Raw genomic sequence first — 72,089 nt, 5'->3', positions numbered from 1 at the left:
CGACTGACTTTTCTTATACATATAATATATATTAAACTTTTAATAATATATATATATATATATATATATATATATATATATGTATGTATGTATAGTATAAGGAGAATTTCAAAACATTTTAAAATTGCAAGGGTTTAATCTTTTAATAAATTAAAATTTTAATTTAATTAAAATTCAAACCATTTTATGGATTTATTAATTGTCCTCTAATTAATTACTTAATTAATTTTATAATAAGATCCATATGGATGTATTATAAACTTTTCAAAATACCAATTCTTATTTGACATTAATTATTTGATTCAATTAATATCTTGATTTATTTATTCACTTAAAACAATCATATTAATCAAACAAAAAACAATTAATTAAGTCAAATATTTTCTCATAACTTCTAGGCTTTTAATTTATCATCATAAATACACCAAAATCAGATTTGGAGGATAAGTATAACAAGTAATTATAATATAGAAGCAGATTAGGTAGATAAGGCACAAAATTTCGGATCTGACAGCACAACATGTCGTGTTTCATGAGCACCACGCCGTGTTGGGTGCCAATATGCCGTGTTCGAAGAACACCACAACGTGTTTAATGAAGAGAATGACGACTATGTTTTCGCCTCCTTGTTCAAGTTTACCATTGTATCAGTTCAATAGAAAACTAAACCTAAACTCTGATACCACTGGTGGGTTTTGAGCATAACAAACAATCCTATGTGTGCAAGCAACCCTAAATAATTTGATCTATGTTTTCTCTAATTGAACATACAAATTGAACAACAAAGTAGAAACCCTAGAGCACTAACATATAATCAAAATACACAATTAGGGTTAAGAAAGTCATACCTCAATTGTTATGTAGTAATAACAATGAAAACCTTGTGTTGTTGAGGCTATGAGAGCAAGCGCCACACATGTCGCGCCTCTAATGGTTCTCACCCAACCCTAGCCAAGGAAGTTAATGAAGAAGGAGGAGAGAGTATGAAAATTTTGACCTAACCCTCTAGGGAATCAGTTGGCCGAAAATCATAGGGTTATGTCCTATTTATGGTGCAGTCAGGAAACCCTAGATAAGCCCAAATCCAAGATTATCTTAAACTGGGTAATAATCCACTTTCCTATTTATCTACCAGGGTTTTTCTAGAAACCCTTAGGCTCCAAGATATCGTCCCACCTTATGGATAGTTCTAGATTGCCTCGTTCTCAACTATTGAATAACTACAATTCAGTCCCTACACTTTTAATTAATTCTTTTAATCCCGAAATTAATTCCAATTAATTTTTGATTAAATACTAATTAAATATTACTATTAATATATTATTCTCATAATACATTAACAAATCATTTGTTTCAATTTATTAATCAAATAATAAATTCAACCTCTTTCTCCTAAATCATCCTTCCCAGTTGTTGGTCTTAAGGGCAATCCAAAAGGACTATGCTGCTATCTATTTAAGTATATACCAATTGTAGTTATGGGCTTAGACACCTAGTCCAACAAGAGTCATCATAATCTCTTGAGCGGTTGAACAATTTTAAACCAAATGATAGACAGAAAAGGGGAGTGAGTTTCCAATAGTAGTTCTCGCCTTTACATTAAGATTCATCATCCTTTTCTCTTCATTGTTATATTTAGGCACAAACTTCCTTTTTAGCTTACTACCTGATGCACCATTATTGGATGATTGATGCATAACGACGATACGACCTTTGTTGACGATATCAAGCATATCAAAGTCCATGAACTCAAGAGCTTCCATGGCCTTTGATTTCTAAGCAGAGAAGTTGTGTTTACAAAATGGAGGGATCTTGTTGCCGAAACAGAGTTAGTATTGAAAGTTGATTATAAGCATTGTAGGTTTGCTTAGTGAGGAAATAAGACTTAAAAGAGATGCTTAGTTCAATTAAGTTTGGATATTGGGTAGTATCTTATTAAGATTACGTGTGTGATTGGAATGGGGAGTAGAAACTCTATTATAGGAGATTGATGATCGGTGAAGTATGTCCTATGTTTAAAAGTACTTTCTATGTACCAAGTCTTTTTCAAAAGCTCTTTGTCTTAGGTGTTGCTTGTGTCAGGGTATTATTATGTATTGGGGTACAAGTCCTACTCATACCAGGGTACTATAGTATGCCAGAAGTACTATCATGTACAAAGTCCTTTTTTGACACTATTGTGTGTCGGGGTACGGGAGCATATGAGAGTACTTTATTAGTATCTCCCCATACTTTTCTTTTGATGAGCTTTGTGTGTCAGTGTTTCCTTTCACGAAGTAATTGTGGGAACTTCGCAGACTGCCCATTAGAGTGTGTTAGTAATAGACCACTACCAGGTATTTTGATTTTGTATTGTCAGATAGGGTGAGTCTGGAAGGAAAATACCTCACGGTGTCAGACCACTGCTAGGCATAGTTATCTAGATAACCACCCCTGACTTAATTGTCTTGTTTTTTTATGAATGTAGGTTCATGGTGAAACTTGTTCCATTCCCCTCATTTGATGTATCTATTGATCCTCTTTTGCTACCAGGGAATTTCAGAAGTAGTGTCGTCAGTTTGTTGTTGAAATTGATCCTCTAGGCTAGATCTTGTAAGATTGTTGTATAGGATCTATACGTGGGAATTGATGGGATGGGATAAATTATTTTAGAGATATGATATTTCTATGTTAATGATAATAGTTGGATTTGCAGGTTTGAGATATACATTATTATAACATTGTGTAATTAAAATCCTTATGTACTCACCAGATTTCCCAACCTGACTCACTCAGTATATTGTATCACGGGTGGCTATATGAAAGATACATTCCGCTGAGAGATTCAAGGAGTATTAGGCCACTAGTTTAATTACTGTAATGATTGTAATATTTCGTTATGCTTATGTTTATGTATTGACGATGACATCCCAATGTTTTAATATAAATAAAATACATTTCTTCGGAAATTCTTTGATAATATCATTATCATGTTTTCTGGGAACAAATTCCGCAATATTATTTTTCAACAAGGACACTCTGATTTTTAAATAAACATAAAAAAATCGGTCTTTTATGGCCGTAAAATTGGGGATGTCACAAGACAAGTGCTTAATCAACACAAGCCAATCTAGAGAATTTTTGGCAGAAAATATTGAAGGAGCAGTAAAAATCGAGCTACTACTATTCTTTACATGTAGCGAAAAACAATCAGAATGAAGAAAAAAGACATTTTTCATTAAATATCACCATGAATAACCTACATATCATCGTGATTCTCTTCTTACATTGGAATGCCTAACTTTAAAATAAAAAAAAAATATGTTCCAAGTGCCAATGTTGTCCCGTACTATTACTAAAGAGTCAATACGCCTATCCAAGAACTATATAGTCATTCCAAAGAAGAATTGAAAGATAAAAGCTCAAAGATCCGTTCAAAATGGAACATTTTTCAGCAACAACAAGTTGCTCTCAAGTCAATAATCGATATCGCCACTTCTATCCTAGGGGAGTTTGTTCTAGTTACACTATCTTATTTTGAATTATATACAACGAAGACATTGTATGATCTCGCCACTTCTATCCTAGGGGAGTCCGTTCCACTTCAACAATCGATCTCGCCACTTCTACCCAAAAAGAATATAATTGAACTTAAATGCATAATTATGTTATCTAAATAATGCTAAAGTTGTGTTTAGCCATTTTGGATATTATTTATGTTCTCAAAATTTCAAGTGAATTTCCAAATTATTAAATTATCCATCTGTTACATTAGAGACTTAAGAGTTGTGCATAATTAATGTAATGTAGCCCTTATAAATTTACTAACCAAGATAATGTGAGGTTGCTTTCCATGTAAAAAAAGAGAGAGAAAAGAAAATAAAGCTCCAAGTATGAAGAAATAAGGAATTTTGTAAAGATTAAAAAAAATTCTAGTTAAGCTCGAGAGGAGAAGTCAATTACTGACCTTTGGGAGAACAATAATACATATCAAAATTTTAATAATATCTCATAGAATGTCATGGGCTTATTTTAGTTGCATTTGGGAGGAAGAATAGATGGTATCCAAAATCTCTTAAAGAAAGTCACGAGCTAAAGCTAGTAAAGTTGGTACTATGTGCAATCAAGTAACATAAAAAAGAAAGTTATATAGAAAATAAAAAGTGGAAAGTGGTTACATCAAATAACTATCATTCAAGGATGGTATCAAAATAAAATTAACTTGGAAACTTAGCAACATAACGTTAAGGGGAAATAGTTACAGTGTATAGTAATAAGGTTTTATAGAAATTATTAGTGTCCTATCTAAAAATTTGCACTTAACAACGAGAAGGTATGCTTAGGGTATTGAGATGTAACACCCCACTTTCTTCTTACATTATAAATGACCAGTTACATAAATAGACATTTTTGGATACAAGGCTATATAGGATAAATAGTCTTGATGAAAGTCGTAGTAGTCATAAAAGCGAGAGCATGCATATAAAGAACGCCTGAATCTAAATTTTTATGAGGAAATTATGATTTTTAGAAGTTTCAGCACAATAGTGTGTGACATAGAAATCGAAATAGAAATCGGTTGATTTTTAGTCAAAACAATCTAAACAAGAATTGAAGATCTCATCTATACCTATCCGTCGATATAAAGACAGTCGAGAACGGATGTCGTACGAGACATATATGATTTTTAACCAGAGTTAGCAACCTAAGCCTTCTAAAAATAATAAATAAAAACTTAATTGACAATTAGCCGACAAAGTCTAAAAAAAAGTTGAAGATCTCGTTGATAATTTCTTGTGGATATAAAGAACGTCGAAAAGGGAGCTCGTATGAAGAAGTTACAAAATTTACAAAATCTACGATTTGCATGGCGTCTGCTTCTAGAAGGTACAACGTGGACCACGGGGGTTTTGACATATGGCAGGCTGCGAATGGATCAACATTACCCTGTTAGACGGCATGCCACCATACAATTTGATCTATAAATAGCTTGCAACCTCCTTTCACTTCTCACACTCACTCCATATTTCACATCCAAAAAATCATAATAATTTTTAACTATTCAAAACAACCCATTATCCATAATTGTTTACAAGAAAAACCATTGTTTCAAAAGTAAAATCATATTAGAGTGTCCCATATTCCAATATCATGAAAATAGGAAAATGTGTATGGTTATGCCTTCGCTTTCCCACGATCCTTTAAAGTACATGAAACAATAAACTAAAACTGTAATCCAAAGCTTAGTGAGTTCCCCTAATGTACCAACACACACAACATATAACAACATATATACTAGGTCCATAGCTAACAGACTGGATTACCCCTGAGCCCATAGTAGGAGTCTGGCTTGCCTTTCAAGACCACAACTCAAATTTGGCTTGCTCCCGATCCCACAGAATGAGTTTGGCTTGCCCATTCGGCCCACAACTTATATCTGGCTTGCTCCCGGGTTTGTTGGCTACCGCATAAAGCAGTACTATCACAACCCAACTATACTATGTTGACATATACATAACATATAACACATATTAGCAAACAGATAAGCCTATAACCAATCATCAGACAAACAGGAAGATCTACAGACCACTACCACATACTACATCCTATTTACTAGGATACTGATCTAACATATCACTATAACATATCACCATCCTCTATACCAGGATACATAATCTAGTGGGCTGACATTAGTGCTTTTGACCCACAAGTACAGTAAGGAAAACTCACCGCAGTCCGAACAAGTAGCTGAATAAATCAATGCTGTAAATTTCGGCTCTACTCGTCACCTATTAATGAAATTATGGTCGAACTTAACTTAGAATCAAGATACCGAAAATACCCTTTGGTCAATATTGGTCAAACCCTGGTCAAGGTCAAAGTTAACAACCAGTCAAGTCAACTCAGTTGAGTACTCTGGGCTTATTCAGTTGTACGCGGGGCGTACTCAGCTTGATCAAGAAGTCGAGGTTATGACCGTGTACGCACAACATACTATTTGGTACGCCCAACATACGCCCTTGCACACCTCAAATTCTTATTAATAGCTTAATCCATCAAGTCCTTACGTCCAAATCTAGATCCAAGCCCAAAATATCGTTATAAGTCATAAAGTTTCCAACTTTATGACTTTGCATGGCTAGAAGTGATTAATACCAACAAACCCTAACTTCTTAATCAATTAGGAGATCCTAGCACATGCATGGAGAATAAAGAAGAACAAAGATCATATTTTATCCTTCTAGACTTGTGAAAACTTCTGAAAGCACACCTTATACAGCTAGAGTATGCCATACTCATAAATGTCAAGATTTGGGACCAAAATGCTTCAAGGATCAAGAGTTAACAAGATCTAAAGAAATGCAAGACAAGTTCAGAACTTTATACCTCCTGGAGGTTACTACATAGATGAGGATTCCAGATCCAAAGATTCTAAGGTGATTTCACTCCCTTCCTTCTCCTTCAAGGCCACCTAAATGCACACCAAAGGTCAAGAATGCTCAAACAAGGAACTAGGGTTTGCTAAGGTCGAGTGAAGTGATGGAGACTGATGAGAGAAAAGACTTTGTGGCCATAAAGATGTTTAAATAGGGTCCAAACCCAAAAAATTAGGGTTCGGGGTCCTGCCACGTACGCCCAACGTACGATATGTAACGCAATGCGTATGTGCCCCATGCCCAATATTTACAAATATGCCACTATCGGCCATCTTGCAACACCTCTCGAACATAAGGGCTATAATGCAATAATCTTCATACTTAGGGTTAAACTTTGGAAATACCTCAACATCAAGATGTTAAAATTCTCCCCTACTTGAACTAGACTTCGTCCTCAAAGTCAGCAGTTGTGAACAAATCATAGTAATGCTCCTTCATCTCATACTCGGGTTCCCTCGTCCATTCAGAACCCTTCCGATGTTGCCACTGAACCTTGACCAAAGACACCAGCCTGTTGCGCAAGGCCTTCGAATTCTGATCCAAGATCGCCACTGGTCTCTCAATGAAGTTAGACGATTATCAACCTGAACATCGTCTAATGGAACAACGGATGATTCATTAGTGACACACTTTTGAAGCTGAGAAACATGGATAGTGTTGTGAATCTGACTAAGCTCCCCAGGCATATCCAATTCGTATTCTACCTTACCAACCCTGGCAATCACCCGAAATGGCCTGATATACCGGGGCTCTAGTTTTCCCCTCTTTCTAAAGCATATTACACCCTTCCCAGGTGATACCTTCAGCAAATCCGTATCGCCGACCTGGAACTCTAACTCGAATTGTTGCTTGTTGTCATAACTCTTATGCCAACTCCGAGCTGTCTAAACTCTCTGCCTAGTCTTATGAATGATCTCTGTCATCTGAAGGACTACCTTAGTCCTTCCCATGACCCTATGCCCCACCTTTCCCCAACATATTGGGGTATGACACTTCCTCCTATAGAGCAGCTTAAAACACGGTGCACCGATACTGGAGTGATAGTTGTTGTTGTATGGAAACTTAGCTAAAGCGGAGTTAGGAGTCCCAACTTCCACCGAAATCAATGACACACGCTCTCAACATGTCCTCAATTGTCTGAATGGTCTACTCACTCTGACTATCTGTTTGCGAATGATAAGCAGTGCTGAGCTGCAACCTCATACCCATTTCCTCATGGAACTTCTGCCAAAAACGAGATGTGAACCGAACATCTCAATCGGATACAATGGGGATTGGAATACCATGTCGAGCAACAATCTCTCGCACATATAAATCGGTTAATTTCTCGGCCAATCAGCTCTCTCAAATGGCTAGAAAGTGGGCACTCTTGGTCAGACAGTCCACTATAAACCATATTACGTCGAATACCTTAGCCAAACGAGGTAAATTGGTAATGCAATCCATAGTAATATGTTCCCATTTCCACAAGGGAACCTCCAATCGCTGCAACTTATCATTCGGCCTCTAGTGCTCGACCTTGACCATCTGACAAGTCAATCATCTTTCTACATACGAGGCTATCTCTCTCTTCATGCATGACCACTAGTAACTAAGTCTCAAATCCCGATACATCTTGGTGGCTCCAAGGTGTATCGAAAACCTGGACTTGTGCGCCTCCTCTAGCACAGTCTGCCTGATCCCACAAAAGTCTGACACCCAAACTTGTCCATACCAGGTCAATAATCACGACTTTCAGTAACAAACCTATCAATCTCACCCCTGAGTCTCTCATGTTTCCGATTCTCTTTCTTGAATCCCTCGGCCTGAGCCTCCTTAATCAAATCAAGAATAGGAGAATCAATCGAAATCCATATGAACACACCCCTAACACAAGAACTAGCCGACTTGCGGCTCATAGCATCAGCGACCACATTCTCTTTCCTCGGGTGATATCGAATCTCACAGTCATAATCCTTAACCATGTCAAGCCATCTGCATTGTCTCATGTTCAGATTTGGCTGATCCATGACATATCTAAAACTCTTGTGGTTCATGTAGATAGTATACCAGACACCATACAAGTAATTCCTCAAAATCTTGAGAGCAAACACTACTGCTCCCAACTCCAAATCATGAGTCGGATAATGGACCTCATGTGGCTTCAGATGCCAAGAAGCATAAGCAATCACTCTCCTATGTTGCATAATCATTGCTCCCAAACCAGTAATGGATGCATAACAAAATACCACAAAATCCTCAATACCTTCAGGGAGCATCAGCATTGGGGCCTCGCATAACTTCCGCCTCAAAGTATCGAATGTCGCCTTCTGCTCAGGGCCCTAATAAAAATCTATGCCCTTCCTCGTTAGATAAGTGATGGGTACATCAATCTTCAAGAAGTCCTAAATAAATCTCCGATGATACTCTGCTAATCCCAGCAAAAACCTGATCTCCAAGGGAGACTTCGAAACCTCCCACTACATCATGACCTCGATCTAGGACGAATCGACCAAAATCTCATCTTGGTTAATGAGATGCCCCAAGAATTGGACCTTTGTTAACAAAAACTCACATTTCGAGAACTTGGCATATAGTCATTCTTCCCTCAAAACTCCCAGAAGCACTCGAAGGTGCTCCTCATGCTGCTCCCTAGTCTTGGAATACACCAAGATATCATGAATGAAAACAATGACTAATCTATCAATCATCGACATGCATACCCGATTCATCAAATCCGTAAATGTCGCAGGCGCATTGGTGAGCCCAAATGGCATCACCATGAACATGTAATGATCATAACGATTCAGAAAGGCGGTCTTCTCCGCGTCCTCTGTTCTAACCCTCATAAGATGATACCATGACCTAAAATCGATCTTGGAGAACCAAGATGCACCCAGAAACTAATCGAAGAGGTCATCAATCCGCAGAAGGGGATAACGGTTCTTCACCATCAACTTGTTCAACTCCTTATAATCAATGCACATCCGGTGTGAACTACCTTCTTCTTGACAGACAAAATTGATCCTTCTCACAGCGAACTGCTCGGTCTAATAAACTGCTTGTCGAACAGCTCCTGAAGTTGATAGGACAAATCCAACACCTCGGGTGGTGCCAAATGGTATGATGCCTTGGCAATCGGAGCCGCACCTGGAACCAAATCAATCATGAACTCAACCCGCCTCTCGGGATGCATGCTAGGTAACTCCTCTGGGAACACATCTAAAAACTCTCTAACAACAGGCGTATCTGAAACCGAAACCAACTTCCTAGCTCGAGTATCAACCACATACGCAAGATAGCCCATATAACCATGTTGAATATATTTTTGAGCGCTGGCAGCAGAACAAAAGGCTGACCTAATCCTAGTACCCTCTCCAAAAATAACCAGTTCTCCCCCACTTGGGGTTCGAACTACCACCTTCTGACCCTCACAAGTTAATCATAACCCCAAACCTGCTCATCCAATCCATCCCTACTATCGCGTACACATCTCCTATGCGGATAGGAGTCAGATCAGTCGGATAAGGCACACCAAAAATCTCCAGGACACAACCCTGGTAAACACTCGATGCAGATATCCCGTGTTCGTTGGAGATAGAATCCCATCACGGATACTCCAACTCTCCAAGAGTCCTATCAAAACCCCTAACAAAATACTGAGATACAAAGGACCAACTCGCACCCGAGTCAAAAAGCACGAGAGCAGGAAATGAATTCACTAAGAAGGTACTAGTAAGGACTTATGGCGCCGCCCTGGTCTCCTCTGTAGTGAGCCAGAAGGAACGAACTTGAGTCCTCGAGGACTCCACCCTACCCTGTCGTCCATCAGTAATCCTCAATGTAGCCGATGTTGGAACCTGTACCAGCCTCGCAGCAAGCAAGGGATAGTTAACCTTCACATGGCCAACCTGCTCACAGTAATAACAAACCTGGGTACTGGATATTAGGACCTGCTAATGACAATCCTTGGCATAATTCCCTTCCATGCCACATTTGTAGCATCCAGATGATGATCGGAAAGCACCCTAAAGAACCCTGCCGCACTTTCCAGAAGTGTGGCCCCTCTATCCCCCAGATCTTGAATCAGCAGGCTTGAACCGCTTCGTTGTACATTGTGACTGAACAAGAGCCGCCTCAACTCCTTCATCTGAATCTCAATCTCAATCTCCCGCCTCCTCGTGACATCTTGAAGCTCAACAAGGGTAGCATAACTTTAGGTGGACACGAACTATCGAATATCTGTCATTGCATGCTTAAGTATCGAGTCATCTGAGCCTGCTTAGAAGCAGCAAACTCAGGGCATAAAAGAGCCCTATCAGTAAACATCTTGGTAATCTTCGTCCATGTTTCAGTCGTCTGTCTCATATCCAAGTACTCATGATCCAACCTCTCCCTCTCCACCAAGGGAACGTATCTCATACAGATAATCTCCGAGAACTGCTCTTAAGTAACAGCAACTCTTTGCTCAGGAGTGTAAGCACCAGTCACCAATCCTTCGCCCCTAACCGAAGAAGGTTCATGGCGCACTTAACCCTCTGGTCAGCAGGGCAAGAGCATGTGGAGAAATAACCCTCCACATCAGACAGCCACCTCATGACCACAATCGGGTCCCTAACCTCATCAAACTCTAGGGGCTTCGGATTGTCGAAGTCCTAATACCGGAAGGATCTATCTCCTCAAATTAAACCAAGTCACATCAGAAAATCCATAATACACATTGCTATAATCCCAAGATGAGACTAAATCATTGGGGTTTATGAATTCCTTGCTACATGTATGGGTCTTGTGCTTTTAGTAGTACGGGCCCATACTACCTTCCACATCTACCCGTATTTGTCTCAAGGGTCATCACAACCGCCCAACACAATTACAACAACTAGGATATGCATATATACTATCCTCACTCTTTCAAGAGTGGCTCAACATTCCTCATCTGGTCGACTGTTAACATATATACTCATCCTTGAAACTTCCACCAACCCTGCAGCACTCGCGTATGCTAATCATACATAACACTGGATCCTATAGACAATCGAATAATTGATTCTACCCTAAGCCCTTCATCATACAAGAACAATAAATAAGGCTAAACCAAACATTCTCAGGATACAAAATCTTAGTTATGTATAATTATGATGCATACACTAAGCAACTACAACTATGATGTCAATTCCATACAAGAAGTAACCCTAGGCTATCAAGTATCATACATCAGGAAATTCTATCATGCAATTCCTGAAGATCCTTAACCTATCACTAGCATGATTTTCTATCATAAACATCATATTAAATAATAGTATCATAACTTGGGGTATACATTCTTGCTCTGGATGATCGTACATATCGCATCCTTTCTTGGTTACTTTTGAAAATAATTTTTAAAAAGCATATTTAAAACTTTTTTAGTTCCCTAGTTTGTGTATGGATTCACATGAATGTTCATCCAATTCTCTCAAACCAAGGCTCTGATAACAACTTGTCACATCCAGAAAATCACAATAAATTTTAACTTTTCAAAACAACCAATTATCCATAATTGTTTAAAAGAAAAACCATAAATTAAAAAGTAAAATCATATCAAAGTATCCCAAAATCCAATATCATGAAAATAGGAAAATGTTCCTGGTCATGTCTTCACTTTCCTACGATCCTTTGAAGTACCTGAAAAAATAAACTAAAACTATAAGCCAAAGCTTAGTGAGTTCCCCTAAAGTACCAACACACACACAATATAACAACATATCTACTATGTCTACAACTAACATATTGGATTACCACTGAGCCCATAGTATGAGTCTGTCTTGCCTTTCAGGCCCACAACTCAAATCTAGCTTGCTCCCGATCCCACATCATAAGTATGGCTTGCTCTTTCAGCCCACAACTTATGTCTTCCTTGCTTCCGGGTTTGTTGTCTACCACACAAAGCAGTACTACCTCAACCCAGCCATACTATGTTGACATATACATAACATATAACACATATCAGTAAACACATAAGCCTATAACCAATCATCAGACAAACAGGAAGATCTACAGACCACTACCGCATACTACATCCTATTTACCAAGATACTGATCTAACAGATCATTATAACATATCAACATCCTCTATACCAGGATACATAATCTAGTGGGTCGGCATTAGTGCCTTCAACCCATAAGTATAGTGAGGAAAACTCACCTCAATCCAAAAAAGTAGATGAATAAATATATGCTCTGAATATCAGCTCTACTCGTCACCTATTAATGAAATCTTGGTCAAAATTAAATTAGTATTAAGATACCCAAAATACCCTTTGGTCAAAATTGGTCAAACCCTGGTCAAGGTCAAATTTAACAACTAGACAAGTCAACTTAGCTGAGTACTCTGGGCGTATTCAGCTATACGCGGTGCATACTCAGCTTGACCAAGAAGTCGAGGTTTTGACGGCGTACACACAACGTACCATTTGTTATGCCCAACATATGCACATGGCCACCTTAAATTCTTATTAAGAGCTTAATCCATCAAGTTATTACGTTAAAATGCAGATCTAGGCCCAAAATATTGTTATTAGTCATAAAGTTTCCAACTTTATGACTTTGCATGGCTAGAAGTGCTTAATACCAACAAGCCCTAACTTCTTAATCCATTAGGACATCCTGGCACATATATGGCGATGAAATAAGAACCAATATCATATTTTTATGCTTCTAGACATCTCAAAACATCTGAAAGGACAAGTTATACGGCTAGATTATTCCATACCCATAAATCTCAAGATTTGGGACCAAAATTCTTCAAGGCTCAAGAGTTAACAAGATCTAAAGAAATGCAAGCCAAGTTCAGAACTTTATACGTCCTAGAGGTTGCTAGATAGATGAGGATTTTAGATCCAAAGCTTCTTCAAGCTTCCAAGGTGATTCCACTCCCTTCCCTCTCCTTCAAGGTCACCAAAATGCACACCAAAGGTCAAAAATGCTCAAACAAGGAACTAGGTTTTGCTAAGGTTGAGTGAATTGATGGAGGCTGATGAGAGAAAAGACTTGAAGGCCATAAAGATGTTTAAATAGGGTCCAAACCCTAAAAACTTGGGTTTTGGGATCCTGCCACGTACGCCCAGCGTACGTGCCCCACGCCCAATATTACAAAAATGCCACTATGAGCCATTTTGCAACACTTCTCGAACACAAGGGATAAAATGCAATAATCTTCATACTTAGGGTTAAAATTTGGAAATACCTCAACATCAGGATGTTACACCATACACCTCTCTATCAAATATGAACTTTGGAGCTTTTTCGAGAGTCTGAGGAAGTCCATTATAGTGAGACTCTGAGGCATTCGAGAGCACGTAGAAATATAAGTGTTCAGTATCGAATTCCTGCCAGCACAAATCTCGATTTTGCTGGAAATTCTTGTAAATTAAGTTACACTTACTACGCTTAAAGTGTAACTTATATTTATATTTGTAGTCATTGTTACAAATGTATAGATAATATTTATCTATAATTCCAGTTATAATACTAATTGATCTACTTATAGGAGAGGTTTTTAGAATGGTTACATTCACTTGGTTTTTGGATTTCAGAAAGGTTATATGCTGAAATGGTCATGCCTCCCAACTGTCTTTCTTGGCTGATCCTTATTTGATAGAACTCTCGGTATTCATTGGGATTAGTGAATGATCTAGCTATCATTACCAAATCACCATAGAGATTACTACGTTATAATATTATAGGTTAATACGACTTAGGCGCATTACTCGCCAGTTGGATCACCAGTGGAATCGCCCAGATAACTATCAATCCTCTAAATAACTGTCCATGTGAGTTACCTCAGTATAGTGTATATTACAATAAATATCCATGTGTGTTAGGTTATAAGTGCTAGTAGAGTAGAGTTGATAGTCTAGTCTCTAGGTGCTCAATGTTAGTGTACTCGAAGTTAGTATAATAGAAAGTATAGCATCTATGTGTGTAAAATGGTTATGTATGTCGGGCAGGGCACATCATTGGGCGGGCCCGTTAGGTATAATGGGCAGGGCCTATTATGTAGTTTGGGTGGGACCTGTTTATATCCTCATTGAGCGGTGCTCATTTATATGCTTATTAGGTGGGGCCTGATATATGTATTGTAGTATATGATATTTTGGAGAACTCACTAAGCTTCGTGCTTACCCAGTTGATTATAAATATTTTCAGCTACTTCATTGATTCGTGAAGAGGGCAAGGTTCGACTGTATACACATGCATTTGCAACATGTTTCCGCTTAAAGTAATTGTAATTATACTTTATATATTTGAATAAATAAAAATGAAATTTTTGGGTATAAAATCAGGACATTACATGAGAAGTCCACATTTATATTCTTGCTTGTTGAACATAATGGACAATTATTGTTTTTATGCATCAATAATGTAATAATTAATCTTAATTGTCATTTAAATTGATTTCGTTGCCTAAGTCATTAATGATTTATTTAGGGATAAGCAAAAACCTAATGTGAGGTATTTTGATGTGTCATACATTATACATATTTTTATGGATACTGCATATGCTTTTATGAATGTTTTAGCGATAAAAATAGGACGAAAGAGGTACTTAATTGCTTTATATTGGTATTTTGCGTTTAAAAATGGTGCACATTGATAAAACGGAAGTTGAAAAGAACCCTTTTGAGCATATATTCGTGAAGTATCAAGCAAGAAATATAATAGGAGATTAGCAATGAAAGAAATAAGAAGATTTTGAAGATAAATACCAAATTTAAGGATTTGCCCAACGACAACCTGATGGCACCGCAAATTTAGTCAGTCATAGAAGATTATAAATAGAACCCTAATTTCGTCTAAAATATAGAACATCACATATAGAAGACGAAAACCAGAAGCATATAAAAGATTCGGAGCAAAAGAGGCATAATCGATCTGAGAGGAGTCGTGTCGCTTTGCTTTATATTATGTTTATCACTCCTTTGATTTCTCTTGTTCATTTGTCTTGATTATTGGCCAATTTCCTAATATTTTTGTTTAGAATGAAAATGCACTTATTTGATTATATTTTGATTCATTAAAAGGGTCATAAACTAAAGATCCATGAATATTAATATTGATGCTTTTACGTCTATATAAGTGAGCTTCATAATTTAGATTTGCTTTGGACTGTGTTGAACGAATCATAACGACACTATTGACGTACACAATTGTGACTAGATAATGATGTCCTTAGGTTAGTCGATTTAAGTCGATGATTGTACTATTTTCGTAGGCGATTTGAAAGTTTACCAATAACAATGGACATAATCATACCAATTAACTCTTTCATCATACAAATTAATATAATGAATGCAGAAAAACTATCATTGTTGGTAGATAACTTAGCAATATATGATTACGGATATTAGAAATTGATTTAATCACTTTAGGAATAAGTGAATAACTGCTAATATCTATTGCATTTCATTTGAATCAATCATAACCACTTCATTTTAATCAATTATAATCGTTAGGGATTCGAAATCCCAACAAAAATATTTTTACTATTATTAGTATCTTTATTATTATTGTCTAAAGTATATTTATGATCTATTTGTCTTTTACTTATTAGTTTAATTGTCAAATTCCCTCTTTTATTTGCTTTATTAATTGAATTCTTAATTATTGGTACATATTGAGTTCGACACATGGTCTTATCACTCTTATACTTTTCACTGATCAGGTATATTGCCGGATGAAAACTAGTCTAAGTTTTAGTAGGTCACAAAATATAAATAAAAAATTGTTGTTTAAATACAATTAAATCATTTACTAGATCCAACCACATCAATACGAAACCAAAAAAAATCAATGAATTAAAGAACCACTAACGAGTGTAGGAATGTAAAATATCAACAACTAAAATCAAAGATGTATACCGATTTACAATTTCTTTAGTTTCAGCTTCGTTCATATTCAAATATGAATATAAACCGTATATAATGTATATAAAAAAAATCAGCTTGTTTATATTCAAATATGAATCTAAATTATTATTTTTTTAGTTTTAACTTGTGCATTATGGATCTTGATAGTATCTAGTTTTTACACATTAACACTTATGAAATTCATCATTACACACACACAATATATATATATATATATATATATATATATATATATATATATATATATATATATATATATATATATATATATAAAAAGTTCAATAGAGAACCATAACTATTGGTTTTTTCAAGAAACCAATTTTTTTTTCAATTTCTAGAGTTTATTCTTTATCGAAAAAAAATCTAAAAATATTTAAATTCATATATTAACATTGTGAATGTGAAAAATATTTTTCGGATTCACCGTGTGAATCCGGATTCACGTTGTGAATTTTCAAAGATTCACATTGTGAATTTGACGTAAAAAAAATTCGAATTTTATATCATTGAAAAAAGGATAAAAAGTTATGAATTTCTGTATTTTTAGTTTTTTTTTTGATAAAAAATAAGTTCTAAAAGTTAAAAAAAGATTGGTTCCTTGGTTAATTATGGTTCTCTATTGAACCCCAACCTATATATATATATATATATATATATATATATATATATATATATATATATATATATATATATGGGTGTGTGTGTGTTGTTTTTTTTGGTGTAATGTCCATTAGTTAAAATTTCACTGCTAATACCTATTTGAAAAAACACACGAAAACGAATAATATATTCCATTAAAGAATGTGTTTCCTGAGCAAAATATTCCCTAAAATCTTTCGAAAATTATTATGTTTCTTTGTTCTATGAAATTTAGACATTAATCTACAACGAAACAAGAACGAAATCTTTCAAGAGTAGTGTAGTTCAATTATCATTACAGCCAAACCAAACATAAAGGTGTTATTAAACAGAAAAACAAACAAAAATATGTAATGTATGAAGTATTCTTTATTGGGGAGTTTGCCATTAATTCATTAGAGCATCTTTATTTAGAAATTTTTATGATCGAATATTATACTCTCTCCTTTCCAAAATTATATATATATATATATATATATATATATATATATATATATATATATATATATATATATATATATATATACTAAATTTGTGTGTGGCTTATGAATAGTAGATTTTTTGTAATTCTGAATTTTACCAGAATATTTTTGAAAGTTGGCAACTTTGGTCCTTGGCCTGTTCAGGCCACTACTTCCAATCAAGTAGAGAGATTGGTTTAGCTGAATTCCTTTAAATCGTAACCTTTTTCGCCTTTTTTACCATACCTGTTTTCTCTACCGTCTCGCATCTTCTTCCATCTGTTCCCTTAAATACTGTGTCTTCCATGATAGGAACCATCCTTTTACTTCATTCTCGATCGACTGCCCTATCGACCTGCCTCTTGCTTCATGTTTTTCTATATTCTGCTAATTCACCTCCTTGATTCCACAAGAAATAGCTTTAATATTGATTGAATCTTTTGCTCTTAGAAAGTCTCAAAGATTCATCGACCCTTTGCAACACAACTCTCGCTCTCGATTTTGCATTTTGCCCTGCATACACCTTTTAAATTTATCTCTCCACCACCATCAGCATAGCCGTCTATTAAGGTTAATTTTGTATTATTTTTTTGTTCTCTATTGATGTTCCAGGCATTTTCTTATACTCCTATGTAGTTAGGTTAGAACTTTACGGATCACACTCACACTACTTGCTCCACACCAACCAAAAAAGACCATTTGAATACGATCGCACATGACAAGTTGTGTTGCATGTTTTGGCTATATTTTTATGCATATAAGATGAAGATAAGACAGATACTATCATCAATTTTCTATAAGTGGTTTTTGTATCTCATTGAAATGCAAAAATAGCACAAACATTTTTTCATAACCGGTTTAAACTATAATTATTTATTTTATAACATTAATTGTATTTATAATGCTATAACCGCATAGAGTTCACGAAGTTCAGTGTTTTACTATTAGAATTAGTTTCAATGCTCAATTGTTTTATTGCTCAATTTAGCATTTTTAAGTACTAATAATGTTTATTCCATTTAAGTATAAGTTTTTACTCATTTATTGTGTTTTGGATTTTTCTTTTCTATCTCAACCCAAACAAGACAAACATATCCAGTTATGTGGGGTGTTAGGTGTGTTTTCGTAACTGTGTATCTCCATTTTGATGATTTAAATTCGATGGAATTGTATCGGATTTACTTCAAAGCCTTTGAAGCATCTCCTTTTGAGTTAGATGCAAGAACGGGCAACATACTTCCACATATATGTGTATTATAGCATGATACTTTGAGTTTTTTTTTTATTCTACTTATTAGGTTATAACCCATGAAATCTACTGGTGATAATTTTATATAGAATTAAAAAATAATTATACAATAAAATAATATGTCATTAATTTCTAAAAACTTATGAATTGTAATATTGTATTTTTTAGTAACTTTGTATGTATTTAATTAGAAATGAATATTTTTAAAATAATTGAATGGAGACTGAAAGTTAATAAATTAACTAATGTATATAGGTTTATAAAACAAAATTAACAGTTAATAGCATAATGCATAATGTGTGAAGCATGGATGCAAATAGACACAAATTAGTCAAGAATAACATTTAACAAACATAAAAGAAAGTATATTTTTTTTAAAAAAATTACCATTTTTGACTTTTTGGTCAATTTTGTAATTTTAACCCATACAAAGTTAATATGAAGCAAAGGTAATATGAAGCGACAGTAAAGTTACTAAAATGCCCTTGATCTGCATATGTTAACAAACATGTTTTCCTATTTAAAGAATTTGAAAAGGATAAAGGAAATAAAAAAGAAAAAAATAATGTACATTGCTATTTACTACAGGTTTAAAATTAAGAAAAAAAAACAAAACTTTCCTGCTATTAACTCAATTGTTTACACACAAAAAGATAAAGTCACCTATCGTCAGTTTGGATTTCGAATTTGTAGAAACCAAAAAGTTGGTTTCGGTTTCGATTTATTGGCCAAAACCACCCATCCACTAAAACTGACCAGGATCTGACCCTTATCAAACCGACTTGTTGAACACTCAAATACAATAACAAATCCTAAACCTAATCGACAAACACTCAATACCTACTCGATCCTCCCCCATCGGTCTATCTCGCAGGATGCAAACATCGACCACCTAATTCGCTAATCAAACAATGACCACCACCGATGCTCCGCCACTCACCACAGTGAAAACTGAAAAGCAACAATAGCCCCAACTATGGCCTCGCAAATCAACAAAAACAGACCCACCGGTCACCACCTCACTCGACCCTCACTCTCGCAACAACAACCAAAAAGGTATGTTTCTTCATTCTTGTTTCTCGATTTTTCCTCTCTGCCGATTTGCATACCACATATATAACATGTTCAAAGTAATAATTATGTCTCTTTCGGCTCAGACAACAGCAACAACCTGTAAATTTACTTCTTTTCCTCTGCCAAATCATCCTTTTTGAAACATACCTAAAGCTTAAAGGAAATATAGATGGTTAGTGGTCTCCCGATTGCTGCAAAATCATAACAGGGAAATACATTTTTGCGAGAAAAGTCATTTTAAAACCTTTTCTTAAAAAGATTTATAGGTGTAAACTGTAACTTAGTATTAGAATTGATTCAACTTATTCTTGCAACTAATTCAATTTAGTCTTGCAACTGCTTCAACTCTATGTCTTGGAAATTTGAATTGATTACGAAAATAATGGTAAAATTGAAGAGGGAAGTATTAGTAAAAATGGATACTTGTTAACAACAATCCAATGGATGAAGGAACTTGTTTGCATTTCCTTCACAAAGATTGTTTTCGTTTAATCTTTTTGTTACACTTATTGTTTTCATACTACATATTGTTTTGTTACACAACATTGAGTATGTTTATGGTAAGTAAGTTCAATAATATTATAGAGTAAAAGTAAAAATATAATAGAAATATGTTTTTACATTGAATTACAACTACCATCTTGCACCGGTTTTGGATCAAATAAATTATTGCCATAGAATGATAATTCATGATCATGAATTGTACATAATAAAAAAATTAGGTTGGTAGTTTGGTTAAAAAGCATGAAGAGTAAAAGATCAAATCACAGTAAATGGTAAAAACGTGGAAATACGAAACCACAATAAAAACTGAAAAAGATAAATTAAACTGGATGTCAATCATATATTAATATTAACTAACTATATATGATTGAATGTGCGTGTGAGTAAACAGATGGAGATATCGATGTTATGCATAGGAAAAATAGATATTAACCTGTTTCTTTCTTTATGCAGAGGATGTGAGTTGAGATTCAGAGGAAAAATCGATGTAGCACTTAGAAATACGAAAATATTGAATTAGTGGACACTTCTTCTTCTAAGGTATGATATGAATAACAATCTCAATTTTGAATGTTATTTTATTATCTACTGATTAATGTATGTAAGAAATTTCTTAGTTAAATGTATAGTGTTTAACGTTTTGCCCTGATCAATTCAAGATTTTTGACTTACACGTATTGAAGGGATGTCGATTAGAATGCTTTTTTTTCTTCTGCTCCTACAATGGACCTGTGAAAGAATGGAAGTGTGAAGAAGAAATCGAGAAAGGTGAGAATATTTAACCAAGAAAATCGATAAAATCTTTATAAAACTCCTATAATTATGTTAAATAAGGTTGTGATCGGTTGGAAATAATTAATTACGTTTTTTAGGATAAATGTCGATTAATGACTTTCCTTGTTAGATATACATGTTGTAAATAGACAAGTACAAGCTGTAAATATATATTGATCAAAAGAGTATAAAATTTTTTGAATTTTAAAATGGGATCCGATCATCTTATTTAAAGGGAGTTATTGTTTCGGTCAAAGGATATAATAGAAAATTTTCAAATTAACGCAGGAGTTGTAAAAAGAGGATATTAAACGGAAGGAAGTGACAATATAAGTGCTTCACTTTAATGAAAAAAACAGTAAAATTCCATGAGGTGGTGCTAAGAGAATGACTGACAATGTATTTATTTATTAGGATAGGATAATGTCTTTTTTTAAATATATTGTGTTCAAGTTTTCCCTTAGTATATGAATTGATCGTCACAATGCTTTTTCTTATTTTGAACTAATTACATTTTCCAAGGATTTATACATGTGTGTTATTGATCGATTCTCTGGTTGCTATATTCTATCAATTTAGAATAGGTTTATGTTTGATTCGTATATTATTTACTTATTTTTCCTATGATTTTGCACTTGAAATCGTTCTAAATTTTTTCTAATTCTTTTGGTGGTTGCATTATCATTTAGGGTGCAGCATCAGCAAGACAAGAACCTACTATGGTCAAAGATTGTACTCTCAAGGTATGATAATTATACTACATTTCTATAATTACATATAGAAAATGGGAAAGAAAATGAGTTAATATTTAATTCGAAATTTTTTAAGACATTTGTGCTGATACGATGGTGGGGGATCAAATGATAAGGGGTGTTCCTGCTGAACAAAAGAAATGTGTCACAGCAAGAAGTAAGAACATTCGATTTCCCGTGATTTTTTTTTATGTGATTATGATTGCAATGATTTGTTGCATTCGGTATTTATGTTGGGATTTAGGTTGCAGGTGACATCAAAGAAAGATGAAAAGCAGTATTGGGTGAGAAGAGACCAGCCTTATAGACAAGCTAATGTTATGAATAGTTTTATCATCATTGTATTTTGGCAACATAACGTTGTGAAAACCTATTCTAGCATTTCAATTACAATTTATCTGTGATTATAAATCCCACACACTTCTAACCCACGGCGTAGCGCAAGACATTTTTTTTCTACTACTTTGTTATTTTGGTGTTATATATATTTAACCTTATCACATTATGTGATATTTAAATTGATAAAATGGTTGATGATGGAAAAAGTGAACCTACTATTATGGAGGAAAGAAGTGGAATTAGAACTAAATTGTGTCTAATGGAGAAAAAATATTTAAGCAATATTCCCTAAAAATCAAAGATTAGATCATGGAGTATTGAGGTGGATGAGAACTCTAAATACTATCATAGGTTTTTGAAGAAAAAAAAAAAGACAACTCCAAAAACAAGGTATTAAAGTTGATGGCTATTGGAGTATAGAATTTCATTTGGTTAAAAAGGTTTTTTTGAACACTTTTAAAGAGAAATTTAAGAAAAATACGGTTATTCATATCGTTAGTAGAAACAATCGGCTTAAAGAGTTGTTGGAGGAGCAAACCCACAGTTTGGAAGTACCTTGCACTCTAGAGGAAGTTAAGCAGTGTGGTGTTATGGTAGTGAAAAAGCTCGAGGGCTATATGGTTTTAATTTTGATTTTATTAAAAGGATACAGGGATGTTTTGCAACATGACATTTTCGATTTTGTGATTGAGTTTTTCGAAAAATCAAAGATTCATTCTGGTTACAATTCTTCTTTTATTACCTTGATTCCAAAGATTGGAAATTCTATGGTGATTAACAACTATCGTCCTATAAGACTCATAGGAATTAGCTTTGAGATTATGTGTTATTGATTCGATGGTTATTGTGGAACAAACAACTTTTGTGAAAGACCGACAAATTTTGGATGAGCCTCTAAATGGTGAAAGAAATTCTCGAATGCTATAAGAAGAAAAAAAATCAATGCTTCATAAGATTGATTTTGAAAAAGCTTACGATTTTACAAGTTGAGATTTTTTAGATCGTGTTATGTATTTCCTAAAATTTTGAAACAAATGACGGGTCTGGATTCATGCACATCTTGTGTCGGCTAATGCTTCTATTCTTTTGAATGAGAGTCCTACTAAGGAGCTTAATCTGTAAAGAGGGATTAAACAAGGAGATCCTTTGTCTCATTTTCTAATTATTATTTTCATGAAGGGGTTGCATGTTTCGATTGATGATGCAGTGGATGCCAACTTATTCTCAGGAGTTAAATTGGTATGCGTCAATTTTTTATTTCCCATCTTTTTTATGTCGACGATGTTATAATCTTGGGTGAATGAGATACGGAAAATGTTATGAACATGGTTAATATTTTACATTGTTTATGTTTTCTGTCGGCTTTGAAGATAAACTTACAAAAATCAAATCTTTTTGGAATTGGTGTTACTTGGGAGGAGATTAACGGTTTTGCTAGTATGATTGGATGTCAGCCTCATAAGCTCACATTTTTGTATATTGGTCTTTCGGTTGGGCAATATATGTGAAGAGCGGGGGGATGGAAACCGATACAAGAAAAATTACATAAAAATTATCTAAGTGGAAAGAAGCTAATTTATCTAACGGTGGGAGGTCTATGTTGGTCGAATCGACTTTAGGCTCCTTGGGTTTGTATTATACGTTGATTTTTTTATGCCAATTAAAGTTGAAAAAGAGTTTGAATCCATTCGGGTAAATTTTATTGGGAATGGTAGTCAAGAAAAAAGAAATAGAGCTTGGGTGAAATGAGATTTGATTTTGGATGGAAAAAACATGGTGGTTGATTGGATATTGATAGCCTTACGAATTTAATCTTTCTTTAGGTCAAAAATGGAGGTGGCCCTTCTTAAATAATAGTAACTTGATTTGGGTTCATCTCGTAAAAGCTATTTATGGTGATAGTGGTGGCCTAGAGTTTTCCAGATCTTCTTTCTGTCGTCGGGGGGGGGGGGGGGGGGGGGGGGGGGGGGGGGGTTAAAATCTTGTTTCGTTTGCTAAACTAGAGGAAAAAGAGGTAATGGTGCATTCGGTTTAAAGAAAAAAGTGGAAGATGGTGTTGCGGCTAGATTTTGGACTGAAATGTGGAGTAGTGATCAATTTCTTTCTAATAAATTTCCTGGATTGTTTGAGTTAGAATCCAAAAAAGATTTTGTTAATTCTGATGAGTTGACAAGTGAAGAAAGAAAGTGGTTTTAGCATAGGGTGATTAGAAGAGGAGAGAAAGCTTTGGAATTCTCTAATATGTATGATTTGTTGCATGTTGTTAAGATTAATAGTGACAAAGATAGATGGTAGTGGTATATTGGTAGCTCTAGAACTTTTTATGTTGGAGTAACTAGAAGATGTATTGATGATAAAGTTCTCCGGTGATTGATACTCCTACCCATTGGAATCGCTTCATTCCAAGGAAGGTAAATATTTTAATCTGACATGTGTTATTGAATAAACTCCCGACTACCTTGAACCCTAGTTTGCGAGGTCAAGACATTCCATCAATCTTATGCCCAATTTGTACTTTGGAGATGGAACAACTTGATCATTTGTTCGTTAGATGTGAAGTGACGGGCTATAACCTGAAATGCAATTTTTAAATGGTTAGAAATGAACTTGATTAGGTATTTAGTGGGTAATTTGTTTTAGTTGATTGACAATTTTCGATGCGCCGTTAAAAGAGGACTTTTAATTATTGACGTTGTTGTGTGTGTTACAGTTTGATACTTATGAAAGTTTAGACAAGACAAAGTTTTTGGTGGAGGAAATATTAGAAAATATAGTAAATACCGCAAATAGACAAAAAAATTGGGGTCAATTTCTAAATTCAGTCATAAAACTAGAATTTTCCAGCTATAGACATACATTCCGCGGAGGACCCTTCGCGGACCTCTGCGGAATGACGTCATCTCCGCGGACCACCCGAAAGTCTGATTTTTTAACGTTTAAAAGATTGTTCCACGTAGGCCCTCTGCGGATACAATAACACCTCCGCGGAGTGAATTGTTTGGAGGTCATAAATTCCTCCGCAGAGATGATGACGAGGAGCTCCGCGGAGAGAGTAATGTCTCCGCGAAATGGGTGGTTGGAACGGATTTTAGACCGTTTTTTTTGATACAAAGTGTTCTTTTTCATTTTTTTAGCTCCATTTGGTCGATAGATCAGTTCCTTTTCATTTGATTTTCAAAAACAAATATGAGTTTTGTTATTTTATATACCGGGGGTTTTTGGCAGATAAGTAATGGGATTAACACCTACGTTAGACCAAAGTTTAACAACTTAGGTTTACTGCTTCCGCCAAATTTTGATTATCGAATATTGTTTGATTTGGTCAAAAGTAAGGCTAATGTGTTTAATAGTAATATATCATTGTCATTTCAACACCCGGTTCATGGGTATGTTATGAATATTTTAGACGAAGTAGATGTTCATCAACTCAGAAATGTAATTTCTGAAACGAAGGAGATTGTGCATTTGTATTTAGAGGTGTTTCAGGGATTGGTCGAACAGACAGAAGTGGTTAAGAAAGTTGTACCATACAATGTAGAAAACGTTGTATCTGATAATGTTGAAGAATGTCCAGAAGAAGAAACTGTGGCAATGAATACGGTTGAAGAAAAAAATTTATATGAGTTTGGAAGACTGACTGACAAAACTTTGTCAAACGGTGAAGAGTCAAATGAAGGATGGACAGAAGATGAGTTCACACACGGGAAAAAAGCTTCAGACATATTTTACGGTATGTCTCCCATACCTGATTGTCTTGATCCTATTGTTGAACCCGGACCATTTCACAGTTTAGGTCCAAATGATGATATGTTTGTTCGTCAAACATATGATAACAAACAACAACTAATATTTTCTTTGAGTCTTAAAGCAACCAGAGAAAAGTTTCAGTTTAAGACCAAACATTCTAACAAAAATCGTTATGAGGTATATTGTGAAATTGAGAATTGTAGTTGGCGTTTATATGCAAAACGCCTTGATCCCACTGATGAATTTGAAATCAGGACTTTCAACAACATGCACACATGTTCGTCATTACAGATACACCCTAATCATAAGCATGCTAATAAAAAAGTGATGGGTACTATATTGCATGAGATTATGGGAAAAACTCGTTCCAAGTTTTGGAGGCCTAATGAAATATCAAGGGATTTGAATGTTTTGCTGGAAATCAATGTAGATTACAAACAAGTTTGACGTGCAAAACAATATGCTATGGAACTGTTTTTGGGATCCTCTGAAGAATGTTTTTCCAAACTTTCTTTTTATTTTCACAATTTGAAAAGGCATAATCCCGGTACAGTGGCCTATATTCAAACAGATTCTAAAGATTGTTTCGAGTGTTGTTTTTATGCCATTGGGAGCACAGTAAATACAAAAAACTCGTTGTTAATATATATATATATATATATATATATATATATATATATAAACAAATTATAGAGTGTTTATGTGTTTCATTCTAATATATTGTAGATACAAGCGTTCAAACATTTTTGTTGTAGAGTTATAAGTATGGATGGTGCCCATTTGAAGGGTGATTTTAAGGGAACCATATTGCATGCAGTAGCTATGGATGGAAACAACTAGATGCTGCCTCTTGCGCACGGAATATGCAAAAAAGTGAGTGGTCTTACTTGGACATGGTTTCTTGAAAATTTGTATGAATGTGTTGGTGATTGTCAAGAATTGACTTTTGTAACTGATAGGGCCGATGCAATTCGGGTTAGTATTGAAAATGTTTTCCCATATGATCATCATGGCTTGTGTGCTTTTCAACTACTAGGAAACATAGTACACAAGTTTGGGAAATATGATAAAACAAAAGTGTTCCTTTGGAGGCTTGCGAAAGCTTACAAAAGAAATGTTTTTGAAGAATTGTGGTATAGATTTCGTTCTACTAGGCCACAAGTAGCATCGTATCTAAGTGAAATTCCCCGTGAATGCTTTATCTGTCGTGCAGAGTCCATGAATGCTTTATCTGTAGATGTAAGGAAGATGCCTATAATACCCCTTCTTGAGTTCTTCCGTCGTCTTTCACAGGAATGGTGTAACAAGTGTCACATCGAAGGAGGTATGAATTTAATTTGGACATTAATTAGGTCGAATAATAAGTTAATTATATATATCTTCTTTACAGGGAAACGTTCAACAGTGCTAATTGAGTGGGCAGAAAAAGTAGTTAGTAAAAATGAAGAGCGTACGACATGATGGTCCGTTTCTAGTGTTTCAGATGCAATATATCAAGTTCATGATTTCAAACATGGTGGCATAGTTGATCTGAGGCAAGAGACTTGTACATGTAAATATTGGGAAGGAACTGGGTTGCCTTGTGTTCATGTCATAATGGTCTTGAAGCACTTGAAAAAAAAAACTAACTTCGGACATCTGGCTATAGATGCTTACAAAATGGAAACGTACCGAAGTACGTATGAGGAACCGGTTTACCCCCTTCCATAACCGTGTGATTGGGAGATTTCTGCTGAGATGATGGTTGTTAAACCCCCGATAATGGATACACGTCAAGCTAGTAGACTGAGAAACATAAACCGTATCCCGTCACAAGGTGAGGAACCTATAGTAAGAAGGTGTAGTAGATGTGATAGTACAACACATAATGCAGTGACTTGTATGACATTGGTCCCAAAGAAACAAAAAAAAAGGCTACAAAAAGTAGTGTGACATCAAGTAGTAACACAAAAGGGAAAGTGAAAAGGACAGAAGCGACTCAGGAGACGCTAGAGACGCACGGGACATAAGAGACGCGTTGGATGAGTGGGACGCAGAGAGAAGACTATTGTTCAACGTTTGATTTGAATGATTGATGTTGTATTTATAATTAATTATGTTTTGTTTTAGAGGACATTAATTTGTGTACATTGAAATGGTGTGTTTATTTTAAAGATGATGGATAATATTATGATTATATTAATGCATAATTACTAGTAGAATAATAACTAATACTCAAGATAATACATTCAACAAACCAGAAACATATAGTAAACGTATAATAACAGTTTTTAACTTAAGGGAATTGCAAAGGATACTTTTCTTTCTCCATTGTTATGTAGTCGTCCCTAATTCTTATTTTATCTTCCATAAGGTCCTTTTGGCTACCAAGTTCTATCATTTTTGCATCCTTGTCAGCAAGCCATTTTTCAGACAGTTTGATATTCTTCTTAGTTTTTTTATCCATTCCTCATGATCTTTGATTTTTTTTAGTAATCGTCATCCTTTCCTCAACCTCTTTGCACTCCGCCGCAATGAGGTCATAGAGTGTTATAGTGCTCAGCCCGCAAAGCGAATGGTCAATCCGCATTACTGACTTATCAGTCTGCGTTACTGCCTTGTCAGTACGCTTTACTGACTTGTCAATCCGCAAAGCGAATGTTCAGTCCGCGTTACTGACTTGTCAGTCCGCGTTACCTATCTTTTTATATATAGTAAAGCACGTATCTATACGTCCGAATTAGAGGTAAGGGATCATTTCACAAAATGGCATCCAATGTACCAACGTCTTCAAATGCAGCTAATCTGTCTAATGTGTCTGCTCCAACAAATTGTACATCTCCATGGACGACAACAGAGGTGTTGGTCCTATCACGATGCTGGATTACCGTTTACGAGGGTCTGCCGGTAATGGCTCCCGTTAATTGCCTTCTCGGTGATGAATGGTCCCACTTAGTAGCTTTGTTCAACTATAAGGTGGGACAAGGACAAAAACGACTAGAACCTGATATTGTTAGTAAATGGATGGATTTAAAGACTAAAGTCACATGGTACAATCGATGCTACAATTATGAGAAAATGAGATGCTCTGATGCTGATGATGAAGAACTTCTTGAATACGTGAACGGATATTACCTCTGCCAGTTTGATGAAACTGAGTTCGAGTATACGGACGTTTGGAATATGGTTAGAAATAAACCCTTTTTTATGTAGACGACTCTTTTATTCGTAATGTTCTATGTAATGTTTGTTAGTCATTCTTCTTTTATTTGTAATGTTTTCTGTAATGTTATTATGTTATTTCAAATGTTTGTAATATATGTTGGTGAATTATGTTTCAAAAAATATATGATACAAAAGTTGTTTATATTAAACAAAACTACTAAAAACAAGTATTTCATAATAATGTATACAAACTTCCAAACATCAAGTTATTTAGTATCCCAAATAATATTTGCCATCCTATTTCTGTAGAGAAATCCCGCATCTCTACATGGCTTATCACTCTTCACCGGTACCCCCGAAGCAATCATTTCCATATACATGCTTACGAATACTCCACAATCCCCTCTATTAATAATATATTCTTGGTGTGGCACGTCTACAATATCAATAAACTCCACAACTGCGTTGTCTTTGTGTCCATCGAGGAAATCCTTCCAATAGTCAGTCGCATCTAGCTCTTCGATTATACTATCCCCAAAACTTTTGAATTCTCCACCGGTCAAGTACGTTGTGAAGTAATTTATAGATCTTTTTGAATCATAAATGTGTACTTTCCAAATATCTAAATGTAGCACTGCCAAAAACCAATGGGCATGAGGAACGTTTATGGGGAATAGAACCTGCAAACAAAAACAAATTTAATAGTCATTAATTCGTTTCCTATATAAAATAAATAATTAATAAACTTAACTAACCATATCCACATCCTTCCATTTAGGATGGCCTCCGACACCATTTGCTATATTCCTAAGAAAATATGTTTTTCCGTTTTGAAAATTAAGTTCTTGAGGGAATATCGTCCACCTTGAGTTCGCCGGCCGTCTTTCTGTGAGCAACGCACTCCATATCGCAATATGTTATATATTTTAAGATAAAAATGTTACAATTTTTTATATAAATTATCGTCTAAAATTGTAGTTAAAAATTATATTTAACGAATGTTACCGAAGAAATTAACCACCCAGCGTCAGTAACTGCAAGTAACCTCGACCAAAACTCCACATCCAGTGTGAGCATATGTAGCCTATGCTTAGTGTTTAGGTTGGAAGAGATCGAATTCCATTCTTTCCAAAAACTCAATGTACTGGTAGCTTCAACATTGTCGAGCAGGAGATGATTTGAAACATCATTACTCTCTTCATTCACAATGTCTTCATTTGGTTTTTCAGGACTCTTCACCACTTTTTTTTCTTTGCTTTGGTGATTTTCTTCACTTTTGGTGTGGATTGCAACTAAAAAATTAACATGTTAAATAATTATCAATACGTTAATATTTTTAAAATATATCAAATTTAAAATATGAGTTTTGTACCACTGTGAACGGAGTGTGCTGATACCATGGAACACCCCTCTTTCATTGAGGCCTAACAATAGGAGTCATTTCTTTTGTGTGATGTTCACCTACGTCCGATGACTGCTCAACATGCATAGGTGTAGGCCCAAATTCCCGCTCCAAACCATGAGTACCGATATCATCATAGTCAAAATGTGTATCATGGTAATATTTTTCTTCCTCCTCTTCATTTATCATCTCTTCCTCCTCTCAAAACCCTCTGTCTGGTTCAACATTTGTGTCTGGTTCATCTTTTTTCTGTAATACACGGTCTACTTTAGAACTTAAGTCTGCCACAACGCCTAGTAGACGCTTCATTAATGCCTTTGTGCTTGTCTTCTTCTTTACCAATCTTGATGTGTCGTTTGACATATAACTTGTTTCAAGATGTTGCGAGGAAGAAGCATTTGTGGCAGATTCAGTCGAAGATGTTTCTATTTCAGACTTGTACATCCTTCTTCGAGAAAGCGAGGCAACATGAGGTGGACTATTTCGAACAGGACTATGTTTTCGAGGGTGAAACTCTACAGGGTTAAGAGTCCAATTGACATAACGAACATAAAACGGCAACATCATCTCCTCCGGGTTTGCCACAACATTAATTAATAGGTTGGTTGTTAGGCTACAAAAATTAGATTGTTAGTTTAACATGAAAATACATTGAAATTTGTAAATATAAATGATTGTTAATATAAAAACCATACCACAAACACGTTCATTATTCGACAACATTGATCCCAATTTAACGGTGTTTTACTTCCCCACTCCCTCATCCATGGCAATTCTGTCGGCGTGCGTATATAAAACTTGGTTGCCTTTGGGAACGTCTCCAAAATCCATATCTATGAAAAAAAAAATGTAAGTATCGTTCTATTATACTATAAAAGTCATGATACAAACTTATTATATAATACAAAACGAAGTTCAAATTTTTATAGTATAAAAAAACTAAACAATGATAACTATTAAAATGCATTAGAAAGTAACCTTAAATAGAAGCATAAAACCAGGAACGGTATACTTGTGTCCTTTCTTCGATTCGGGATTGGCCTGCTTGAATTCTCTAAACTCTTCTATTTTCTCAAACATTCCACGCATCATACGCGAAATATATTTCCAGAAATACGTACCCCATGAAAACCTGCAATTTTCGATTTATTTATTATAATTAGTGCATTGCATACTACTGCAGGAATGCATGTTTTAAATGTAATACATGTTCCAATCATCTATATTATCAGCAAGCTTGTATACTACTGCAGGAATGCTCGTTTTAACGTCCCGTCCGTGTAGACCCTTCAACATAAAAACAAGTTTGATAAGCATCACAACATCTTCATCTTGTAGTGCCAAATAATTCGGGGACATAATCAAGTCTTCTAAATCTTTCAGCCGCAAACGTGCATCAGAAATATCTGGGAACAACCGAGCACGGAGCTTTGAATTTGACTGGCCCTTTTCATCATGGAGTAAATCCACATAAGGACCAACTTTTAAACCACAAATCAGAATATATTCAGTTTCACCAAAATCCAACTGGATCCCCTCTATATCAAACAGAAACCTCCCCATTTCAAATATTTGTTGACACCTTACTTCGTGCAACATCATTATATGCACAAGTAAGGGATCACCATGTAAGATATGCATTCCTAAGAATATTCCAAATGCGGAAGCTTCGAATAATACTCGTTGTGATTGTGTTGGGCGCGGAAAATACTTTTTAATGATAGTCCCCACCACGCCTTTCAAAGTTAAATCCGCTTTTTGATTGAGATCTTCGTGCTACACAACAAAAAAAAAATTTATTTCATTTAAAACATTACTAATTGAAAATAATAAAAAAAAATATATTAATCCATTATGAAATAAATAGCAACATACTTAAAAGCAGGAAACTAAAAAGAGTAAATTGCAAAAATGGTCCCTGTGGTATGCAAAATTTTGGGGTTTTAGTCCAAACAGTGACTTTTTTGGTTTCGTAGTCCTTTTGGAGTGGTTTGTATGCAAAAATGGTCCCTCCGAAAACTGAAATGACTATAATACCCTTGAGGTATTTATTTTTCATTTTTCTTTCATTATTCTTAAAATTTAATATTTATTTATTTATTCTAACAATTAAAAAAATAAAAAAGGGCCCACCTCTCTCTCTCTCTCTCTCTCCTTCAAAAATCCGTAAAACCTCCCTTACCCTCCTCTCAATTCTCCACCTTTAACCACCATTACTCCACCATAGCATCACCGCTGCCACCACCTCTTTCCCCATCGGAAACCACCATCCCCACCCCACTGTTTCTGCCGGAGCTCTTTCCTCCACCACTTGCAGCCTCTTCACAATCTCAGATTTTTTGCAGACCAAACCTAGAAGAAAGTTTCTGATTATACATTTGAATACCAAACAAAAAATCTAATTCAAATCGACAGTGACACACAAATCCACCCACCGACCAAAGGGGATCGTTTTTTTTCACCCACTGTTCTGATTGAGGCTCGCCAGCACCATCCCTATGTCAACCTAGTACCGTCATTCACAGCAGTAACGAATCACCACCATCTCATTCTGTTACTAGGGGATGGATCAAACGAAATTGAAGAACAAGAACCACCTGATGTGTCTTGTTCCACCCCCAATCAACCCCACCAAGGCTGTAGAAAAATGAAGAACAAAGGTACTACTTTCCCAATTAGTTTTCAGTGAACCACCTGATCATGTCTACTCCAACCTTCACTAAACTATAACCCCTTTACTCTTTATATAATCTTTCGTTCTTGCTCCATGGAAGCTCTTTCAAGCTCTGTCTTCATTCCGCCCTTTCAAGAGACGTGCTCCTCCTCTACCTCTTCTACTTCGCTCAGATTAAACTTCTGCTTCCCCAAAACCACGCTTCCTGGATTCCGATCTCGAGGTATTGCCGCTGTTACTCGCGAAGTTGCAGGCGACGGAGAAGATGATGAACAACCACTAGTTGATGACCTCGATTTCTCGATTGTGTATATGAGTAAATCACGATTTTTTGGGTCTCAATTTTGACAGCGAATTAAGGTTTGAAAGAGGGAAGATGAAGGCTTGTCTGGAGAGAGAGAGAGAGAGAGAGAGGTGGGCCCTTTTTTATTTTTTTAATTGTTAAAATAAATAAATAAATATTAAATTTTAAGAATAATGAAAGAAAAATGAAAAATAAATACCTCAAGGGTATTATAGTCATTTCAGTTTTGGGAGGGACCATTTTTGCATACAAACCACTCCAAAAGGACTACGAAACCAAAAAAGTCACTGTTTGGACTAAAACCCCAAAATTTTGCATACCACAGGGACCATTTTTGCAATTTACTCAACTAAAAATTGTGCAACAACCATCACTCCGCAGAGGCTAGAGTTCATTCCGCGGAGGCCTCTCTGCGGAGTGACCTCTAGCCTACGCGGAGGCCTGCATTATTGGATTATAACATTCCGCGGAAGAAACACATCACTCCGCGGAGCACCCTCTGCGGACTGACGTCCCCCTCCGCGGAATAGATCATCCAAAAAAAGTATATGTGATTTGTAAACCTAAAAATCCTAAATCTGTATACATATTCAATGTAATAAATAGGGTTTTCCTCTAATTTGAATCATATTCGACATTTTCGACATTAATAATTAGATGAGAATGTGAGAAATACCCGGGAACCGTATCCATCGGCCATAACATCGGGGAATTCGGGGTCCATCGGTGACGGAAAGAGCTCTGCGACTCGATTTCGCCAGATTTGAAGTCGTTTCAAGTTGAAGTTGTCGTCGGAGTTGAAGTCATCGCCGGATTTGAAGTCTTCGATCAAAGCCTATGCGACCCGATGCGGAGTGACGAAGAGGAACGGGGACCATTGAGGACCAAAAGAGGACTCATTCGTTTTTCTCAAAAAAAAATATGGTTGAAATTACGAAATTACCCCCTATACGCGGAGATTTCATGGTTCCGCGGAGGTTCGCGGAGGGTCCTCCACGGAATGTATGTCTATATCGGGAAAAACCTTTTTTTATGACTAAATTTAGAAATCGACCCTCATTTTTTGTCTATTTGCGGTATTTTCCCTTTTTCTTTTCTTTGGTATTGTAATAGAAATAGTTTGTGGTCATTGTTACTTGGTTAATTCACTTAATTGGTTAAAAAAACCCTCTAAACAATTTGTAACGGGTTCCCTTTTCTAGCCTTTGCTAGTTTTTGTTTATATATAATTTCATTTGGCTGTTTTTTTTTTTAAAAAAAAGAGATAATTATAGCACGAACGTAACCAAATATTCATGATCCCCTAATAAATTCAGATTCTCCTTTTAAAATTTTGGCAGGATATTCTAAAATTTAATGTTACCAGTTGGTGTCCTCACGTAGAGTAAATAATTCTTAAAAAAGTGTCTATTTGTTAGATTCTAAATTAGCACCAAATATGAATTTGACCGCAATGTCAATGACCCAACATACTACGTTTAACTAAAATGAATAATCCGTTTAATTAATATTACTATGGTTTCAGTTTGGTGTATCAGAATATATATCTATAATTGCAGCAAAGAACCATTCAACAATGTGTAGAAATTGCAATGATCCTTAAATCCTGGCAAGTGGGGTATCAAGTTTCATTCATAAGTGATGTCTGGGGGATGCATGCACCCTAATACTGAAAGTGTCCCCAACATGCACATGGGCCCTTTGAATTATACCATGGTCCCTATTGACCAACACTATAATAGTATGTATATGTATCCTTATATCACTTTTATTCATTCAAAGATTTGGTTTTTATATTGTTTGTCTGATTTTTGGTGTCATCCTAAGTAACTAAGCAACTGTTTGACTATGCATTTAAGTCAGTTTTTGTGTTCTATGTAAAATTAGATCTAAAGTATTTTATAAAGAATTAGATACAATCAGATATTCTAATATGTATCTAAGTTAAAAAAAAATCAAATCGTTGGACATGTATGCATGCAGAAGTTGTCTTAAAATGTACATAACTTTCTCATTTTAGTCCCCCTTTTTTTCTTTCCAAAACAGATACATGTGATAAATGGGCATTGTAGAAAAATTGTGGGTCGTTGCATGATTGTTAATGGTTCTAAACAAGGACAATTGCTATTAATCATGTAACATGAAGCATCTAAGGTGTATATTTTGATTAACACCCTAAAAGTAGTTTAAAGTATACTCTAAAATTTTCTTGATTAAAATACTTTTGATACAAAATGTGGGGTACGTTATATTAACAAATGATACGTTGGATTACATGTGTGTATATATATATATATATATATATATATATATATATATATATACACACATGTAATCCAACGTATCATTTGTTAATATAACGTACCCCACATTTTGTATCAAAAATATTTTAATCAAGAAAAATATAGGACTAAGTTATTTTATTTCTTATATTTATTGTATGTTAAAACGCACCAATAAGAATTTAGTAAATTAAATAATTATTTTAATTAAATAAATATAGATATTAAATGATTTTCATAATTATATGTATATTAAATGATATCCATAATTATAATTCTTTTTTTATGAAAACTAATTAAATATGTCATTAATGTCAGCAATAACGACATTCTTTCAGAATGAATTCACATCTAAGTTTTTATATATGAGTTCGTATTTTTTTTTTCAGTACTCACTTACTTAAAATATAATAAAGTTGCATGGAATACACTCTCATTCTGCTTAAATACACTATCATTCTTCTAAATATGAATTCATTCTGAAAGAATATTATTGTTGACATTAATTACGAATTTAATTAGTTTCCATAAAAATGAGTTATAAGCATGGATAGCATTTAATATACATATAATTAATACTAAATTCCTATTAGTGCATTCTAGCACACAATAGATGTGAGAAACATTTGAACCTACCTATATATATATATATATATATATATATATATATATATATATATATATATATATATATATATATATAGGTAAAAGTGAATATACCCTAAGGTATATAAGCTTAGGTACCCAAATCACCATACTACGTCGTTTTGTATCATATAATACATTTTAATTGTCCAATGTTCTTATAATTTAACTTCTAACTTAATTTACTTTCATGATTTTTATAAATTACACATTTATCTTCCTTTTACATTATTATCATTTTCAACTACAATATATAGCCTAATAGGTGTTCGGAAAAAATATATGATGTAAGAGAAAGATAATAGTGAAATTTCGAAAATCTTGAAAGTAAATCAAATTAGGGGTTGAACTTTAAGAAAATTATAATGAATTTATCAAACAAAACAACGTATTATAGTGTGTTTGGGTACCTAAGCTTATATACTCTTAAGGGTGTATTCACTTTTCTTTTATATATATATATATATATATATATATATATATATATATATATATATATATATATATATATATATATATTGACAATAAACTTTATAGCAATAACATAGCAAATCATAGTATTTTAATGAGTAATGACATATCATTACAGCTAACTAGCAATCCATAAAGATCTACCAACATCCTTGATAGCAAATTGATTTATCAACTCTTCATAGCAGTGGACTGATCAACGACAATGATTTTGGACTCCTAAAAAAGTTGGGTCTTGTACATGTCCACTTTGCCCCGCTTCAAATCCGACTATGATAACGACTACTACTTTTACTGCTTCAATAATTTAATAACGCTACTAATAAATATATAGGCCTGCTGATTTACATATAAAGTATAATCCACATGCTTAAGAGCAATAAATATAAATACATGGACTATTTTGTTATTCATGAATACATGATGATATAATTAGAAACTAGAAGAAAGGTATTTGTTTACAATTATGAGAATGTTTAAATTAGAGGATCATTATAGTAAGATAACTATCTTAATTAGATCGCTGCCTTAATTTAGCATAAGCCTGGATAGAAAGTATATCTCTAGCTATTTGATAGTTGTAAATATCATCCAAATCCCTTTAGAGAACATTAAAATGTCGAAAGCTCTTCCTTTCTTCACTCTCCTATAGTTTTTGGATGAAAACTTAAACCCTAAAAGGAGTTTCGACTTGTTTGTTCTTCAAGAAATAAGTGCTTAATCTCGTGCATGTTTGATTGGTTGGATTGTTACTTTGGGGTACAGTGTGGTAGATAGATTCTACTTTGGATCATTTATTTTATTCTTGGTTATAGTAAAATGTAAGCATGAAAACTACTACAAATAATGTAATTAGTCACAGTTAAAAATCATGGTCATAGTAGTAAACTATGACTAAATCTCATGAAAAACCATGGTTATAGTAAAAAAATGGTTACATTATAACAATTTTGGTAGTTGTATTCAATCATTTTGATAACCGTAACAAAAAAGATACGCATGGTCATATTTTGGTAATCTTTATCATGACAGTTGGTTTATTTTATATACGTGTTATACTATAAAGAGTGTGACCATAAGTGCTTATAGTCATTGTTTATATGGACACATGTTATACTATAAAGAGTATGACTGTAAGTGCTTATGGTTATTGTTTATATCCATATTATGACAATTAATTAATTTTAATTGCATATTAGAATTAAAAACATATGATCATAAGTTATTTATATTCACAATTTGTTTTATCTGTATTATGAAAATTGTTTGTTTTTAGACACACATTTGAATAAATATGTGTGACCATAACTCACTTACGCTTATGTGTTTTTATTTATATCATGACAATTGGTTATTTTTAGACATATTAGAATATAAAAGTGACTGTAAGTGAATTATAGTCACATTTTATTTTTATATATATCATCACAATAGGTTACTTTGAGACACTCATTAGAATATAAAATTAAGGCCATAAGATATTTATAGTCATAACTTTTTTATTTATATCATTGACAATTGTTTACTTTTAGACACATATTAGAATATATAATTGGTTATTTTTAGACACGTTAGAATATAAAAGCATGACCATAATTGACTTATAGTCATAGTTTTTTTCATCTTTATCATGTCAATTAGTTATTTTTAGACACACATTATAGTATAAAAGCATCACCATAAGTGACTTATAGTAATACCTTTTTTATCTTTATTATGTTAATTTTTTTCTTGATTTCAATGAATACAAATCCAATAGATACATCATGATGGTTTAGTTATATTTTTTCATTTCATTCTGTTTTGAAAACCATAATAATCCAATAATGATATCAAATCAGTTTGTTTATACCTTGATATATGGTTCTCTTTGTTCACACCCCTTATTTATTTTCTTCATTACCCGTAAAAAGACCCGACAACCACTCTAGTCAACACCGGCAACCTCTCCAGTCAAAATCAGCACCCACCACCGGTTATTTTGGCAACCACCACCGGAACCTACAACCAAAACCAAAGCTAACCAAATCAACCCTAAAATTCAACCTGAAACCAAAATCATAGTCATCCAAAATGAAATTTAATAGACCTAAAACAATTATGAACCCAATGTCGAAGCTATTTATAATATATATTTTCAGAAGCATCATAAAGATCGATTGTGTAATTTATGATGCTTCAAGTCGATCGTCCAGAGGTGACCGGTGAGAGAAAGAAGAAAGAGATGGAAGGTGGGTCTCATACCTAAAGAGAAACAAACCTGTAGGTGGGTATCGAAAACCCTTCATGTGTATGTGTGTGTTACATAGCCTTAATTTTTAGACGAGATTTCTGACAAGAAAATGGTTGTATGTGTGTCGTGAATTCGTAATTTCAAACGAAGCACTTTGTTTTCTCTAGCAAGGCTACAAAAAGAGATCTGGTAATCGATTTCTCATCTTCAAAATCAATCGGTAGGTGTTTGTCGGTACTGGATGACAAAAAAAGGGTATCGGAGGTGGAAGGGAGAGGAGTTGATGGCGACTTCGGTTACCCTTTTTCTAATCGGGCATTGTTGAAAAACATAGGAGGGACAAATGGTAGGTTTTAAGTTTTACCGGAGATGAATGTAAAATGGCAAAGGAGAAGGGATAAAAGTGTGGGTCCCTCATATTTAATTATTAATTTTTTATTAATAATTACTGGAATTATAATTAAAATATAAAAAATATATATATTAAAAATGGCAAAATAGTTTTTTTTAAGGGTGGTAGGGACCAAACGTTCAACAAAAACATATAATAGAGACCGTCCGAGTTAAAAAAAAATGTTAGGGACCATCCATACAGATTACCGTAAACCAAGGGGACCATCCTTGAAATTTACTATTCATTAATTAATTAATAATGATTTTCGAACTTATATATATATATATATATATATATATATATATATATATATATATATATATATATATATATATATATATATATATATATATATAGAGGTAAAGGTTCAAATGAGAACCAAAAAAGGTTAAGAACCGTAAAAACCTCTAATTTAGATGTTTATAAAGGGTTTAGGGTGTTTATAAAGGGTTTAGGGGTTAGGGGTTAGGGTTTAAGGTTTAGGGTTACCCTAAACTCTAAACCCTTTATAAACATTTAAAGTTAGAGGTTCTTCCAGTTCTTAACCTTTTTTGGTTCTCATTAAAACCAATATATATATATATATATATATATATATATATATATATATATATATATATATATATATATATATATATATATATATATATATATATATATATATATATATATATATATATATATATATATATATATATATATATATGGTGTAATTAAAATAATTTTGTATTATCATTTGATCTTTTATGATTAATGGGATTATCCCCGTTATCAAACTAGTGACTTTAGGTTGACCCCCATTAGATCGTATATTTGATTGACCCAAATGTACCTTTAACGTTACGATTAAAAGTTTGAAATTCGTATGTACTGCCAAGAAATCTTGGAGGAAAATCAAGCATTTATCTCCAGAATCATTGCAAATAAATATTGTAATTGTTACAACCTCATTTAATGACAAGTGTCAGGATCTTCAGCTCAAAGCTATATGAAATTTGATTGGATAGAAAGTATAATATTATATATGTAGAGAAAAGTTCATTAGATGGGGTCATCCTACACCTTGCACATGGGTTATGGTGAGAAATGAAGAATACAAAATTGTAGGATTATTATAACTTTATAAAAATATGGAAGACCTAAAAGAAAGCATCTTGTATTGGTCCAACTACCGCTACATATATTTATAATCTCTCCTTTTCTTTCTTTCGTTTATTGCCCTTCTCTATACCAAAATATGCATGTGGTGCGTTTTGTACTTCTAACATAAACCACGCTATTACGAGGACCCCTAGTACTCATTTCTTTCGGCTTGCACTTAATTTGACCGAAGCCAATCTTTATTTGATCTTTTATGTTTTCTTGCATTACTCTATTTTGGTTTCGATTTTACAGTTAGCTGAAAGCTGAGATATATAGTTTTTAATTGTTTAAAAATGTTCGATAAAAATAACAGTAAACAAATGTATACAATTACATAGAATTTTAAAGCTTTTAAAACCTCTAAAAAACTACTTTATATAGCTTTTCTATTGGATCATTTTCGTTAAATTAAAACTCTCAAGTTTGAATAGAGTTTTTTCTTCCTAATGTTTTCTATAAAAAGTAAAATTTAAATGTTGCTGCAAACATTTTATTGTTTAACTTTAACTTTAACATACTGTAGCTATAGCTTAAAGATTCTAATACAAACTACTTGAAAACACTTAAAGTTGATGTTGGAAGATATACCAAGATTATTCAAAAATAATATTTTTCAACCATTTTCTTTTATTAGCGGGAAGTGGAAACAAAATGAGATTGTTTTGGTAAATATGTTGTGTATGCAAACAATAAAATAATTTAAACACGGTTTATCCGAATAAAGAGCTACGAGATTTGATGGAAATGGCCACCTAATATTATAGTTCGTGAGGTATACTCATCACCTCTCATACAGTCATCTCCCTCAACATCAACTTTCACGGCACCAGGGGAGATGGGGGTTGGTGTTCACCGTTCTCACGTCACGCAGAGGGGCCAAATTGTGTGTGTGTGTGTGTGAGAGAGAGAGAGAGAGAGAGAGGGAGAGAGAGAGAGACGTAACCAACTGTGGCCTAAACCATTGTACATGGGATAGTGTACATATCACTCTCACCATCACGACAACCACAATCTCATCTTCATGTCGCCACGTCCAATGTATACCACATGTATATGCCATATAACCTAATCAATGTAACGTTGTTTAGTTATGTCATTATTTTAATCATGTTTATAAGAAAAAGAAAAATATTTCTAATCCTATCAACAACTTTTAAAGAAATAATAAAAAAATTAATTAAAGAAATAATAAAAAAAATTAGTTAAATGAGAAAATTCTTATAAAATTGTTGAAAATATTGGGACGTTAATGTATAGTTTTGATTTTCTTACAAACAAATAATTTTATCAGCCTTATGAGACCCAATTCGTAGTCCAAGAATTTTTAATTGTGATTTTTTTCGCAACACCACTATTTTTCATACCATCATCATCTTTACCTTGCTACCATCACGATCAGAGGAAACATATGCAAAAAAGAGAGCAGGAGAAGTGAGAAGACTTGTAAAACTTTTTTCTTGGTACGTCGTCAAATCTTGAACCGAAAAAAATGGACAGATTGTACAAACACAAACATCATATGCCTAATCAAAAGGGTGTGAAAGAATGACAGTTTCGTCTTTTCCGGTTTCTTAGTTCTCCATTCTTAGGATTGCAAAAATCCAACACAACCCTGGTTCTTTCTTTCTTTCTTAATTGTCTCCATTTTTTCAATGCCGGTTTGTTAGATTAAAAAACTATTTAATAAGAAGTAAATGTTAAGGATTTCAATAGAATATAGTTGACCATGGCAGGTTTCAACAAATTTTATACTTAAAGACTATCACACGATTAAATTTCTAACAAAAAAATGATATATACACTAAAGTCTTAATATTTTCAACGATTTAATAAGAAAGTCATATTTTAGCAGTAAAGTCTTAATTCATGATTTGATAAGAAAGTCCTAAACTATTCTTTTTTATTACAATAAAGTCCTCATTTCTGGCTAACCGACAAAAAGGTAAGCGTATCAAAAACTACCGGTAGTTAGGAGTTTACCGTCAAAAAAATAAAGTTTATGATTTTTTTGTTAAATCCATGAAAATATTGAGACTTAAATGTTATATTTATTTATAATTTTAAAAAATTAACTTTTAAAATAGTTCATTTCTTTACATTATGTATAGATATTTATTTTAATATTAATTATATACGGTTATGTATTTTCATGTTAACAAAATGACATTAACATGATATCGTATACATGTAATGCTTACATAAAACTAAACAAGCGGCATAGATGACTAGACGTGTGACCATAGAAACCATTCAAATCTATAAAAGAAATCTTATAAAAATGTCGTATGATTACTGGATTACTGCAAGAAGTTTGGGTAATAGCGTCGACGTGTGTCGTTGCTAATGGTTGGGGTTGTCGCCGCTAATACTTTTAGCGACGACATGTCGTTGGAGATGCGTCGTCGGTAATGCTTCGTCGCTAATACACATACAGTCGCCGCTAAAGGTTACTCATCGCCGCTATTGTACTTGTCGCTGCTAATAGTCCAGCGTTGCCGCTAAAAGTATGTCGCTGCTAATATGCAGTTGTCGCCACAAAAGATGTCGCCGCAAAAAGTATGTCGCTGCTAATAGGGCAATAGCGGCGACACATGGAGGGAAAAATCAGCGCGTGTTTTCGTGTTCCACTACAACCGTTGGATTGAAAAGAAATCGGACGGATGGGGCTAATTTGACGCGGATCGCTGTAAGTGAATATTAGCGGCGACGGCGGCCAATAGCGACGACATGGAACGCGGCAATTACATATCGCCGCTATTGGCCGCCGTAGCCGCTAAAGGCGTCGCCGGTAATACTAACCTTTCTTGTAGTGCTAAGCTAATATATCCATTTGGTTTTTCGTGTGTGCCTAAAGTATAGTAACGAAATTGTTAGGTGGTGGCGTATATAATTTCAGCATCCTCACTAATAAATGAATGTTTTTTTTGTCACTTGTTACACTCTCATTCAATTTGTCAAATGTCATTTTGTGGTTATTTTGAATTAATTTTTTCTCCACATGTCATTTTATGAGTTTTTCTATTTTATTAAATTTCACATAATATTTTAATTTAATAATTGCAATAAATTTAGTAATAAATGGATATTAATTTCACTAATAAACTTACCTTTTAATTTCAAAATTCTTATAGTTAAAGCTAATTAGTTTCTTTTTTCTTTATTTAAATTTAGAAGAGAAAAAATATTTCCATTATAATAATTCATTTTTTTTTTTTTGATATTTTCTTATAAATTGAAAGCCTTCAAATATTTTGATATTTATATTTTTTTTTTAATTAATCCATGAAATACATGAGTCTCACAACTAGTATCTATCAAAAGAATTTTTTACACAAGACTAATTATATATATATATATATATATATATATATATATATATATATATATATATATATATATATTAAAATTGTCAATCCTTAGCTACAGTAAAGTGGCTAAGGATTTGACAAAAATGGTCCCTTATGTATGAGTGTCTTTGCAATGCTTTCTCATTTGTTATTTGTTTTTGTAGATGGTCAATTTATGTCTTTATATAGTTTGTCTGTTTACACATGTTCTTTTTAATTTGGTTCACCGTTTTTTTAACCAATCATCTTTGGATTGATGTTACTCACATCTCTGGTATAACTCCACCGCTTTGACCAGATTCGTGATTCTTCTTCACCTTCTCATATTATCTTGATTGTTCCTTTCGGATAGTCATGTTTTGTCCACCGCCTTACTCTCGAAGCAATCGATCTGCTTCTTCTTGGATTCCACCGCGAATGAGATTAGGATTCCTACCGGAGAAGCTCATCGTTTGCTTCACTCTCCATCTACTTCCTCCCTCCACCTCCTTCTTCTACCGTCTGTCTAATCGGGCACCGATTGAACTTCCATCGGATCTAACCATTCTTCACTTTGGAACCCTAGAAAGTACTGGTGGGTATCAAGGATTCCGTGTTCTGGAAAACCCTATCAATACTCGATTTTGGCAGCTACGATTTGACTTTGTTTTACCTGTCGATCTTCACCTTTCTCTATCCCTCTCGACCGACGTCTTTGCTTCTGTCCGGCAGACGAAAAAGAGAAACAACAAGAACGGAGGTTCCTCCTTCAAGTAGCAAGCAATTTGAGGTTCAATTTTTTGTTTTCAAATTGACGCTTCTCAACTCGATTATTGATTTTCTTTTCTCACTTATACTTCTAGGAATTTCGTTTCTGCCCAACAAACCTCTAAACTGTTCATTACGTTTCTTCGTAGAGTAAGCGATTTCAACTCATGTAATGAGGTACTTCCTAATATTTTTCGGTTACTCATCCCTCACATCTCCTTTCCGATTCTAAGAAGCTCATCAAACAGATTAAGAATGACAACTTACAGTTGTTGTAGAAACTCAAAAAAGTTTCCAAATGTAGGAAACTTCCTCACTTCTAAAGTATGTATAATATCTTTTTTTCCATGTTGTCGATTTGCTTTAGATTTATTGGGTTTTTGTGAAATCAGATGCTTTGGTTGTTGATTTTTGGCAGGTGATTGTTGAAGGGAGGAGATAGAGGGATCATTGCTCAATAGGGTTTCACTATTTCGCCCATTAAGGTTTGTGGGGTTTATAATGCACAAATTGTTTTACTATTAGTATAATAAATCTACAACTGTTTTCTTGAATTTTTCTGATTATGTTTCTGATAAAAGTTTTATCTTTAGTTTTTCCTGTACTCAGTTTCTTCTGTAATCATTAGAATATTTGTGTTCATATTAAGTCAGATGCTCTTTCCTTTTAATCTCCATAGATTCTTATTAAGTTTTAAGGTTTGAACTTGGTTCTTTATTACATTTCCTTATCATACATAGGAAAATGCATTCATTGATTGTGTCTTCGGTTTTAATTGCTTATCTTCACTTTGTTTCTTACTTACCAACCTGGATGCTGCGCCTTTATTATTTTATCTATACCAGGTGAACCAGTCGGCTACGAAGATCGCAAGATAATTGCTACTTTATCAACTTTTTTTCTTCATCTTTACATTAGAGAACATATAATGTCATCTCTTGGTTTTTTAAGCCCTATGCACACATTTATCTGATGTTTTGGTGGTGAAGGGTTTCCAACCATCTATCTCTATTGTAGAAGCAGGAGGCAATCACTACAAAATTACAAACGTTTTATGAAAATATAGGTTTGTTTTAGTCATTTTAATGGGTTCTTCACTACTAGAAAAATAGCCTTTTACGACGCTCATTGCGCGTCGTAAAAGGCTCAGACGACGCGCAAATGTGCGTCAAGGAAGACCCTGTCATAAAGAGAGACGACGCGCATTTACGACGCTCATTTACGACGCGCATTAACGACGCGCGTTTACGACACGCAATGCGTATCAAGGAAGGCCCTGTCATAAAGGAAGACGACACGCAGTCGCGTGTCGTAACCTTATGACGCGCGTGTTAATGACACGCATTGCGTATCAAGAAAGCCCCTGTCAAGAAAGGTCATGTCATAAATGAAGATGACACACATTTTTGCGTATCATAATTTTAAATGTTTAAAAAAATATTATTTATAGATTTACTAATTTTCAAATTAAATAATACATTAAAAATTTCATAATACAAAATAAAATACCATAAATAACAAAGATAATTCATTTCACTAATATGTCAAATACAAATAATTATTCCAATAGTAAGTAAATGTAACACATTGCTAATATTTCATAATATTTATTATAGAAAACAAAACATGTACAACATTAAAAGAAACTCATGACTAAATTCTCCTTTGATAATCTCATTTGACAATATCCTTTCTAAAAAGAATAACCTGATGCAAGAACTTTGAAAGGCTTCAGGGCATGGAAGGAGGTTGCTAGAGCTGTCAGAACCTACACATGGCAAATCGGTAACTTAACATGCAATACAATACAAGATGATATGATAGAGCTGGTATGGCATCCAACTATATATTTTTTTGTCTATTTTCTTTTCCAATGCCAATTAGGCCACTAAGCTTAGGAAAATGATATTTTAGTAGTCAAACATGACAGTTCATAAAGTCAAACACTGTCCCCATATCTATTACCTGAGCAGCACCAAATGTGGTCTTCAATGCTTTGCTATTTGATGCAAGCTTAATTTTCTTCAACAAGTTGACTAACTTCTTGTAATACGACTTTACATTTAGGTCCTGCCGAGTCACCAACCTGCCATTATGTATGTAATCAAAAAAATGGTGAAATGAGTCTTAAAATAAAGAAATATGTCTAAAAATTTTCTATTGTTTTGAACACCTACATGATCAGAATGCCCAAAAAACACATAAACATACTGAATTAACTTAATTCACAAATTGGAGCCTTAGCAACCATTGCAATAAGTTTTCTTGATCGTCTCAGTAGACTTATTTTATTACCCATATTAACAAACAATTTTATGTAAGGGCTAAATACAAGAAATAGCAAAATACTTTCATTTCTTTATATTACAACATTATACTTTTATTTTATTTTTTCCTTATTATTGATGCATCATATGATAAAAAAAAAAAGTCTACCCAATTCCAACGTTATACTTCCAATCTTTTTCTTCTTACCACATCATACTTTGAAAGATCAACCCAATTATAGCAACGAAATTGCTATAATAACTGAGTAGATTTTTCTTGGATTTATCCCTTTATTTAGAATCACACATCACAAAACAAAAGCATCTCTATATCAATTAAGCTTTTTTATACTCGTTTTTGGCAGAAATGAAAATGTCAAAGCAAAAGAAACACTAGACATATCATCATCATGCAAATGAAAAACAAAAACAGACAACACAAACCTTTGCATCAATTCAAATGCATACAGATCAGATCATTCAGAGTTGCTTGGAGGCTTTTCCTTTGGATGCTTGGAGCTGTAATGATCAACAAGTTGATTGTCATTTGCTAACTCACCAGAAAAGTCAAAACCCCAAAGCATTTTCCATTAACTATCTTATATATTTACAAGTTATTGTCGTTTATAACTTATATTACAAGCAGTTGTCAAACAAGAAAGTCATTTTTTCATTAGGTGCTAATTCCAGACAAAAGGGTAAAATGGTCATTTACTATCATTCAGAACTAAATGAAACTTAAATAATCAAGAAATGATTCTATATCTATGTGTATCATCTAATTTAGTTCCACAACCTCCGAATAATAAGAAAGTAATCTACACCCTAAATCTTAAATGAGTTAACACATGTATGCTAATATAAAAGTTTTACTATCACTATATCAGAGAGCATAGATTAATCTCTAGCTACATTTTGCCTGATTTTACTTCGTGTATACCATTCGACTTATGAGAGAAGTAGGAGACATCATCCAATAATACAGTAATGAACCAAACACCTAAACACCTAAGCCCTCGATTGTAATCCAATAATATAGTAATGAACCAAACACCTAGTTAAACTGAGAAACAATGGTGATTTTTTTTATACTTACAATCATCCATATAGAACGCATATGCCAGCATTGAGAATATCTCCACCTTTGACTCCTTTTTCAATGACCAAAACGCCCCCATACCAGCTCACAACTGCACGCCCTTGGGGATCCTTCCACAATGCCATGCAGCTCTGGAGAAAACCGGAGCCATTCCTTCCACAAATCTGCAATTTAAATATCACATGTCTTGTTATTAAAAAAAAGTAAAAGTATGTTGCTATTTGTGCTAAAAGCGGGTACTAGTATCGCCATGGACAGGGGCGGACGCACTCTTTAAGATATGGGGATACATGCCCCCAACAACAATTCAATTACCTTATATTTGCATTAGAAAGATGGGCTTAAATATATTATTATCAACCGATACCCCCAATAAGCAGCCCAAATTGTTAAAATGAATTAAAACTAAAAGGTAACTGAATTGCCACTTGGCAGCTTCCCCTTTATACAATAACTCATATCCTTCAATATTTCTTCACCCACTCGATGTGGGATCCCTAAGTAGCAGCTAACATTCATTTCTTTTTCTTTTTTGGCCTGAATTTACTTTCATAAATCTTTTTTTTTTTTTTGCTTATTTTAACTTTTCCACTAACTTATGAATAAGTTCCCACTTTTAAACTCGTTTAGTTGTTTTCATTTGTGGTTATATTTATCAATTTTGAACTCGTTTAAAATGTATTTCTATAAAATAATTATTTATGTACTTTTAAGTACTTAGCAATATATAACGAAAGCTAACCTTAAGAACCATAATCCGAGCCAAATAAAGGGTAAAAAACCAAAAAACCACAAGACCAGACTAGATATTTTGACCATTTAGCTCGACCTTATCGTATAAATGGCCCCAAGCTCTCCTAACATAAAAAAAAAAATCCAGGATCCGCCATTGGCCATGGAACCGATTAAACCTGAGAATATACATAACCATCCATCAAATTGATACAAAAACTTGGTAAAAATGTAAAATTTCAACACATGTTTGTTTGATTTTGCACTTGAAAAGTGGTGGAACATAGCAGCAAATATGAAGTAAGGGCATCTTCTTAATCTGAAAATGGGAACAATATCAGTCATAAGACCCCAAAGAGGTTTAATAATCCATGGAATTTGAATAATCCCATAGTAAAACTGTGCTTCGGATGGTTGTAACTTTTGCACATCTTTCATTTAGTATTGTATGCTCACACGATACAGACCAATGCTCGTGCCCTGATTGATTCCGTACGCAATCACGACAGCTAGAACAAATCTCCAGCTTAATTCATCGCTCATCAAATTCATGAATTTTCAACATAAATAATATTTATGTGCGGGTAACCCAACAACCGACAGGTTCAGGTCAGGTTCTGGAGATGGGAATTGGGGAGGGTCTAATTTTGGTAACAGTTTCCCAGCTCCAAAGAAGATCTGTAAAGGACTTGATAAGTTTGTTATTGGTCAAGAAAGAGCTAAAAAGGTTATCCTTCTTCTATCTATAATGTTCTGATGGCCTAAAATAAAATTTGTTTTCTTGTGATTTTGATATATGGTTCTTTACCATTTTGAAATAATGAAGCTTGTTTATGTGGGAACAGTTTACAAATAATTTGAAAAAAGAATTTGTGTATTTGGTCCTAAATTAAATATTTAGCTGGATATGAAAAGATGTCTGCTTATAATTCCATTAATACATACATACAGGTGCTCTCAGTGGTAGTTTACAATCACTACAAGACGATCTTTATGGATAGTTCACAAAAGTAAGCACATTGTTCCCTGTGTTGTTTAATTTGGAGAAAGCATTTTTTTGTTCCATTTTGAGTATGAAAAAGTGACGAGTAATGTATAACTATATAAATTGAGTGGAATGTGGAGCATGGGGACCAAATTTGTAATTTACTCTTATTTTTATTTAAGTAAAATGCTAGAATCAGATTTTTATACCTGTAAGGACTCCTTTTGAACTTTTCAGCAACTGATAGAAGTATCTCTATATACTTATTCCTTCCCTCAGCCTTAGAGTCCAAAATATCAGGGAGGAAGGAAACAAAACAGATGGTAGCTGAACCAAATTTCTCTTCCATCACATCCTAAAATGGAAAATTCATGATTTTACCAGGGGCAAAAAGGGAAATACTAAAAATTTATAAAAGGGATTCAGAAAACTCACTGAGCTAGTCAACTCGGTCACTTCAAAAGGAGCAACATTTGTTTCTAGCTGAACAAGGGAAAATGATTCAATTGCAGATGCAATTCTTGCTCCTTCATATGTGATTGGACTCTCTTTATCTGCACCAAATACTAATATAGTTGGGAACCCTTGTACCTTAAACCTACTCATTAAAGACTGAAAGGAAAAAAACATAATCAGTTAGTAATAATAAAAAATAATAATATTGGTTTAGATAAAAAGGATAGAAATTCAAGAATACCTTTTTGTCATCACAGTTCACATGTCCAAGCTTCACCTTTCCTTGTAAATTCTTTGTAGCCTTCTTCCCTTCAGGTGCAAGATTTTTACAATGTCCACACCTGAAAGAAATAACATATATATATAAAGTAATTAACTTTTTGAAATTTATTATAAGAAAGTAAAGAGACAATGTTGGTTTATGAATTTATGTTCAAGAGTGGAATGATTAATTACCAAGGTGCAAAGAATTCAATCACCCAAAGATCTTTACTTTTAACAACCACTTATAGATTCCATCAAAAAAATATAAATGATGAGAATTTTGGACCAATCAGTGAACCTTGGACCCAATCCTTTCAAGAAAAACTAAAGCATTTGAGTTGATTTTGAATTTTAGACTAGTTGTTTGGAAGGAGGTAGTATTTAGTTGTGTTTATGAGCAATAACTGTATACTACAGAAGAATAGACAAATCCTCATGTTCAATCTAGACAAATCCTCATAGACAATCTTTACGAGGACAGTCCTTCTCCACCTCTCATGGATTCCATTAACAATCCCCTCTGTGATACCAGCCTTCCCAATCTTAAGCTTCTACAAATGAATCAAGGTCACTATGTGCTTCAATGTAGCTTTCGTTTTCTTCACCATCAACAGCAAACAGGTTTTGAACTTGTCTATCCCAAATCTCCTAGCATTTTTCTTGTGTTTGCTGTTGAAGCTGCAAGAAAGACATCCTCTGACCATCAACAGCAACAACAGACAGTTAAGTATTAAAGAAAAGGAAGATAAAAAACAATTATGATTTAGAGAGAATTTGGAAAAAGAAAAGTTGATTTATAGTGCTCAAATATATACTACCTTGATCTTTTGCATCATCAACAGACGATTCAAGAATTTCTTTACTAGTTTCATAGTTGACTTCGGTCAAAGCCTTTACAGCTGCAGAAGCAGCTGCTTCTGCAATCTCAACTTTCGTTAATGTTGCAAGGAAAGCTGCCTAAAAAAATTTAAGTCCAAAAAGTCAAATTAAAACTGTAAACACTAAATTAAAGGGGTTTTCGGTATGATTATGATTATCTGATTCTTTAATGTTAAGAATTAAGATAACTGGATTTAATTTAAACATCTTTACCTGAGCTATGATAGGGTTACTAGCATCATCAAATGGTGTGAATAGAAACTCAAACAACTGCAAAACAAAAGAAAAGAAAAGGATGAAAAAATACAGTTAATTGGTTAAAGGTAAAATAGAGCGAAAACGTGAAATAGTCCCTGTATGTATTAATAATTGGATACCTGATACATGTGCTTGACAGATAGCTTCCCAAACAGCATCTAGTTCTAAGCCAATAGCTATAAGCTGAAAGGGAAAAATCATAAGCTTTTTTCTTGATCGAGAAGATGAAGTTGAGATATGAATGAGAAATTGCATGCCCTCTTATTTGTTGAACGACTGAAGAAATAGGGCAGAGTAGAAGCATCCTTTTCATACCTTAGTGCAATCACACCTAGGGCTTGTAAAAGCGGGGTTCTTCCCATAGAAACTTGAAGAAAAAAAAGGAGGAATACAATATCTGGTGAAAGGTAGGTGTATAGAAGTAAAAAAACCTAGAACAAATCGGCTAAGCAAGTAGAGAAACAAGAGATCGGTGCATTTTTTTGGAGTAAAAGATAGTAGTTGGAGATCGAGATCTAGAAAGGAGAGGAAAGACGAATGAGGGAACTGACCTAGAAATTGGTGAGGATGATGATGAGGAAGCAACGACTAATAGAACTGATCGCAAATGAATCCACGATGACGACGATGTCGGAGAGGACGAATTTGAAGATGATGGTGACGAAGTGTGACTTCGTCGGAGTGCTCTCAATACATGATGTTTCTGTTGTGAGGCCAACATCTTTCCTTTTTCTAGTAAATTCTATATGTGAAGTAACTATATCTATAATCTATAAGAGCCAAGGGAATGAAATTAGAAATTTAGGGTTCCGATTGATCTATTTCAATTAGGACGACTAATTGAAGTAATTGTACATGTTCTCTTCGTCTTTTACCTATTAGAGTAAACGAGGGTGGTGGCCACGGGGAGGCCAGCCATGACTGTCATGGCGATAGCTATTCCGACATTAGATTGGGATCCAGAGCCACCACTAGCACCAACACCGCCACCAGTAATCCACTAAATCGCACCAGAACCTCCATCGCTTTTTCCAACGGCGCCTTTAACAAAACCGTAACCTGTCCGACGACCATCACCACCGGAGAAGACGTCGAACATCAATGAGAAAAGCAACACAAACATGAATGGAATCAGATTATTAACCTTATTCCTCCTCCTTCTTGTTGTTTTCCCCAAATTCCTCCACACCATAACCTCCGATCAAAAAAAGCCCTAGCTTACGTTGTGCAGACTTGAAGAGTCGGTGTGGGTTGGAGGTAGTGGAGGTGGGTGAGGGGCGGAGACGAAGCAGATGAGATGTTAGAGAACAGATCGAATGTAGGAGAAAAATCGGGGTTCAAAATTTTTGGGGATTTCATTTTCCCTCTTAGAGAAGAGAGACGCGCGTTCCTTAAAAAAAATATAAAGCGACATTCACAGAGGGCGCACATTTTAGATAAAGTGCCCTCCGTGTTTTTAATTTTGTTTACATGAGACACTAATTTAAGGGCTCAAAATAATGCGTGACTAAATCCTGAATTTTTTTTGAAGAGATGACCCTTTTTTAATGTCACTCCCTTTTGCGTAACATAAATCAACGAGTGTCATGGTTTGCGCGTCGTAAAAGGGTCTTTTTTCTTGTAGTGCTTTTTGGTTTTAGTCGTTGATTATCACGTAATCATGTTATTCCTGATGGATTTTAGTCATTTTAATGAGTTCTTTTTGGTTTTCGTACATCACTACATATGGTGAAATAACCACACTTCATCATTTTAACAGTCAGGGGCATTACTGTTATTTCGTCAAAATGCATTCAACATTCACAAAATATGATTACGGGTATTTTGTAAATTGGAAAATTTTCAGTTCAATTTTACTAATCAAGTAATGATTTAGTCTAATATTACATAATACGATTGTGGGCTTTTTAGTAATTTGACCAAATTTTTGTGTAATGTTACAGTTTTACATAATACAGTTACTGGTAGTTTAGTCAGGAACATCACTTGCAGTTACCTGCTCTCCTGCCCTCCAAATGTTGGCCAACAAGTATCTCGGGTAGAATATTACAAAATTTCTAAAAAAAAATAACTCCTCTGGGAATCTATGAAAATGATTTTGAAAGACCTTCCTTTTTTTGTTTCTTGGATTAGATCAGACAAGACAGTTGCAACATCTCAAAAGTGACCTCATGTGTTTTGTGGTTATAATTTTTTTTGTTTTTCTATTATTTTCAGGTTGTTTGTAAATGATTATACCATGTGGTTGTGACACAATTGGGAAAGGCTATCAAAGTAATTTGTTACATAAATAGCCCTTCTGATTACATAAATGATCGTTTTGTTTTTAATTTGCAGAATTACAGATTATTTTGTGTTTTGTATGATTAACTGTTGGTTTGGTGTTAAATGCAAGTAAATTTTACAAGCCTTATATTAGATCAACACAATTATTAACTTTATCATATTGATGATCTTAGATTTATGTTACAACATGATTATGTGTAGGCTTTTACTATCAGATAGGTTAATTTTAAATTCAACTTAAAGAAGACTTCATATCCCTCAGCGTCTGTCGGGTAAGTTTTTGCTACCCTCCATCCAAGGCAGGGGCAAAAATAATAAATATTTTGGTGAAATTGTGAATTTTACGCTTTTAATCAATATAAACAATCTTTTTTACCAATAGTAGCAGTTTACTGTCTGATAGCCTGTTGTAGTAGAATTAAATAAGCCTGGAAACATATCATATCGGTAAACCCCTAAAAATAATAAATATGATAAGGTCGGTTTATTTATTCTATATTTTCTTAAAAAGTTTCATTCGATTGTTACTAAATTAGGTAATATACTTTCTTTTGTAACCCATAACAGCAACATACTTCCATTTCTTTTATGTACAGTTTTATTCTATATCTTAAAAGTAACCATATGATTGAGTTGATGGATTATATGTTGGTTTGTTACAGGTGCTTGCTATTCATGGTGGAGTCGTGATGTGAGATCTTCAAAAGCTTATTCACACATATATTTTTCCCTGCCCTGAGAATTCAGATAGCTACAAAATAAGTAGGTGCCCAAGATATTATATTTGTCGAGTTGTCAAAAAGTTTCAATTAAATAAAAACATACAGAAGGTTTTTTTCCTAATTGTATTTGAGGTGTTACTTTTTGGGTAGTCATTTTATGTATGCCATGTTATGTTCATTGACATTATGAGTTTAAAGTTTTAAATCAAATCAACCTAAGAAAAACTTCTAAATCATTCCGTCTCTATAGGTTATCATTAAAGGACTATTTTTTGCTACGGTTGTCCAGATAAAGCCCCAAAGACGTGGTTAAATATAGACTAGATTTTACCAAATAACAATCTACTTTACTCTTTTACCCATACTAATATAGTTTCTACAACTTTATGTATTCGATTCCGTATTACAAACAAATACCATCCAACCCCCGCAACGCGGGACACCTTTTCTAGTTATATATGGAAGTTTTCTAGGTAAAATAAAAAATACATTGTTATTTTAAATGATTATGAGGATATAATAATAAGACTTAAAACATTGTTTACACAGAGAAAAATCTCCTCCGGGAAATGAAAGCTTTGGACGGAGAGTTCTTCACATTGAGTGAGGGTAGCTTAATTTCTGTTTGTTCATTTAATCTTACACTTTTATCAGGCGGTAATATGTGTGTATACACCTAATATATATATATATATATATATATATATATATATATATATATATATATATATATATATATATATATATATATATATATATATATATATATATATATATTACATGTTAAGAAAGACACTTAGTAATAATATTTTGAAAAAATAAATAGAATATCTTAGTCATGCAACTTTCCAGCATACGTATTTCCACATCCTTGCATTAAATGCATCATAATTGCATGATTCTTGTGTTTGAGTTGAGAAAAAACCATTACATAACAAATATGGCATGTGAGTGATGTGTTGACGAGGCAGACTACTAGTTTGCATGTGAATTATATATAACTTATTAATAATTAATAAATTGTTAGTTTTTAAGATAAACAATATGATTACTATATCAGTGTGATTATTATTTCAACAATATCTCAAATTTGATGGTAAATATGAAAATGAATAATAGTTACACAAATTTTTTTCTATTTTTTTAAATAAATAGACGTTGATTTTTATGAGCAAATTTAAAATTACAACAATAGTACGAAATACCCACCATTCGTATCTTTTACGTGGGTTAACACATAACCATTACTTTATTTTTATGAATGGTAGAGTACTTTGTTGCTCCCTATTTGTCTCAATCAGAAATACATCAGTAGTACAGGTCGATTGTCATGCATTGTTTTCAGCACATAGGTCTCCATCGGAATTATAAATAGTGTGCATCAGCATTCAGTAGTCACACATTCTGGATCGCACACATGGGCGCATCGCTTCTAGTTGCTATCGGTCTTTGAGTTGATACAAAAGTTCCCCAGTAATTATTTTCATTTCTACAGAAAAAAAAAAAAAAAAAAAAAAAGATAGTATCTATTAACAAACGATGGCAAGCCTACCACTCACGTGGTTTAATTGATTTCTTTCATATAATTTGGCTACACTCATGGCAATATGAATTGATGGCATAAAAGGTAGACTACTTTTGGATCTTTGAAAGCCAACCGATGGGTAGTTATTTGTTTTAACTTTACAAAATGTTATCATCAATAAATTGGAGAGTATATACGTGTAAAACTTCTTTTGTCATCAAATGTCGCCTAGTGAAAAGTGTTGAATTCAAAAGCTAATGGTGGCTGGACATTGGCAGCCATTAGGCCTTTAACTTGGCTCTTATATGCAGATGGTGATGGTGGTGTTTTAGGGACAATACGATGAACCTTTGGAAAGATATGATTTGAATGATGGAAATATATAAATGATGTGGTTTCTTACATCAAGGTTAAAAGTGCGGATCTTTTGTTTAATGATGTTAAATTCTTTGCTTTTTGGTGGCTAAAATGTCGAAAAATAGATGGTAATATGTGTAGTGGGGACAGCTGGTGTGTAAACCCCATGGGTTCCATCTTGTAAGTTTTATCATAGCCTCTAGCTATAAGGAAGGTATTTTTTTGTTAGTGTATAGATTTTGAATAAAACTCGTTTATCACTCGATCGTCACTTATCAACTAGTTAGATGTAAATTCACTAAAGATCTTGAGAAAGTATGTTTAGCGTTCAAAAAATTAATTAGTGTATATAAGCTCTTCGGATATTCTGGATATTAATTCCATTTATTATAGAATGGGTCTTGTAGTGGTTTAGACGCATGTCTAAATGTGGCACCCAATGGCTAAGGTTAAGAGGTTGTGGACGGACATGGATGATGGGATGATGATCTAAGGTCGTTTAACGAGGAAATGTGAAGATAATTTTGATGTTAAACTTAAAAAAAATGAACCTTTGTAGTTCTTATGTACATGGCATGTCATATTGTCATGACATGATAAGAGGGAGTGATGAATTAATATATGGTAGTATAATAATGCATGTAATATCCTTTTTTAATTAGTAAACCGGTTACAAATCCGTTAAAACTCCGTTACAATTAATTGAAAATCCCTTACAAATTCGTCATAAACTGTAATAAGTGTAAGTTCAGTGTAAATCTGTTGGTAAAACCCTTTAGTGACAGAAAGTATTGTTAGGATGAGTTTTTTATAGTAGTGCAACTCTTAAAAAATTTATGCAACCCTTAATTTTTTCTTTCTCGATCTTCCAATGTCCAATGACTCTCTATATGATTTTTTTATCACATTAATCATGTGGGAAATGCAAAATCCATATTTTTAGGCACCGGTGGTAGGAAAGAGTTGCTATATTTTGCTATGTGTTACAATAAATAAAACTAATAAATGTATTTAACAAACTTTTTCATAACAACAAAACCCATCACAAAAGAAAATCATCAAGAAGTGGCCGGAAGAAAAGTACAATTACAAGACAAAGAAAAAGGAGAGAAACAAAACAAAACGTCAGTCCAAAGAACATGAATATAGTTGAGTCTTATAAAAATGAGAACCAATCGAAACGATCCTTGAACCAACCAAAGCCATATCGAACCATCTTAGGAAAAATCTAGCCATGGAAGAGTCGAACTTGATTCAGAAGCTCAAACCATCATAAAATCTATGTAAAACTAACAGTAGTTTAGAAAATAATGATAATAATAATAATAATCCAAACTAAAAAAAGTCAAAAACTCAACCATTTCAATTATCTAAAGCAAAAGCCACCAAAGAATCAAATAAAAATGTATTCAACGAACTTATTGAGACTTTATATCCTTTTAACTACATGTGATGTTACATTCATTAGGAAAATAATGAGTTATAAAGGGAAGGACTAAGGAGTAAGTGGAAACCACAATAATGGTGTTAATTTATGTATAGTGTTTCTACTATTCATTAGGGAAAAGGAATAATAACTTTTGGAATACGTTGACAGGTTTTATCAAAGTTAAATAAACGATATTCATAAAACCAGTTAAATCTTATATCTATTTATTTATTTATAGAACATGTCGTTTTTTGTAATGTTAAATTTGAAATATAACATTGTTCTAGATAAATTTATTAGAGGAGACTTATTTTAAAAAAGAAAAAAAATTGGAAAAAAGAGTACCCATAAAGAATGCCCTTACAGCCGTCAAACAGTTGTAATAACCACAAAAAGTAGGGGCATTTTCGTACTTCAATTCTTATAAAACCAACCATTCTTTCCAAACTTGAAACCCCTCTCTCCTCCTCTCTTCTTCTGTTCTCTACAACATACACAGAAAACCATACAAACCGAAAAACAAAAGCTCAAAAAATGTCAGGTTGCAGCAAAATCCGCCACATTGTTCAGCTCCGACAAATGCTAAGAAGGTGGAGGAAGAAAGCGGCAATGGCATCCCGTAAATGCATACCTTCTGACGTCCCCGCCGGCCACGTCGCCGTCTGCGTTGGCTCTAACTGCCGGAGATTCGTCGTCCGAGCAACTTACCTTAATCACCCGGTTTTCAAGAAGCTTTTATCCCAAGCAGAAGAGGAATTCGGGTTTTCTCACTCCGGTCCACTCGCGATCCCTTGTGATGAGTATTTATTTGAAGAAATAATCCGGTTCTTGTCCCGGTCCGATTCATCAGCAAACCGGTTCGTTAATCTTGAAGAGTTTCAAAGACACTGCCACGTTGGCATCCGAAGCAACATTGACTTCTGGCCGGAATCTCGACCACTCCTCCGATAAACTGAAAATGAACAAAAAATAAAGAATAAAACAAACGAGTTGACTTTGATTTTGACCCCGGGTCAACTCGGCCGATCATGCACAAAGAACTGAGTAACTCCGGTTTTGGGACTTCTTTGTAACTTCACCTTGGAATACACGAAGGTAAATTTGTCAGTATCCACGATGAGAAGTCTTTTTTGAATTCTTTTCTCTTTTCTTTCTTTTGTATTTTTACGGGATTACCCTCGAAATGTAATTTATTTGGGGGGAGTGCTACTGAGTCACTCAATTGACTCGATGAAGTAAAGGAGATGGCAAACCGAGTCGTCCCTGGTTTGAATCGGAGCGGCAACTGAAACTGAGAAAGGAGGGAGAGAAGTTGTTGATTGATTAAAGATAGGGGTCACTTTTGTAAATTATCATGTGGATTTAATTGATTTTATTATAATTATTATATTATAATATTAATGCATATTGTAGAGAAATTCCAACACTAGTTGTCCACCATGAATTAATTTTATTTTACTATTATAACAATTATTATTTGCCAGTGAAGTTACAATCACAAGCCTCCCATGTGGAACCACTATTCAATCAATTTGTTCTGTTTTGTTTGCATGATCTCTTTTTATATTATTTTATTTTTCAAATTAATTTAATTTCATTATATAATTTAAATTAAATTTTAAATTTAAATTCGTTGGATATTACTTCGGTTGGAGTAGTTGTAGAATTTGATTAGTTGTATATGAACAAATCAAATTTATGTAACCTTGAATTTGTCTCTAAATTGTAAAACATGATTTTACCGATTTAAAATAAAATATATACAATACTTTTGAATTTAATTTTAATCTTTTTTAAAAGCCCAACAAATAAGGATATCTTTAATGGTTTGTCAAATTTTAAAAATCTTATTGTTATAAACACTGTACAATAATTTACTTTAAAAATAATTAAAAGTTACCTAATTTATAAATCTGGCATAAATTTTATATAAAATCCCTTAATATAATTTATATTTTTTAAACATACGTCATCTTTTCAAAAATTACATTATAAAGATATGTAAATAAACAAAAAAACTAAAAAAATATATTATATAAGAGCACATACATGTTATTTTAAACGTTTTGACAACTATGATATATTTTATAAAACATATTTATATTTATTTTATGCATTTGATTAGATAGATTAGTTAATCAAAAAATAATAAAAAATTAATACTCAAATATAATAGGAAGTTCGAAAAAATATTATTAAATGTAACAGCTAAAATGGAGAAGTGTATACTAAATAATAAATGGTCGTGATGACTTAAGAGTATGTTTGATATGTCACCTTAAAAGATACTATGTGTTATTTGTTGTAATCCGATAAAAAGTAATATTTGATAAAAAAAAAAAAAATCTAATTGGTAAGCTGATTGGAAAATATAAAATGATATAAAAAGGTATTTAAAAAAGATAAGTTTTTTACATTTAACTAAGAGTATATTTTAAAAAATTGAAAAAAAAAAGTCAAAAACTACTAAAAATCAATTTAAATAGCTTTTAAAAAATATAGTTTATAAACTAACTTATAAGTTTTTTTGTTTGTCAAACCACACAATTTAAAAAAAAAATCGAAAAATAAACTAACTTATCTGCTAACTGCAACACATTAAACACTACCTAAAAACCTCTGTGTCACAATAAATAAAAACTATCTCCGATATAAAAAATTATTTAATACTTTTTCAAGATATCAAAAAGAAAAAGTAAGAATAAATTATCCTTGTAGATTATTTGGTGACCAAAACTACTAGTACTAGAAATTAAATATGCAATGAAATAATTTTGGTAAAGTGATAAGTCATAAGCTATCACTTTTATATATATTTAGTCATTTTTATACGATTTACCATTAAACTTATCTAAGATGTTCAAAATCAACCATTTTAACTGTGTATTACTTGTTAATGTTTTTCTTTTATAAATGTGTACCATTAAATCTTTTTATGTACATTTTATTATTAAACTATGTTTCGTTCATTTTTGTCGGCCAACACTATCTACTATACACTGCCACCAATATAATCAGTATCCCACCATCACAATCCACCTCTAGCAAAAACCAACATCTTCCATCACAACCACCCATCTCCTCAATTCGCCACCATCGCCACCACAAAGAACATAATCTAACACCAACTTTAACATGCAACAATATAGATTCAAACCTTCGTTTAATTCCTACATTAAAACCTAAAATCCGATTCAAACCTCTAATCAATTCAAAATCATATTCTAGTAGTAAATTGCATTCTTAAACAGAAGTTGTTATTGGTGATGTTTTCACCAAAGAAAAAAAGGAGGACATTGTAAGCTTTGCAATGTTAAAAAAAATGTAAAATGATGTTTTCTTTCATCTTTGGAGTTGTGTCCGAAGAAGATAACCTTCAAATTGGTTATGATCGAAAAATATGAAAGAGATTAAAGAGGTGTTTGGGATTGCTTTTTAAACATAAAATGACTTTTGGCAAGAATGACTTATTTGTAACACCGTAAAATTTAAAACAATTTTTCACATTTGAAAAACACATTTTAATTAAAACCATTCATTCATAAAATGTCATAACATCATATTTTTGTTTCACAAATATCTCCCAAGATCAAATACATCCAATCCCATATGTGTGTACGAATCAAGCCGGCGCCTTCCCATGGTCATCACTGGTACCTGAAACACATAACACCGAACACTGTAAGCATAAGCTTAGTGAGTTCCCCAAAATACCACAATAATCACATAATAGCCACTCGAGGCTGTAACTCTGTTGACCCTCTGGTCAATGTGTCTCGGTGGGGCCCTCCAGCCCCAACTCTTTGTGGACCCTTTGGCCCTAACTTTAGGGACCCGAAAGTCCCAACTCTGTAACTCTGAATCATGCATATCACATATCACAATAAATCACAACACATAATAACATGCAATCACACTGGCATATAGCTCTATAATACTCTGTCTCTTAACTCTGTTACCACACTAGGTAAAGTATAGTGAGAAGACTCACCTCGGGTATCTCGGTAAATCTCTGACTCAGTAAATGCTGGACTAGCCTCCGTCTAATCATATAAAAATAATAATCTATTTAGTATAACTCTCAAGGCTAGACTATGCTCTCTTATGACACTCTCAGAAGGGTAAAAGACCATTTTACCCCTCCCATAGCTCAAAGGCCCCACAATAGACCATACCCTAAAAGTCAACCAAAAGTCAAGTCACCGGGTTACACTGCGCGTACTAGATGTGTACGCTTGGCGTACCCGGCTGCACCACAGAATCGGGGAGCGCCTCCCAGTACGCGGCGCGTACTAGGAATTACGCTCGGCGTACTCCCCTGCATCAGCCCTCTTGCTCTTGAGGTTTTAATCAGTTAAAACTTACGTCCATATTTTAGATCTGACCCCTTCTAAGCCCCTTAATCCATAAAGTTGATGACTTTAAGCCTTTACATGGCTGAACAAGTCACTAACTCCCAAAATGATCCAACCTTCAACTCTAGAAGGCTTAAAACACATGCATGACTCCAAAGTAACATCCAAGATGGGAACTTTATGGCTCTACATCACTAATAACACTGAAAAGGCACAGATCTCGGACCATGGAGTACTTTACACTCATAAAGTCTCCACCTTTGGGGTTTTTAGCCCTAAAAAGGACACATACAACAACAACCAAAAGAAGAGGAAATTTTTGAACTTTATACCTCCAAGAGTAGCTCTTTCCTCTGTAGATCTCAGATCCAAAATGGCACCTCAAGCTTTAGTCTCCAAGATCTCCTTTCCTTCTTCTTCACCAAGCCTCTAAAGCACCAACAAGCTCAAATAAACACTCTCACACACTAAGAACGATAGGGCTCTCTTTTAGGGTTTCACTCACTGATATGGAGGCTAAGGAATGAGCCATAACACCCTTTAAATAGTGCACAAGGAGGATTAGGGTTTTTGCACCTGGGCCGGGTACGCCCGGCGTAACTCTAGGTACGCCCAGCGTACCTTGCCGACTCTGCGTCCAAATTAAGCGTGTGAGTACGCGCAGCGTACCCCATTGGTACGCCCAGCGTACTCACTTGCTATACATCCTCTAATCAAGGACTAAACATGACAATACAATAAAGAACAAGGATGAAAGATATGCACCTGAATCTCGGGGTGTTACAATTCTCCCCCACTAGAACTAGACTTCGCCCTCGAAGTCTCATTCCTCGAACAACTCTGGATGCTGCCCTCGCATCTCCGACTCTGACTCCCAAGTCATCTCGGATCCCTTCCGATGTTGCCACTGAACCAAAACCAAAGGCACCTCCTTGTTCCTCAAAACCTTGATCTTCCGATCTCTGATTGCCATCGGTCTCTCAGCATAATTCAGGCTCGCATCCACCTGAATATCCTCCAATGGTACCACTACCGACTCATCGGCTATACACTTCTGCAATTGCGACACGTGGAAAGTGTCATGGATCTGACCTAACTCTGCAGGTAGCTCCAACCGGTAGGCTACCCTGCCTACCCTTGCAATTATCCGAAAAGGACCGATATAACGGGGCCCCAACTTGCCTCTCTTCCTGAATCGGATTACTCCTTTCTAAGGAGAGACCTTCAAGAGTATAAAGTCGCCGACCTGGAACTCGAGCTCAGACCAGCGCCTGTCTGCATAACTCTTCTGACGACTCTGAGCGGTCAATATCCTCTGTCTGACCTGCTGTATCTGCTCAGTCGTCTGCAGCACAATCTCTGTACTACCCATAACACGCTGCCTGACCTCACCCCAGCAAATGGGAGTCCGACACCTCCTCCCATACAACAGCTCAAAGGGTGGCATACCAATGCTCGAATGATGACTGTTGTTGTAGGAAAACTTTGCCAAGGGCAAATACGTGTCCCAACTCCCCCCCGAAATCCAACACACATGCCCGGAGCATATCCTCGAGTGTCTGAATTGTCCGCTCACTCTGTCCTTCAGTCTGGGGGTGATATGCGATACTAAAATGCAGCCTAGTACCCAACTCCTCATGAAACTTCTTCCAGAATCTAGAAGTGAAACGCACATCTCGGTCTGAGACAATCGAGATCGGCACTCCATGCCGAGATACCACTTCCCTCACGTACATCTCTGCCAACTTCTCTGCAGAAGAGCTCTCACTGATAGCAAGGAAGTGGGCGCTCTTTGTCAACTTGTCCACAATCACCCAAATTGCATCGACTCCCCTAGCAGTCCTTGGCAATTTGGTGATAAAATCCATGGTAATCTGTTCCCACTTCCATTTGGGAACCTCCAACGGCTGCAACTTACCATGCGGTCTCTGGTGCTCGGCCTTAACCCTACGGCAGGTTAAGCACCTCTCAACAAACCATGCGACATCCCTCTTCATACATGGCCACCAATACTCCCTCTTCAGGTCTAAATACATCTTAGTGGCCCCATGATGGATCGAGAACTTCGACCGATGAGCCTCCTCCATCAAAATGGTCTGCGTCCCTCCCACAAACGGTACCCAGATACGCCCCTGAAAAGTCATAAGCCCCCGGCCATCGGTAACGAACTCCGATACCAACCCAACAACTCGCTCTTTCTTCTGCATCTCAGGCTGCACAGCCTCAGCCTGTGCCCCACAAATGGCGTCCAACACCGGAGCTATCAAGGTCAATCTCAAACATACATCTTGCAACGGGGTGCTCTCTGCCCTGCGGCTCAGTGCATCGGCTACAAAATTAGCCTTGCCTGGGTGGTACAGGATCTCACAATCATAATCCTTGACCACGTCCAACCACCTCCTCTGTCGCATGTTTAGGTTGGGCTGATCCATCAAATACTTCAGGCTCTTGTGGTCTGTGTATATCGTACACCGAACCCCGTACAGATAGTGACGCCAAATCTTGAGGGCGAACACCACTGCCCCCAACTCAAGATCGTGGGTGGGATACCTCGTCTCATGAGGCTTCAGCTGCCTCGATGTGTATGCTATCACATGCCCTCTCTGCATCAGCACCGCTCCCAACCCCAAGATCGATGCATCACAATACACCACAAAGTCCTCCATCCCCTCCGGGAGGGCTAACACTGGGGCTTCACGTAACCTCTGGCGAAGCGTCTCAAAGGAGGTCTGCTGCTCCGGTCCCCATGAAAAAGCGACACCCTTCCGGGTTAACCTGGTGAGTGGCACGACGATCTTGGAGAAATCCCTGGTAAATCTACGATAATAGCCTGCCAAACCCAAGAAACTCCTGATCTCGGACGGTGACCTCGGCACCTCCCAACTCATCACTACCTCCACCTTGGCCGGGTCGACCAATATCTCCTTCTGGTTAACGAGGTTCCTTAGGAGCTGGACCTCTCGCAACCAGAAATCACACTTGGAGAATTTGGCATAAAGCCTCTCCGATCTCAGTACTTCGAGGATCTCCCGCAAATGCTCCTCATGCTGCTCTCTGGATCTCGAATACACCAAAATATCGTCGATGAACACGATCACCGACCGATCCAACATCGGCCTGCACACTCTGTTCATGAGGTCCATGAACACTGATGGGGCATTGGTGAGTCCGAAAGGCATCACCACAAACTCATAATGCCCATAGCAAGTCCTGAATGTTGTCTTCTGAATGTCCTCATCTCGCACCCTCACCTGATGATACCCCGACCTCAAATCGATCTTGGAGAACCAAGATGCTCCCTGCAACTGATCGAACAAATCATCGATCCTCGGCAACGGGTAACGGTTCTTGACCGTCAGTTTGTTCAACTCTCGGTAATCAATGCACATCCGGTGTGAACCATCCTTCTTCTTGACAAAAAGGATAGGCGCTCCCCACGGCGAGCTGCTCGGCCGAATAAATCTCTTTCCCAACAGCTCCTGAAGCTGCGAGGATAACTCTTGCATCTCTAGAGGTGCAAGACGATAGGGCACCTTGGCAATAGGCGCGGCCCCCGGAACCAAATCGATACTGAACTCCACTTGCCTCACGGGAGGCACACCCGGCAACTCCTCTGGAAATACGTCCGGGAACTCACGCACTATCGGAACTTCCTCAACTGACCTCGGTCTCTCTGAATCAACCCGCGTATCCATCACATATGCCACAAAGCCCTTACAGCCCTGCTGTAGACACTGCCTCACTCTAGCGGCCGAACAAAACGCTGACCCAGAACGTGTACCCTCGTCGTACACCGTAAGAACTCCCCCACTAGGGTCTCGTATGGTCACCAGCTGTCGCTCGCAGTCGATAACCGCACCGAATCTACTCAACCAGTCCATGCCCACAATGACACAGACATCACCCATCGCAATAGGAATCAAATCAATCGGGAACTCAACACCGAAAATCTCAAATACGCACCCACGGACCACCTTCGTGGCATATATCACTCTCTCGTCAGCTATGGAAACTCTCAGAGGCCGACTCAACGCCTCACGACTAACACTGATATACTGACTAAAAGCCAGAGATACAAAAGACCGACTCGCACCCGAGTCAAATAACACCAAGGCAGGTACAGAATTCACAAGAAAAGTACCTACGCATAACATAATATAGTTGCAGTGGCTGCAGCAACAGCAGCCTCAGAAAGAGCAGCGTACTTCTCATCAAATGTCTCTATCAACGTGGTCTTGATAGACCCGAACATCTCTGGTATCTCTTCCCTGATGGCCGCAACCACCTCCTCCTGGATGATCCTACGGATCTCCTCATCCTTCGTGTCACTGGTCCCTGATGCCTGGCGAGTCCCAACCATGATCTCTCTCTCTGAAATACAACATAAGAATAATATCAGGGACTCGCACTCACACTCGAGTACTCCATCCTACTTGTTCCTGGGTACTCCAAAGATTCTTACTTGGATTGTGCACTGACCCGGTGTCTTTAGTAGTACGGGCCCAATACTACCGTCCACACCGCATCAGCATCCACCCCAAGTCCTCCTCTTAGAGTCCCAAGTCCCAAGCACTCTACTCTCTCTAATCATATGATACTCGCAAACAGATCTCTCACAGTCTCCTCGCTGCTACCTAACAACTCTTAAATATTCATAGCAGCAAGACTCCTAGACTCAGGCATCACATATCAGGCCACTCTAGTCCTAATAAGAACACCTAGTCTACTCTAGCATGCATATCATAGCTCATCATATAACATATCACATCATATCTCATAACACTTATAATAATGGTATTTTGGGAAATCATCGTTCGGGCGATGGCTGTTCGTACACACGACTCTGCTCTGTTTGTCTCGCAAGTTCTTCTTTTGAAAACTTATTTTATAAAAATTTTCTCAAATCCTCGGTTTGAGTTCAGATATGCTCGAAGGTGCACCCGAATCCCTCAAACCTAGGCTCTAATACCAACTTGTAACACCGTAAAATTTAAAACAATTTTTCACATTTGAAAAACACATTTTAATTAAAACCATTCATTCATAAAATGTCCTAACATCATATTTTAGTTTCACAAATATCTCCCAAGATCAAATACATCCAATCCCATATGTGTGTACGAATCAAGCCGGCGCCTTCCCGTCGTCATCACTGGTACCTGAAACACATAACACCGAACACTGTAAGCATAAGCTTAGTGAGTTCCCCAAAATACCATAATAATCACATAATAGCCACTCGATGCTGTAACTCTGTTGACCCTCTGGTCAATGTGTCTTAGTGGGGCCCTCCAGCCCCAACTCTCTGTGGGCCCTCTGGCCCTAACTCTAGGGACCCGAAAGTCCCAACTCTGTAACTCTGAATCATGCATATCACATATCACAATAAATCACAACACATAATAACATGCAATCACACTGGCATATAGCTCTATAATACTCTGTCTCTTAACTCTGTTACCACACTAGGTAAAGTATAGTGAGAAGACTCACCTCGGGTATCTCGGTAAATCTTTGACTCAGTAAATGCTGGCCTAGCCTCCGTCTAATCATATAAAAATAATACTCTATTTAGTATAACTCTCAAGGCTAGACTATGCTCTCTTATGACACTCTCAGAAGGGTAAAAGACCATTTTACCCCTCCCATAGCTTAAAGGCCCCACAATAGACCATACCCTAAAAGTCAACCAAAAGTCAACTCTCCGGGTTACGCTGCGTGTACCAGATGTGTACGCTTGGCGTACCCGGCTGCACCACAAAATCGGGGAGTGCCTCCCAATACGCGGCGCGTACTAGGAATTACGCTCGGCGTACTCCCCTGCATCAGCCCTCTTGCTCTTGAGGTCTTAATCAGTTAAGACCTACGTCCATATTTTAGATCTGATCCCTTCTAAGCCCCTTAATCCATAAAGTTGATGACTTTAAGCCTTTGCATGGCTGAACAAGTCACTAACTCCCAAAATGATCCAACCTTCAACTCTAGAAGGCTTAAAACACATGCATGACTCCAAAGTAACATCCAAGATGGGAACTTTATGGCTCTACATCACTAATAACACTGAAAAGGCACAAATCTCGGACCATGGAGTACTTTACACTCATAAAGTCTCCACCTTTGGGGTTTTTAGCCCTAAAAGGACACATACAACAACAACCAAAAGAAGAGGAAAGTTTTGAACTTTATACCTCCAAGAGTAGCTCTTTCCTCTGTAGATCTCAGATCCAAAATGGCACCTCAAGCTTTAGTCTCCAAGATCTCCTTTCCTTCTTCTTCACCAAGCCTCTAAAGCACCAACAAGCTCAAATCAACACTCTCACACACTAAGAACGATGGGGCTCTCTTTTAGGGTTTCACTCACTGATATGGAGGCTAAGGAATGAGCCATAACACCCTTTAAATAGTGCACAAGGAGGATTAAGGTTTTTGTACCTGGGCCGGGTACGCCCGACGTAACTCTAGGTACGCCCAGCGTACCTTGCCGACTCCGCGTCCAAATTAAGCGCGTGAGTACGCGCAGCGTACCCCCTTGGTACGCCCAACGTAGTCACTTGCTATACATCCTCCACTCAAGGACTAAACATGACAATACAATAAAGAACAAGGATGAAAGATATGCACCTGAATCTCGGGGTGTTACATTATTAACTTATGACTTTTCTAAAATGACTTTTTAAAGAAGTGTTCGGATCAACTTTATGGTGGAAAAAGTCAATAAGTTAAAAAATATATGGTTAGATTATTCATAATATGACCATTTTCAAAGTTAATAAGTCAATAAATAAGTCATAACGAGATTGCAAAAGTTACAAGTCCTAACATTTTAAAAACTCATTTTCAAATGCTTAAGTAGTAGTTGTTTTAAAAGACTTTTGTTTTTGCCTAACATTTTTTAAGATTTATTAACTTCTCACGCAGACAATAAGTTAATAAGGAGTTTTTAGATGAAATCTCAAATATGCTATAAATATGTACAAAAGTTAGTTTAATGGTCAATTGTGTTAAAAAAAATATTTGGGTGTGATGGTGTTTTTTGTACAACAAATATGACTTCAATGATGTTTTCTGAATACATAAATCGACTAGACCTCTAATAGCTGGTGATATTCTTTTTGAACAACAGATATAAATATAATGACATGAAAATGGTAGTTCATTCTCATATAAAATTATTTTTTCAATATAAAAAAGGGGTTTTAAGACAAAATACTTTATAGAGAATTAGAGATCCATGAAAGCAAAGTCAAACATTAAAACCCAAATCATTCTAATAAGCCAAATAATCCACAAAGTTGTAGCAATTACTATATCAAACCGTCTTCAAATAAGAATTGTTAGCCAAAGAAATCAACACTCATTTTTGTAGGACACTATATCAAAATATTCGACAACAAACTGAATTTAGACCACAACTCCTTATAAAGAGACACTCATGTAGCAAATAGTTGGTTACCCGACTCAACATTTTGTTTTTCGTATATAGGACAAAGTAAAGAGTGTATCTCCAGTTCTCCACTCCCTAAGATTAACCCAAACAATTAACTTTAATCGGAACATAGTTATTCCAGCTTGTTACACCAATTTTTCTATAACTAATGAAAATTCAAAAATAATGACGTTTAGAAGAAACACAAAAAGTACGTGTACAAGAAAATAAAACATCTACTTCATAATTTAAAACCACATTTTAAAGAATGCTCGATGAATCAGTCAATTACTCCTCCCTTCCTAATCGTATCACACACCTCCACGAACAAGACCATTCACACTCCATCCTACACGAACCCACATTTCTATCCTTTGGAGTTTTCTATACAAACAAACACAAAAATTGACAAGGAATAAAGGAGCTACACCATCAATGTTGAATATATTGCACAAAAACATGTTACTTAATACTTATCATGAACATTGAAATCATGGGTTTTCAATAGAAAAAATGTAATTTGATATCATTCTCTACTTATTTGAAGTTTCTCTATAAATTATGAAAAAAAAATTAATTTAAAGTTCACTGCCCTACACATGCATGCATAAGGTTGCAACACATTAAAAGTTCAACTATGAAATTTGAGGACACTTAATTAAATTTTAAAGCACATACTCAAATGGTATGTATGTTTAAAATATATGCCATATTTTATTTATTTATTGACATACAATGCTTACGTATTAATGTCTCAAATATTCCACATGGCTATGATTACACTTTGCGAAATGTCAATAATCAAAACTTATAAACTTAGCAAGACATATCCAAGAAGGGTATGCTAATAAATATTGATTGGATATAAGACTAAGACAGACTTTATCCAATAATCTCTCTTAATTACTCGTTTTTGAATTTATCCATTTGCACATGACTATCACATGACAGACCCACTCTTGTCGATGGATATATATGCACCACAAAGTTGCATACGTACGCGACGATGGTTTATTTGTGCATATACTTCATTTTATTGGTGTAAATTCATAATTTTATATATTATTACAGTTGTATTTTATTTGAATATTATTGCTCAAAAATTACATGTTACAGTTATATGAGAATGTTTTTTGCATTTTTAATTGCTTTAAACAAATAATCAAAAGACTTAATTTTTTTTTTTTAATAAATAGGTCATACCTGATGGGTTAAATTTCTCGATTTCTTTTTTGGATTTAGGACTACTTGAAAATTTTCAACAAAAGTTGGTTGAATTGTTTTCTTCAAAAACATCGCACAATAACCATCCAAATTTTCCAAATGACGCCTTCTCCAAATCCAAACTACGTATACATTACAAGATTCCACTAAAAGCAATCAACGATCATTCGTATTGGTACATGACCATTAGTTTTTTTAATTATATTATAAACAAAAAAAATATTTGGTAGTAACTGTAATTTGTATTTGTATGATTTTTGACTAATCAACAAAATAAACATTTAAATAATATGTTACAAAGATAATATGATTTGCAAAAAAGTCCAAAAAAAATGCATTGATGTTTTACTTTTTAACGATTTACTAAAGTTGTCCGAAAAGTAAATCAAAACTTGGTTCGGTAAAAGAAAATGAATTATCAATATTTTTTTTTAGAAATTTTTTTATTAATCATGTGTATTATCTAATGATTCATTTTGTTGGTTGAACAAAAAACATGCAAATGAAGATTTTGAATATATCCTATAAGGTATATAAGGTACCCAAACTTATAATACTATATCGTTTTGTATATATATATATATATATATATATATATATATATATATATATATATATATATATATATATATCGTAATCATCAGCAGTTTTTAAAAATTCAATTCATAAATTGATTTATTATCAAGATTTTTAAAAATTTCATAATTATCTTTCTCTTGTATAATTTTCATTTGCAATTATATATATATATATATATATATATATATATATATATATATATATATATATATATAGCCTTATAGGTGTTTATCAGAAAAATATGATATAATAGGAAGATAATAGTGAAATTTCAAAAAATTTCGAAGTAAATCAAGTTGGAGGTTGAAGTTTAAGAACATTATAATGCATATATATGATACAAAAGAACATAGTATGATGGTTTTGGATACCTAAACTTATAGACCTTGTAGGATTTATTCACTTTTTCATAATGCATATATATATATATATATATATATATATATATATATATATATATATATATATATATATATATATATATATATATATGAAAATTTCATTTTTAAATTAATAATTTCTAAAACATTTTACCATAACACTGTCAATAAAGCAACACATTACAAAATCATAATATTGTGTCCCCAACCATGACATCAAAAATAAGGAAAATCAGAG

At 34.7% G+C, this 72,089-nt stretch overlaps 2 protein-coding genes across 8 annotated transcripts; one reads left to right on the top strand and one right to left on the bottom strand.

The window, feature by feature from the left end:
• Nucleotides 1-45,960: 45,960 nt before the first annotated feature.
• On the bottom strand, nucleotides 45,961-52,975 carry LOC111914261 (protein disulfide isomerase-like 2-3). Of its 7 annotated transcripts, none has more exons than XR_008225951.1 (14): nucleotides 52,444-52,975; nucleotides 51,884-52,338; nucleotides 51,688-51,751; nucleotides 51,524-51,580; nucleotides 51,250-51,388; nucleotides 50,837-51,109; nucleotides 50,409-50,508; nucleotides 50,147-50,323; nucleotides 49,921-50,066; nucleotides 48,824-48,905; nucleotides 47,992-48,158; nucleotides 47,340-47,414; nucleotides 46,594-46,714; nucleotides 45,961-46,396 (listed from the first exon to the last, which is right to left on the bottom strand). XR_008225951.1 is itself a non-coding variant. In XM_042897822.2 (10 exons), exons 5-10 carry the CDS (start codon nucleotides 50,866-50,868, stop codon nucleotides 47,994-47,996), a joined length of 702 nt encoding a protein of 233 aa, XP_042753756.1. In that variant the 5' UTR covers nucleotides 50,869-51,109; nucleotides 51,250-51,388; nucleotides 51,524-51,580; nucleotides 51,688-52,338; nucleotides 52,444-52,975; the 3' UTR covers nucleotides 47,768-47,993. The 7 variants fall into 7 exon arrangements, 2 of the variants coding, with proteins under 2 accessions (XP_042753756.1, XP_052623010.1); XR_008225950.1 differs by having other exon boundaries at nucleotides 51,688-51,965; nucleotides 52,120-52,338; XR_008225952.1 differs by having other exon boundaries at nucleotides 51,688-51,935; nucleotides 52,120-52,338.
• A 5,353-nt stretch (nucleotides 52,976-58,328) lies between these two features.
• LOC111914263 (auxin-induced protein 6B) lies at nucleotides 58,329-59,313 on the top strand. Its single transcript, XM_023910037.3, has one exon. The coding sequence runs from the start codon at nucleotides 58,422-58,424 to the stop codon at nucleotides 58,836-58,838; it is 417 nt and encodes a 138-aa protein (XP_023765805.1). The 5' UTR covers nucleotides 58,329-58,421; the 3' UTR covers nucleotides 58,839-59,313.
• Nucleotides 59,314-72,089: the final 12,776 nt, after the last annotated feature.

Source organism: Lactuca sativa, chromosome 8, assembly GCF_002870075.4.
Source record: "Lactuca sativa cultivar Salinas chromosome 8, Lsat_Salinas_v11, whole genome shotgun sequence".
In the NCBI taxonomy this organism is placed as follows: domain Eukaryota; kingdom Viridiplantae; phylum Streptophyta; class Magnoliopsida; order Asterales; family Asteraceae; genus Lactuca; species Lactuca sativa.
This window is presented reverse-complemented; position numbering and strand designations above follow the sequence as displayed.

What these genes read in the sequence shown, in the direction of transcription:
- LOC111914261 (XM_042897822.2), bottom strand. Translation starts at nt 50,868, where the DNA reads ATGAGGATTTGTCTATTCTTCTGTAGTATACA. An exon ending in CTATTCTTCTGTAGTATACA is followed by an intron (nt 50,509 to 50,836) that starts GTTATTGCTCAT and finishes TATTTCTTTCAG; the next exon opens with GTGTGGACATTGTAAAAATC. An exon ending in TGAACTGTGATGACAAAAAG is followed by an intron (nt 50,324 to 50,408) that starts GTATTCTTGAAT and finishes TTTTCCTTTCAG; the next exon opens with TCTTTAATGAGTAGGTTTAA.
- LOC111914263 (XM_023910037.3), top strand. Translation starts at nt 58,422, where the DNA reads ATGTCAGGTTGCAGCAAAATCCGCCACATTGTTCAGCTCCGACAAATG.